We start from the raw sequence: 72,089 nt of genomic DNA on the forward strand, positions 1-72,089 counted from the left end.
AACGTGCCAACTCTTTCTAAGATCTCGAATGGCCCTATATACCTCGGATTAAGCTTGCCTCTCCGGCCAAATCGCACTACTCCCTTCATAGGTGACACCTTCAGGAATACGTGATTACCTACAGCGAACTCCAAATCTCGTCGTCTGGTATCTGCATAACTCTTCTGACGACTCTGAGCAGTCCTCATCCGATCTCGAATCTGAGTCACAATGTCAGCTGTCTGCTGCACAATCTCAGGACCAAGTAAAATCCTCTCACCAACCTCATCCCAATGCACAGGAGATCTGCATCTCCTCCCATACAATGCTGCATAAGGAGCCATACCTATAGACGACTGAAAACTGTTGTTATAGGTAAACTCCACTAATGGCAGTCTAGTCTCCCACGAGCCCTGAAAATCGATGACACAAGCTCTCAGAAGATCCTCGAGAACCTGAATCACCCTCTCAGACTGACCATCTGTCTGGGGATGGAATGCTGTGCTGAACAAAAGTCTAGTCCCTATAGCTGTGTGCAGACTCTTCCAAAACGCGGATGTGAATCTCGGATCTCTGTCTGACACAATTGACACTGGTATGCCATGCAACCTAACAATCTCCTTAATGTAAAGCTCTGCATACTGTGTCAATGAGTAAGTAGTCCTCACCGGCAAGAAATGAGCTGACTTGGTGAGTCTATCCACAATCACCCAAATCGCTGTGCAACCTCTGGCACTCCTCGGTAAGCCAACCACAAAGTCCATCGTAATATTTTCCCATTTCCATTTCGGAATAGGAAGAGGTCTAAGAAGTCCTGCTGGACGCTGATGCTCTGCCTTGACTTGCTGACAAGTCAAGCACTCTGACACCACTCTCCCGATGTCTCTCTTCATTCCGGGCCACCAATACAATAGCTGCAAATCTCTGTACATCTTCGTACTTCCGGGGTGAATGGAGTACGGAGATGTGTGAGCCTCTGCTAAAATCTCAGCTCTCAACTAATCGACGTTCGGTACCCACATCCTACCACGGTACTGAACAATACCATCCACCACTGTATACAAGAGGTTACCCCTAGCCTCATCTCTCTGTCTCCATCGCTGCAACTCCTCATCAGTAGACTGTCCATCCCTGATTCGATCTCGCAGAACTGGCTGCACTGTCAACACTGACAAGCTCGGTGCATGACCACTCGGATAACACTCCAAGTCAAATCTCTGAATCTCGCTCTGTAGTGGTAACTGTACGGTCAAACATGATACCACTGACGACTTCCAACTCAAAGCATCTGCTACTACATTAGCTTTACCCGGATGGTAGCTAATGTCACAGTCATAATCCTTCACCAACTCCAACCATCTCCGTTGCCTCATGTTCAACTCCTTCTGGGTGAAGAAGTACTTGAGGCTCTTGTGATCAGTGAAAATCTTGCACTTCTCGCCATACAGATAGTGCCTCCAGATTTTCAAAGCGAAAACCACTGCTGCTAACTCCAAGTCATGCGTCGGGTAATTCTGCTCATGAACCTTCAGCTGTCTCGACGCATACGCAATAACCTTGCCACACTGCATAAGTACTGCGCCTAAACCCAGCTTATACGCGTCGGTGTACACCACTAACTCCTCGTGAGGTACTGTCACTGCTAACACCGGTGCAGTAGTGAGTTCTTCCTTCAGCTGATTGAAGCTCCTCTGACAGTCTGAACTCCAGATAAACTTCGCATTATTCTTGGTTAAGGAAGTCAAGGGTACTGCAATAGAGGAAAAACCCTTGATGAACTTCCTATAATATCCTGCCAAACCCAAGAAACTGCGAATCTCCGAAGCATTCTTCGGAATACCCCAATTCTGCACTGCCTCAACCTTCGACTGATCAACTGCAATCCCATCTCTCGAAATAATGTGGCCAAGAAATGCCACCTGCTCAAGCCAAAACTCGCACTTGCTGAACTTGGCATATAACCGATGCTCCCTCAAGGTCTGCAAGGCTGTCTGTAGATGCTGTCTATGCTCCTCAATGCTCCTAGAGTAGATCAAGATATCATCAATGAAGACTATGATGAACTGATCTAGATACGGCTGAAAAACTCGGTTCATGAGATCATGAAAACCGCTGGAGCATTGGTCATCCCAAATGGCATCACTAGGAACTCGTAATGCCCATACCGTGTCCGGAAAGCAGTCTTGGACACATCTGCATCTCTAACACGCAGCTGATGATAACCAGATCGCAGGTCGATCTTGGAGAACACTGAAGCTCCCTGCAACTGATCAAATAAATCCTCTATCCTCGGCAGTGGATACTTGTTCTTCACTGTGACCCTGTTGAGCTCTCGGTAATCGATGCACAATCTCATACTGCCATCCTTCTTCTTCACAAATAACACCGGAGCTCCCCATGGAGAAAAGCTAGGACGAACAAAGCCTTTTTCTAATAGCTCCTGAATCTGCTCCTTCAACTCTTTCATCTCGGTAGGAGCAAGTCTGTACGGTGCCTTAGAGATAGGCACGGTGTCTGGCACCAAGTCGATGCTAAACTCCACATCTCTCACTGGTGAAATTCCTGCAACATCCTCCGGAAAGACATCCGGAAAGTCACGAACCACCTCTATCTCTGATAATGATCTGCTAGATGGTTCTGAGGTCGTGACAATACTCGCTAGAAACCCCTGGCAACCCCGTCTCAACAACTTCCTCGCCTGAATAAGAGATATCACCCGAGGAAAATCACTGCTCTGAGATGCATGGAAAGTAAACGGGTCGCCTCCTGACGGTTTCACTGACACTGACCTCCGACGAAAATCAATCGAAGCTCCATTGACTGTCAACCAGTCCATACCCAAAATCAAATCAAAACCACTCAATGGCAAAGCCACCACATCTGCTCGAATGGAGTGTCCCTGAAGCTCCAACTCCAGTTCTCGAATAACCTTCGAGGTAGAAATAATCTGCCCTGACGGCATAGTAACATCATACCCACTGTCAATAATCTCAGGTGTGATGCCTATCCGCCTGATAAACTCCAGGGAGATAAACGAATGCGTAGCCCCTGAATCTAGCAACGCAAACGTGGAGTTGCCTCCAACTAGAATTCTCCCGGTGATCAAGGAGGTGTCTGGGTCTGCCTCCTCTGCCTTCATGACGAACACTCTACCAGCAGTGTTCTTCTTCCTTGGGCAGTTAGCTATCTGATGCCCTGGCTCTCTGCAGTGGTAACAAACTCCTTCTCCCAACAGACAAGGTCCCGAATGCATCTTCTGACACTTCGGGCAAGTAGGAAAACCTATAGCATTAGGGGCCCCGCCCCTCTGCTGCTATGGCCTCTGCTGCGGATTCGGGCCCTTAGTCGGCCCAGTAAACTGCTTCTTCATAGTAGGCTGCGAAGATGGTCGCTGATACCCCGACTGAAACTGTCTCTTCCCCTGCTGCTCTCGCTGCATCTCTCTCCTACCCTCCTCTGACCTCAGTGCTCTACTAACTGCCGCCTCATATGTAGCGACATCCATCAGACGTACGTCGTGCTTAATATCCTCTCTCAGTCCCTCCACAAACTGCCTCATCTTCTCCGGTGGACTGTCTGCAATCAGAGGCACAAAATGACAGCCCCTCTCGAACTGGCTCACGTACTCCACCACTGACCTGTCCCCCTGCCGGAGACTCATAAACTCCCGGATCATGCGACTCCTCACATCCTTCGTGAAATACTTGGCGTAGAAGACACGCCTGAACTCCGCCCAAGACAGTGTAGGGAGGTGTACTCCCCTGGCAGCACCCTCCCACCAAAGAGCTGCGTCTCCCCTCAACATATACGTCGCACAGTTCACCTTGTCCGCATCTGTGATCCCCATATAAGCAAAGATGGACTCCAAAGAACGAATCCACCTCTCAGCCACCAATGGATCGGTGGTACCAAGGAACTCCTTCGGCCCCTTCTTCTGGAACCGCTCAGCTACGTCCTCCTCATGGGACATTCTGGGACGTGAAGCCTGCTGCTCTAACAGAGCAGTAACTCCTGCCATCAAGGTAGCATTGGCCTGCTCCAATGCTGCAAGTGGGTTCTGCGGAGGTGGAGGTGGAAGTGGAGGTGGAGGTGGAGATCCCCCACGTCTGTTCATCGGTCTGGGAGGCATTCTGCACCACCACATATTTCTTTACGTAAATCGTCATGCATAACTAAGTGGTTTAAAAGTAATGCTAACTTAAATCCTTAAAAAAAATAAATCATTCTATAAACACTTAAAACTTACAGACCGGTAGCGTGGATTTCTGAGCTCGCATAGCAGTAATGACCCCTCCAAGGACCGTGCTTTGATACCAACTGAAACGACCCTAACTCTATAATTAATAAATAAATATGCGGAAAATTTTTTTTTTATACTTACTAAATAAAATATGTACATATATGCACATAATAAAAATATTTAACAATAAATAAATAAATAAATAACTCAAATAAAAATGCATTCTTTAATAAAATAAATATCTGAGTCAAATATTGAATTAAAATACTGCATAAATAAAATGATTAAAGTTTGCATGCACTGAAAATATTTAAATGAAATATTCCAAACCACAACCACTGAAAATAATTAAAATGTATAACATGCTGAAGTATTCAAAACATGCAATGTGACTCAAACATCTATCACGGTCACGGGGATCACTGCCAGTTTGCTCATACGTCCTCGCCTCCGGTGGGTACTACATCCTCTACGTACTCACCTGCACCATACCAGTGTAGTGAGCCTAGAAGCCCAACATGCTAACATAACAAGGATTTAAAATAATTTAAATCACTTTAATACTAATACATAACATATACATGAATGAGCATGCTTAAAATAACATCATGACATAACATAACTTAAATTAACTTAAATATCATAATCATACATAATACATAAACATTGTTGAGCAAATTATTTTCTAACATCGCATGGTTGTATCCATAGTGTAACCTTAAATCATACATCAAATACTGATCAGCGTCGAAACCAACGTACGTGGCGGTGACGAATTACCTCTTAAATTGGCAGTAAACTGCCCTTCAATAGTTCACATATGGGGACGAATCCCCCTCAAATTGTCACACTACTTCAACTTCCAACATAAAATATTTTCTTTTGCTCAACCTTAAACATTAAATCATGCATAAAATTATTTCATGAATGCATGTACTTAAATAAAATGTGTGTCCTTCATATATATTTAATTTAATTTCATACTATCATATAAATATAAAAATAACTTCCATGCATAAAAATAATTAAATATATATTCAGGACACATGCAATTTCTCATGGGTTGTACTGGACTGCTGGCCTTAACACTCAAGCCCATTTACTTAAATCTGGCCCATTAACACTGAGACTGGCCCAATAACATACTTAAGCCCAATAAAATTATTCTAAGCCCAATTAAATAATTAAATCCCATTAAAATATTCAAGGCCCAATAACAACTTAATCTGACCCAATGGGCCCAAAAGCCCAAAGACTGGCCCGCTAATTTTCATGGGCCCTAAAGCCCATAAAAATTAGTGGACTAACTTAATTAAATTAATTAAGCCCAAATAATAACTTAAGTGAAGCCCATTAATTAAATTAATCTAATTAGCCCAATTAAACTCTTAAATTCATTAATTAACTTAAAAATAAAATACCCGAGCCCAACTAACTTAACCCGGACCCGGACCCAACTAACTTAACCCACTTACTACCAGACCCGACTCGGACCCAAGACCCGACCCGAAACCACCCTGAAACCCTAAACCCGAACCCCCTCTTCCCTGCAGCCCGCGGCCGTGAGCAGCAGCCCTTCTAGGGCTGCTGCCGCCCTGCTCCGGCCGCCCCTGGCCGGAGCCCCGCCGCCCAGACGTAGCCCACGTCTGGCGGTTCGAACCATCCCATGGCCCCAGCCCCATGCAGCCTAGACCTCATCACCGAGCCCCCCTTCTCAAAACCCTAATCTGCGCACCAAGGGAGCCCGATCGAACCAGCTCCAATTCTAGGCACTTTTGGCTTGAACCATCCGAGCCAATCGAGCCTAGACTCACCTTATACCTTCTAGGGACCTTGACCAGCAGCCTAGACGCAACCATGGCTAAGAAACATGAGCATGACAATCAAAATCACACTACAAGTCATAAACTTCATGAAAGCCGAAATTTTTTTCTGAAAATTCTTGAAAGTTTTTGATGCATACACAATACACACACTATAATATCTGATAGGCACGAAAATAGGGAAAGAATCATGCCTTGCACCGTAGTTTGAAGAGAAAGGAGTGCGTAGAACGATTCCGAGACGACGGGGCGATGACAACCGACTTGGAAGCTTCAAAATCGAGCTATGGAGGCTGAAGAACTCAAAGAACACAATGGAGATGGGGGTGAGAAACTGATGGAGGCGGCTGAGTGATCGGTTGAAGGGTTTGGGTAGGATAGGTTTAGGTTTAAGTTTTTAATTAAAATAGGTTTTAGGATAATTAAAATATATTAATAAGGGTTTTTTTTTTAAATTTAAAATATATAACTTAAAAACTCTAACTAACAATTAAAATCTGATAATAAATTTAAAAATCCCGAAATACATAATTAAGGGAATTTTAAAAATAATTAAAAGTCACTATTTTGGCTTATTTTGAATAAAAACGGACTCCTAAAATTATATAAAAATAAATACTAAAAATATTGAGGAAATAAAACTCAAAATAATATTTTTGGGCTCTAAAAAGACTCATAAAATAATTTGGATAGAAAGTTGTCATCTCGTCCGTCCACGGTCCCGTCAACGCGATAAAATAATTCAAATATCAATAATTCATGAAAAATCACTAATTATGGGTTAAATACTTAAAATAACTTAAATCATGCATAAATAATTTCACATAGTTATTTAACCCATAATCTAAAATTCTAAATAAATAAAATCCCCAATTATGCATGCGAATTTACGTATTAAAAGTACCGGGTGTTACAAACAGAGACGGCCCTGCCCCACATGGTGGGGCTCCAAATTTATTTAAAAAATGTATTATACATATATATTATAAATATTATGTATTAATGTAATTCATTTAATTATTATTATATTATAATAATTATTAAAAAATCGAAAAAAATTTATGCATCGTCAACAATAAAACTATCACCTAAACTGATACGTTCAATCTTCGTGTCGTTAATCATCTCTCAGTTTGGTGGTGCTTGTCGTCGACCATCAATTTCCATCGCCTATCTTTAATTTGATAATCGACGTTCTTAACCTTGAGTTTTATAGCTTGATGTTTGATCAATTTTTTCTCCGCTCCTTTGTGCTTTAAAATTTAAATTATGACTCGTTCAATTTAATTTTGATTTAATGTTAGATTTTAATATTTAAAGTTAATTTCATGTTGTTGTTGAAAATTTACGGATTGAAGGTACGAATTTCGAAACCTAATTTTGAAAATTGGTACTTTATTTAATTTATATTTGAATGACTAAATTAAATGCTTCTAAATTAAATTAGCACTTAAATTGTGAGTTTTGATGGTTCAATGTGATTTTTTTGAATAACTTCATAATTATATTTGCAAAATGTGAAGAATAATTTCGTATAGCTAGATTATATTTGATTTTTAAATTAATATAAAAAAATATTATTTTAATCTTCGTCTCGGACCTCATTTTATTTTGGATCACCCCGTTTGGTATTGATAATGATTTTTTTTTAAAAAAAAATATTTTTTTAGGCTCCAATCTAGAGCTTTTTAAAAAGCTCTAAATTTAGCTTTAAAAAAATGTTTTTTAAGCGCCAAAATGTACACTCAAACACATTATAAATTAGAAAATCATATTTTAAAAATAAAAAAATTTTGGTTTGACTTTTAATACCAAGCGGACCCATAATATTAAAGAATAAAAACCTTCGGTGAAGATGATTCAACCGTCATGAATTACAATATTGAACAACCGAAAAACATTTGTTTTTTCTGTCAAAAAAAAAAAATTTTGTTTTGCCATCTATCGCAGGTACCCCTCGTCCACATCCAATCTCACCTGAAGCTGTCCATTTCTGATCTGAACAATCAGTGATCAATTTTCCATGGTATCCCTGACAGTGACTGGCTTTCAATAAGCTATAATATAATATAAGCCCAACCAAACTTCAAAGTTGAAAGGAGGATACATTCAAATTTTCTCCTAAAGGAGCTTTATTATGTCAAGATTAGGATATATTCTTTTTTCTTCAAAAAAAAAATTCTATAGTGTATTTACTTAAAACTAAGAATAAGAAGAAAGAGAAAATAAGAAAAAAGAAAGAAAAAGAAGAAGAAGAAAACGAAATAAAACAAAAATATTAAGACACGTGTTAAATGATGTGGGAGTAAAGTATTGAAAGAGAATCGATATACATGAGTTTTACCATTTTTTTCAATGGATCTCAAGTTAAATATGCACTTTATATATATCTTTGATATATTTTTGTGAAGGTAGCATGTAATTTTACTTTTCTCGTAGACTAATTATTTTAAGAAGATGCCATTTGTAATTTATGACGTGGATAAAACAATTTTCCTCATCTCATATTGATCATTCAAATACTAATAATATATAATAATAATAATAATAATAATAATAATAATAATAATAGACAACAAATGCAAAAGAAGGAAACTTGAAGAAGACTGAAGAGAATAAATATGTGAGACAAACTTAAACAGCAATCAAAGTATAAAGTGGAAAATCAATCAAACTAATTCGAGTAACATTCCTACGATCTCATTTGTGAGACGAATCAATCCTACCCATATTTATAATAATAAGTAATATTTTTGACATAAAATGTAATATTTTTTAATAAATAACCCATACAAAAAATCCGTCTAAAAAAATGATCTTTGAGACCGTCTCATAAGAGTTTTTGTCAATTCATTAAAGCATTTTTTACTCTTTCTCCATTTTTTGATTGATCGTTACAAAATAAACCTAGAATAAAATCTTATTTAATTTTCTTTCTTTTTTTTAAAAAAATAAAATAAAACAATACATGGACTACATATATATTTTACTCCATAAATAAAGAAACAAATATCCCAATTATTTAATATGCTACTATTTGAATGGATTATTATGTCATCGTTCCTTTTTTTTTTTTTTGCCCGATAACTGTACTGTTTGTATGTCATATGGGGTAATTCTCAGTTTCTCTCATTCCAAATTTTGATCCCAGATTATAATTTAGCAATCATGATTTTCAACTACTATTGTACTTATCCTTATCATAAAGTTTCTAAATATAAATCGAGCATAGATGTATAATATGATAATAATAATAAATTAAAAGATATTAAATCAAATAATATAAAAGTGGTGGTAAAACATGAATTGTTTATCCATAACATCAAAGATTGACTTAATGCTTTTAGTTTTTTTTTGATAAAAAAGTATAAAAGTATTATGAAACTAAGATTTTATTGTAAATTAAACTGATTAAATTATATTATATTTTGGAAAGTTTAATAAGAATAAAAACATTGTAAAATAATTTGTAATAAAAATGAGGTATATTTCGCCGTATATGAACAGCTTCCAGTTTATGGGTTGCTGACATTCATTAATTGCAATACACAAAAAGAGTAAAGACGCAGGTGAAACCTACAAAGAATTCATAAACATCCCACGCCAATTTCTTTAACCAACAACTACCCGATTCATTTTGTACGTTTCTCCACCCTTGAAAATTTTTCCGGTTTAATCCCAGAAATACTCCAACTTTAATTTTCTTGGGTTCATCGTAAACTTTTTCCTCTCTGTTTTTTCTGTCGCGGGGTCTGGAATTTTGTGATATTTGTTCATGTTTTGAGGTCTCAGTGACGGGGGAAAAACGATGAAACCAACGAATAATCATATGTATAGGAGCTCATTTTCATCAGTGTTGGTGAAATTTGCGGTCTGTTTTCTGCTTCTTAGCCTTGCTTATCGCCTCTTTTCTTCGAGTTTTCCGCTGTCTTCACCGGTTGCGATTCATGGAGACGAGACCGTGTTGAATTTGGACAAGAAGTTGCCACCTCAAGTGGCGGAGCCTCCGGAAAATGTCGACGATGTTTCGGCGGATCTTGATGGTTTTACTTCTCGAAATGGTGGGTGAAATTTCATTCGTTTCCCGAATCCATGCATGAATTTTGTTGGGTTTTTTTTAAAAAAATTACTTTCTTGGTTTTTGTGTGTGTGCTTGTGTTTGGGTTCAGCAGTAAAAATTGAATCTTTAAATTAATTAAGCATTTTCTAGGTTGTGATTTCAAAAGTGACATGCAATCAGTAAAACAAGAAACTTGAATATTTTAATGCATTTTTGCTCTGCTCGGTCAAGAACAGAGAGTCTTTTCATGGGGTCGGATTTGTATGTTTTCTGTAGCAAAATTACGCATGAAATTTGTAAAAGAAGAATTTCAAATGTTTGTTCACTCTTCAGTTATATGCCACTGATTCAATTTAGACTGATATTTTTTTATTTTATTTTTCCGCTTTTCTAGTTACAGAGAAATGCAACTTATTCACAGGGAATTGGGTTCCTGATCCTAATGGTCCAATGTACACTAACACAACCTGCTACACCATTGAAGGTCCACAAAATTGTATGAGGAATGGAAGGCCAGATTCCGATTACATTTACTGGCAGTGGAAACCAAGGGATTGTGGTTTACCTAGATTTGATCCGAAGAAATTTCTGAAGATAATGAAACATAAGTCACTGGCTTTTATTGGTGATTCGATTATGCGTAATCACGTGCAGTCGTTGCTATGCCTTCTCTCGCAGGTATGCTGGCTAATGTTGAATTTGATAAGTAGTATCTTTGGGAAATCTCCATTGATCAAATGTTTGCGCTTTTTACCCTCCATTGTATTGTTGAGTAGCTAAAATTGCCTCTGCTTGGGTTTGTGTTACAATTTAGAAGGTTTGACTTGCATAATAACCATCAAATATAGGTGCACTGACATGCCTTTGGTCCTATAATTGTAATCTACGCGTCAAAATCTTTTATGCAACTCAAAATTTTCATGCACATCTAATTGCTTTGTGTAAATGTGTTGACCTATATTAGTCTGGGCTTTGTTGGAGTATTAGATAATAGTAATTATGAGATCGATCTTCAGTTGAGAAATGATGTGTTCCGATGTCCTGTATGTCCATGGTGGCCGTGTTAATTACTTGATAATCAAAGGAAATAAGCAATAACTCATGACTTCGATTTTGTTTATAATCAAGATTCCCTTCTTTGATATGCCAAGAACATTGTTTGGGTTATAGTCCTTTCACAGTTCAATTTTCAACAGTCCCTTCCATTCGCATCAGCACCCCAATTTACAGCAACTAGATTTGATACTTGTATAAGTCGAGTGGTTTCTTAGCCTCTGTTGATGTTAAGTTTCATAGCAAATCATCATGAATTCTCAGCATTAATTTTTAGCCTTTGGTTGATCCGCAGATGTAAAGGGCACAATCTCTCATGATTTCGTAAGCAAGATTCACTCTCACTCTGTTTTTTCAGGAACATTAGATCATGAACGAATAACATAATTGTTACCAATTGACCAGAATTGCTTATAATGAATGTTCTGGTTTGAACTTGTCATTTCCCTTCTTTTCAGGCGGCCAGAGAACGAGGAGAATACATATAACTTAATTTTGATCTTGATTCTCAAAATCTTGAACAACTTCAGTGCCTTGCTTTGAACTCCAACAAGAATCTGTAGTTGCATGTTTCTGTAACCACCTTCATTCATTTATTTTCGTCCCCGAATTCCGTAGGGACTGTAATGCAACCTGGTGCAATTAATTATAACCATTATGATCTTGCAGGCCGAGCTTGCTGTTGAAGTCTACCATGATGAGCCATACCGAAACCGAAAATGGTCTTTTCCTTCTCATAACTTCACTGTCTCGGTAATTTGGTCTCCGTTCCTTGCCAAAGCCTCCATATTCGAAGACGAAAATGGAGTTTCATCAAATATGATCCAGCTCCATCTCGACGAACTAGACAGTGTTTGGACACAGCAGTACGATGATTTCAATTACATCATGATAGCAGGAGGGAAATGGTTTCTAAAATCTGCGATTTACTACGAGAACAACACCGTGGTAGGGTGCCATAACTGTCACAATAACAACATCACGCAACTGGGATTCATATATGCTTATCGTAAGGCATTAAACTCGACTTTGAAGTTCATCACCAGTTCGAAGCACAAGCCGTATATTTTCATCAGAACAACCACCCCGGATCACTTTGAGAACGGGCAATGGAACACCGGTGGCTACTGTAACAGGACAAGGCCATTTCAAGAAGGCGAGGTCGAAATCAATGACACGGATGGGATAATGAGGAGCATCGAGCTTGAAGAGTTCGAGCGCGGGGAAGCCGTAGGGTTGGAAAACGGGCTGATTATGAAACTATTCGACACCACGGTTCTTTCGCTTCTGAGGCCAGACGGGCATCCGGGAGCTTATAGGCAGGTCAATCCATATGAAGGAAAGGATAAAAATGCAAAGATTCAGAATGACTGTTTACACTGGTGTTTGCCAGGGCCTATCGATTCTTGGAATGGGTTGATGATGGAAATGGTTCGTAGAGGCACAAATTGATGTTGGTTTCAACTTCAGGTTTTGTAAGCCTTGTTTTATATTACTAGTAAAAAACACGTGTATCGCACGTGGAGCATATATTACTTTGAAATCATGACATATCTCTATATTTGGTCGATACATTAACATGATAACAAATATTACAAGACATATTAGTGTTTGGGATAACTTCTAAGAATCGCTGAAAATTTTGTTAAGAAAAAACTGAGAAGTGCTTTCTATAAGCTCTACAAAACACTATTTAGATCCCGTTTGGATTTTGTAGAGATTTTTTAAAATAATTTTTTTTTAAGCTATAATTTTTTGCTTTTGAAAAAGCTCTTTTTTGACTTAAAAAAGTGTTTTTTTAAGCACTTATTTGGTCATCCAAATACCGTATTAACTGAAAAAACATTTTTTTTTTAAAAAAAGTGCTTTTCTGGTCCGGCTTTTGTAACCAAACGGGGCATTAATTCTTTTTTGCCCCATAAAGGATTCGTAAATTTCATATACGCATACGCTGCTAAATCCTTTAGTATTCTCAATCCCAAATACTACCTAAATTGTAAATGAAAATTTCACATCAACTGGACTTAGAGGGTGTTTCGCTAAACTTATTAAAAAGAGCTTATAAGCTCCTAGTGCTTAAAAGTTGTTTTACGAGCTTATAAGCTGTTAGAACTTATTTTAAAAATAAGTTGTTAAAGTTTCTGGGTAAACTTATTTTAAATAACTTAAAGATGTTGATATGTTTGGTATTATAAGATCTTTTTATGGTCAAAATTACCAAAAGAGGTATAATTCTATGAAAATAAAATTTTGAATTATACACATACGAAAATAGTTTTAGAATAAATATATGTTAAAAAATAAAATTGTTTTAATATTTTACTTTAGAAAAATTTATGTGATTTGTAATTTTTTTTAAAAAAATAATATTTAATATTTAATGGGTGAAGGTTATGATGGAGATTTATGAAAATATTCAAGGATATTTTAGAGAGATGAAATATAAAAATAAGATTTTTTTGAAAAAAGTACATCCCCTCTTACTTTTTTAAAAACAGCTTATAAGCTGTCAAACAGCTTATTTTGACAGCTTATAAGATGTTTTTAAAATTTTTTGCCAAACAAAATTTGAGAGCTTAAAAGCTCTAAAACAACTTATAAGCTGTTTGCAAGAGCTTTTAAGCTCTCCCAAACACCCTCTTAAATCAAACAAACAAATACATAACAAGACAAAGCCACAAAGAAAACCTCCAACCAAAACACGAAAATCTTTGATGGACCTGCATAACGAAGAGAATGGTTAGAAAAGTTTTCCAGTGCTTTGATGAACCTGCATCACCCGAACGGATAATTCCATCTTATCTTTTCATCACCTGGGTAATGAAAAGAACGTTAGAGGTGCTAGGATTATCCGACGAAAAGCTTTTAAGAGCTAAAATGAGAACTTAAGTTCAAAATGATCGCGTTCCATAACATTATGATTATGGTGCTTGAAAGAACATGTTGTGCACATGTCTTTTAAATTATTTTCTTATTACATTCAATTTCTATATTTATAGTTTTGCCTTTCTTAGAACAAGTTTTAAAATTGGTAATATCAGTTATATCTTGATTCGAAATATTTGATTCTGATGATATATTGTTTTCATGCTTTGTAGATTCTTATTTATGGAAATATATTGAAGATCTATTTATAGGAGTGCTTGGACCGAGAGAGAAAAAAACGACGAGATAGAGAGATCAAGAGAGTGAAACATAGAGAGCAAAATACATAGAGAAAGTACTGCAGAAATTCTAGAGTATTGAAGTTCGATCATTGAAGAATTTCTGAAGAGATACTACTGCTACGTTGTGTTGCCGAGTAGTGTTGGAAACACTGAAGAACACACGAATGAAGTGTTGTTAAGAAAGTGTTTCTTTGGTTTTCGTTTTTCGGCTTAGAACTTCCTATTGATGTTTTATTCTAGTTTTTAATAGTTTTTAGGAAGTCATTTATTTTCTCAATCTGTTGAGAAAAGTAGTTTTTCATTAAACAATCGCTAGTTGGTTTTTTGTAAACTGATTTGATTTTCTAGTGATTATTTCGCCATGAGGCATTGTACAAGTACTTAGTACTTGTGCATAATTATTTTTGTTTTATTTACTTTTACTGTTAGTTAATTATTCTGCTGCATAGTGTTATCGTGAAGTGTTGACAACACTGAAAGATAACACATAATCGAATATTTATTTCTGGTATTTCTGTGATTTCAGACTGTCCAAACCTTACAATTGGCGTCAGAGACATTCACTTGACGATACTAAGTGTGATTCTGTTTTTGTGTTTGACACATCACAATGGAGATACCTTATTCAGGAACTGCTCAACGCCCTCCAATCTTGGATGGATCCAACTATTCTATCTGAAAAGTTAGGATGCGTGTCTACATCAAATAGATTGATGAAAAGGCATGGCAGCGTGTGCTACAAGGATGGAATCCACCAAGAAGAACTAATGGAGAAGGAGATTTTCTCCTCAAACCAGAAACGGAATGGAATACCGATGAAACTGCTGCTTCGAATATGAACAACAAAGCTCTTAATGCTATATTTACTTCTCTTGATTCTAATATGTTTTCACTGATCACTAACTGTGTATATGCTAAACAGGCTTGGAAAAAACTTCAAATGCACTGTGAAGGATCCGATAGTGTGCGTCGAATCAAAAGAAGGATTCTCACTACTCAGTTTGAAAATCTGAGAATGGAAGAAAGTGAGACAATTGATGATTATGAACGCCGCTTGAGGAAGATCGAGAATGAGGCAATTGATCTTGGTGATGCTATTTCTAACGAACGTTTAGTGAGAAAAGTGTTGAGATCACTGCCGAAAAGATTTCAAATGAAGATTTGTGCCATTGATGAATCAAAAGACACATCAATTCTGGGATTGGATGAATTGATGAGTTCACTTCGAACATATGAGTTAGAGATGAATTTTGGAAAAAAGGACAAAGGTAATTCTATTGCACTTCAAGTTTCTAATGACTCATACAATGATTTTGTTGATCTGACACAGGGAGTCAACGAGTCTGACTTAGGAGATGATTCAATCGCCTTTCTTACCAAACAATTTGGTAACTACATGAAGAGAATGAGAGATTATAAGAAACCTGGTCAGAAACCCAAAGTTTTGAATGCTCCTGCTGTTGGAAAACCATTGAGGATATGCGGACCAGAACAGAATACTATCCCTTCAAAGAGTCAAAATCACTTTCAGAAAGAAGGAAAAACACTGAATATATCGAAGAAGTTTGAATCTGTGAAGTGTCATGAGTGCACAGGATTCGGTCACTATGCTAATGAGTGCCCAACCAGACTTCGCAAAGGAATGTGTGCTTCCCTAAGTGATGATGAAGATGAGGAAGGAACAAAACAAGGAGAAGAAGAGACTCACAATGCCCTTTCAGTTTTGGTGCTACAGAAGAAACACAGTGTTATCACAGGTGTCACAACACTTGGTCACAACACTGACCAAAAATTAATTTGTCTGAATGCATCTGTTTCTGGAGACTCAAATCAGGAAGCTGGTGAAGTAGAACTGTCTTGGGATAATGCTCAGAAGATGTATGAAGAATTGTATAATGACTGGATATTAAGAAACAAGACAAATTCTGCTTTAACAAAGGAGAACAGTAAACTGAAAGCTTCAGTGGCTAGACTTGAAGTTGTTCTGAGCAAGAAGGATTTAGAACTAGGCAAGGTCAAAGAAGAGCTTGGAAGAGCCAATGCAACTCTCGCAAAGTATAATTCAAGAAAGACCAAGTTGGATTCAATTCTGATGATGGGAAAAGATGATAGAGCTGGTCTAGGATTTCATAATAGCAAGTTTGAAGTTGGGGAGTCGTCACAAACTGTTTTTGTCAAAGAGAACAATAACTCTGCTAGTGTTCCAATTGCAATTCCAAAGGAAAAACCAATTTCATTGAAGACACAAGCTCCTATTCAAAGGAAAAAACAAAGGAAGCGTAGGTTTGTTTGTCATTACTATCACAAGCAAGGTCACATCAAGCCTTACTGTTTCAAACTCAGGTATAACTATATGTACTGGAATTCCAGGCAAGAACTGTCATCAGTGTTGCCAACACTGAACCAGAACACTGCCAGGAGGAAAAATACTGAGAAAAAGGTTTGGGTACCAAAAGCTAAATCCAGTTGTAATGTTGTTTATACTTCCTTAAAAACTAATGTTGCAGGTCATTGGTACTTCGACAGTGGCAGTTCACGCCACATGACAGGATTGAAGAAGTATCTTTCTGACTATGTTGAACAGGATAAAGGAAAAGTGACTTATGGAGGAGGAGCCAATGGAAAGATTGTTGGAAAAAGAACTTTGAATGTAGAAGGACTGTCTAAGCTACACAATGTTCTACATGTTGAAGGATTAAATGCAAATCTTATTAGCATTAGTCAACTTTGTGATGATGATCCTTATGTTAAATTTGATAAGAATTTATGTCAAGTTTTTGATAAAAGTAATTCGTGTGTTTTGACAGGGTCTAGATCATCGGACAACTGTTATCAATTTGGAGAGGAACTTGCTTGCAAATTTACCAAGGTTGATGATTTGAATTTATGGCATCAAAAGTTGGGACATGCCAACTTCAAAGTATTGAAAAAACTGAGCCAGTATGATGCTGTACATGGGATGCCAAATTTAACTTCTGGAGTTTCATATGTGTGTGGAGACTGTCAAAAAGGTAAGCAAACTCGTGTGTCACATCCAGTGTTACAACACTGTGGGACAACACGATGTCTTGAACTCCTATACATGGACTTAATGGGACCTATGGAGGTTGAAAGCTGTGGAGGTAAGAGGTATTCATTTGTGTGTGTTGATGACTTTTCAAGGTACTCATGGATAAGTTTTTTAAGAGAAAAGTCTGAAACTTTCGATGCTTTCAAAAAATTGATAAAGCAGATCACTAATCTGTTTGCTTTGAAGGTTATCAGGATTCGAACTGACCATGGTAAGGAATTTGAAAACTCGTTGTTTGATCAATTATGTGAAAAGGAAGGTATATCACATGAACATTCAGCACCTAAGACACCTCAGCAGAATGACATTGCCGAAAGGAAAAACAGAACCCTACAAGAGATGGCAAGGGTTATGTTAAGCTCCAAAAATATTGCAAAAAGATTTTGGGCTGAGGCTTTAAATACTGCATGTCACATTTCCAATAAGGTATATTTAAGGAAAGGTTCTACTATGACATCCTATGAAATTCTCATGGGAAAGAGGCCTAACCTTAAATATTTTCATATTTTTGGATGCATATGTTATGTTTTGAATGACAGGATGCAGTTGGATAAGTTTGATTCAAAAAGCGATAAGTGTTTATTTCTTGGATATGCTTTGAATAGTCGAGCTTATCGTGTGTTTAACTTGAGAACTAGAACTATCATTGAATCTATTAATGTGGTATTTGATGATTATGCTGATCTGAAGGGGAAAACAATTGAAGACAATATTGATGATCTGCTAGATACTGTCTCTTCACAGACTGATTCCAGTGTTGTCAATAGTGTTGTCCCTCCTGAAAAATCACCCAGCACAACACTGAGTCCAACACTGAATATGAATGAACAGAGTACAGAAGAACAAGATGATTTTGAAGATGAAATACGAGATGCTGGACATGATGTACCTAGAAAGATTCAGAAAAACCATCCTACTTCACAAATCATAGAAGATGCACAAGGAAGAATGCAGACCCGAAGAAAGGAAAAAGTTGATTATCGAAAGATGAGTGGGTTAGTGTGCATGACTTCCGCATACTCTCAGGTAAGACATTCTTGCTTTGTGTCTAGTATTGAACCAAAAAATGTTGGTGAGGCTTTAAAAGACGAGTTTTGGGTCAATGCTATGCATGATAAACTTGAACAATTTGTTAGGAATGATGTGTGGATCTTAGTTCCTCCACCTGATCATAGTAATATCATTGGAACAAAGTGGATTTTTAAGAACAAAACTGATGAATCAGGAAATATTGTGAGGAATAAGGCGAGGTTGGTAGCTCAAGGGTATACACAAGTTGAGGGGGTGGACTTTGATGAAACCTTCGCTCCTGTAGCCAGAATAGAATCTGTTAGATTATTGTTGGATATTGCATGTCACATGAAAATGAAACTTTTTCAAATGGATGTAAAAAGCGCATTTTTGAATGGAATTTTGAGTGAAGAAGTTTATGTAAGACAGCCTAAGGGATTCGAAGATCCACATCATCTTGATCATGTTTATAAATTGAAGAAGGCCTTATATGGATTGAAACAAGCCCCTCGTGCTTGGTATGGAAGGCTCACGGAGTATTTGCTTGACATTGGATTCAAAAGAGGTGAGGTAGATAAAACACTTTTTGTTCAAAAAGTACAAAGTAAACATTCTTATCTGTCAAATCTATGTTGATGACATAATTTTATGTGCTTTATCTAAAAAACTTGTAAATGATTTTGTTGAAAGCATGACTGCTACCTTTGAAATGAGCATGGTAGGTGAGTTGAATTACTTTCTAGGATTACAAGTGAAACAAATGAGTGATGGAATCTTTTTGTGTCAAAGCAAATATGTTAAGAATTTGGTGAAAAGGTTTTGTACTGATCATGTTAGACATATGAAAACACCAATGGGAACTAATGAAAAACTGTGCAAATACAGTGTTGCTGACAGTGTTGCTGACACTTTATACAGAAGCATAATTGGAAGTCTGTTGTATCTAAGTGCAAGTCGACCTGATATTATATTCAGTGTGTGTTTGTGTGCCCGATATCAATCTGATCCTAAAGTCACACATATGAAAGCTGTAAAAAGAATTTTGAAGTATGTTGCTGGCACTTTAGACTTAGGGTTATGGCATACTAAAGAAATCAATACTAATTTGGTAGGCTATAGTGATGCTGATTGGGCAGGAGATGTTGATGAGAGGAAAAGCACCACGGGTGATTGCTTTTATTTGGGTAACAACTTGGTTTCATGGTACAGTAGGAAGCAGAACTGTGTGTCACTTTCCACTGCTGAATCCAAATATGTGGCAGCGGGAAGTTGTTGTTCTCAATTAATTTGGATGAATCAAATGCTACAATACTATGGTCTTACAAGTGAAACACCAATTGTGTATTGTGACAACTCAAGTGCTATAGATATATCAAAAAACCCAGTACAACACTCTCGAACTAAATACATTGACATAAGACATCACTTCATTCTAGATTTAGTTGAGAAGAACATGATCCATATGGAGTTTGTTGGGACCAATAACCAACTGGCCGATATTTTTACAAAAGCATTAAACTTCGAGAGATTCTCCAATATTAGGAAATCTCTCAACATGTGTTATTTATAAGCACTCATGGTTGCTGTCCTTAAGTGTTGCCAACACTGACGGAAAACACCAAACATGCATGAGCATTTTTAGGACTTTAGGCATACTTCATATTCATAATGTTCTATGTTTTGCACTGTTTGATAATACTGACTGACACTTTGTAGTTCTTCTGTCAAAGTTATTTTCAGAACACACTTGCCATGAAAATATGCTTTAAACCACGAAGTAGTTGAGGGATGTTCGTGTATTCCATGATCTTGTCCCATGTGAAAAATGGTTTTAAAAATTAAAAAGCATGGTTTGATAAAATTTCAGTGGCCAATGTCTTGAAAATCAAACTAAAATCGAAAGAAAATTGGAAAAAGCTACCTAAGAGAGTCCAATGAAGACCGTTATTTTAGTGTGCAGGCTACCACTTCTGAATCAAAATAAAAAGAAAAAACACATGGCTCTAGAAGTGTGACAAATTCAAAAGTATTTTGAAGACTACAGTGTTGTTGGGAAGTGTTGCCAATACTGGTGCTAACACGTGCTGCACACACTTTGCATGCATCATTTTTGATCTAATCTCATTACATTCTGTTTTAGACATAAATTAGGTCATGCATTTTGCATTTATTGTGATCATATCGTGCTCAGGATTAACAGTTCAAAGACGAACAAAAATTGGAAAAATTGCCCAACTTGCTGAAAATTGAATTGATTGAGATTGAATATGTTTCAGTGGAGTTAAAACTCGATGTGGAGTTATTTATTTTTGGGGAATATTGATATATTCTTAAGTAAGAGTTTCAGGGTATCCTTAATTAATCAAATTTAATTTCCTTAATTAGAGAGATTTTTTTTCCCGTTGGAGAATTGTTACCGTTAGGGGGAGATTCTTAGTCTGATATGAGAGATAGAGGCTTTTGATTTTTTTTACCTTTTGAACCCCATATTCCTATATATTTCTAAGCACTGTAGAAATTGATCTTATCGTCTTCAATCTTTTCTAACTCTCTCTGCAAAAATTCTCTGAAACCCTTAATTTCTATATTGTTTATAATGGCAGGCAAAGCTTTCGATTCGCATGATATACGATCGGAGATGGGTTATCAAGAGGAAGCCAAGCCTTCGGAGCTATCTTTTGATCCTATTCTCTCGATTGTACCTGTTGCCATTCAACCTACACCGTTGGCAGAAATTGCTCCAGGAGAACCCGGGAACGAAATCGACCTTGAGAATCCTCCTGATTTCTCAGTGTTGAATCGTGTGTTCCCAACACAGCCAATAGCGAGAAGGTCAAAGCGCCAAGCGGGCTTCAACCCCGATTTTACTACCAATAAGAGATTTCGTGGTAAGGGGGAGACTTCACGTCCTATTTTGGATGATCCAGATTTCTCATCTGGAGATGATTCTACGGATCAGAATTTTGAGGTGGTTGCTAGGACAAAAGCCGTTGTTGCTGAAAATGCCAAATCAAAGAAAGGAGTTTCTACTGATGTGGCTTCTACTGAGAAAGAGTCATCTAGTGCTGCTATTGCTGATGATACCACAAAGCCAACCACAGAGGCTCCAGTGTCTACTGATGAGGAAATTTCACTGGCCACTTTCATGGCGAATATTCGGAATACCAAAGCTAAACCAGTTGCACCTTCACAAGTTCCATCTGATGGTGATGAACCAGATGCTGAAATGTTGCAAGAGTTTGAGAATAACCGGCCTCAGGAGTCTGATAGTTCATCTTCTTCGAGTTCTGAGGAAGAATACTATGAGGATGTTGCTTCTGATGGTTCTGAAAGTTCTGAGAAACAAGCTGCTGATGACAGTGTTGCCAACACTGATGACAACACTGCTGCTGAATCTGACTCTGATATTGATCCTGCTAAGGCATACAATCTTTAGTTTTATTCAAAGGAATCTGCTGATGAATGGGAAGCTCTGTCTGGAAAAGACTGTTGGAAAGAAAGAAATATTGATGAAGTGTCCTTCGAAAAGCAGAACTTGGTGACTTTCTTGAAACAGCAGAATTTATTTTCTACTTTCACCACTGCCGGACCATTTTCAAGAAGAGTTGTGTTAGAATTTTACTACAATCTGAACATGAAGACTGGAGATGAAGAATCATTTAAGTTTGGAAGAGTGTACATCCGAGGAAAGGTGTATGATTTTACTCCTGTTTTGATCAATGAGCACTACAATACTCCTGATATATGATGATGCAGTTACTGAGGATTTGATCAAGTCACTAAAGTGATCACTGGAGGAATGGTTCAAAAATTTCCACTGCACCCAGACAGGTTGTCAGCTGCAAAGCTTACTTCTTTCTTTTCTGTGCTTCACAAAATTGCGATCAGGAATTGGATGTCATCTACCAATACAACAGTGGTAACTAAGCCACAAGCTCTTGCGCTGTTTTCCATTGGTACTCAAGCTCCTTTGGACTTTGGTAATTTGGTGTTTGAAAATATTATGACCTTTCGAGAAGGTGGTTGGAAAGCAACTAAGTTTCCGTTTCCTTCATTGATCTATGGTATGCTGGAATTTCAAGGCTTCACGAAAGAGGATGATGAAGAATTGATTGGAGGAGATGAGCTTATCAAGATCGCACCTAGTTTGCTGAAAGGAAATAGGATGATTGATCTACCATGGACTGGTGCTGTACCCAGTGTAGCCAACACTGAGTCTGTTCCACCTATGACTATTCACAACACTACTGTAATTATGTTGAATTCTACTGCAATTCGTGCTCAAATGGCTCATGCTGAACTGAAAATTGCACAAGCCAAAGCTGATCTGAAGTACTATGAAGCCTTAGTGGCTGAGTACAGGACTAAACTTGGACTACTAGGGCCCTCTGGACAAAAAGGGGGAGTAGGATCAAGTGCTGAGCAAGCTGAAGAGACAGATGATTAGATGTGGTTGATCATAATTGGTTTTAGGATTTTTTTTCTTATCCTTATCTTTTATTTTTGTTATTTATTATTTTGCTCTAAGTTAGTAATATATTTTTGAGTTGATTAGGTTGTGCTCTTTATTACTCTCTGATATGATATTAAACTATTTGCTACTCTGATCTAGTAAGTGTTGAGAGTTGGTGTTGCCAACACGACCATACAACACTATGTTCTGAGATGATTAAATTCAGGGGGAACTTTAGTTGCATAAGATAGGGGGAGTTATTTGCACTTATGTGTGTTTTGTCCATAAAGAAAAAAAGGGGGAGTTTGAAAGAACATGTTGTGCACATGTTTTTTAAATTATTTCCTTATTACATTCAATTTCTATATTTATAGTTTTGCCTTTCTTAGAATAAATTTTAAAATTGGTAATATCAGTTATATCTTGATTCGAAATATTTGATTCTGATGATATATTGTTTTCATGCTTTGTAGGTTCTTATTTATGGAAATATATTGAAGATCTATTTATAGGAGTGCTTGGACCGAGAGAGAAAAAAACGACGAGATAGAGAGATCAAGAGAGTGAAACATAGAGAGCAAAATACATAGAGAAAGTACTGCAGAAATTCTAGAGTATTGAAGTTCGATCATTGATAAATTTCTGAAGAGATACTACTGCTACGTTGTGTTGCCGAGTAGTGTTGAAAACACTGAAGAACACACGAGTGAAGTGTTGTTCAGAAAGTGTTTCTTTGGTTTTCATTTTTCGGCTTAGAACTTCCTATTGATGTTTTATTCTAGTTTGTACTACTTTTTAGGAAGTCGTTTATTTTCTCAATCTGTTGAGAAAAGTAGTTTTTCATAAAACAATCGCTAGTTGGTTTTTTGTAAACTGATTTGATTTTCTAGTGATTATTTCGCCATGAGGCATTGTATAAGTACTTAGTACTTGTGCATAATTATTTTTGTGTTATTTACTTTTACTGTTAGTTAATTATTCTGCTGCATAGTGTTATCGTGAAGTGTTGACAACACTGAAAGATAACACAGACTCGAATATTTATTTCTGGTATTTCTGTGATTTCAGACTGTCCAAACCTTACAGCGCTTTAATATTTTTCAGTCATAACTTTAATAATGGTTCGTAATAACCCTTACATAACAAAGAATTTTGTTTCCGGGTGACGTTGTCTTCCATAAATATTTATTTCATCATATTGTTGTTTCAAATACTCGACTGATTTAGGTCTTGTACATTGACATTGTAACCGTACCTCACTTCAACTTTTCAATGATTTTAGTGACGTTGCAACTTCCGCCATACAAACTCGCGGTTTTGTTTTCCCATTTTAATCAACGGGGAAAAATATATACTAGAAACGGTGCGTGAGTAAAACGTATTTATTATTGAGAATTAAAATATTACAATTAAGCATCATAGTATGTTTAATTTACTGTAACCTACGTTAGAGGAGTGAGGATCCTATATGTAATAAATGACATGTAAATGATCGAATTTGTGCGGGGTGGGGGTTGGGGTGGTGGGAAGGGAATTCATATAAATTTGATCGAATTTTTCAATGCACATTTCTAATAATATTAATCAGTTTAAATATATGGAAACGAGAGAAATATTGGCGAGGCTATATTTAAATTGGATTAAAATTAATATTACGTTTTTATCAATTTATTATTATATGTTTTTTAATATCTTAGTTAAAATAATAATTTTTATATTTGGGTAAAAAATGTTTTCAGTTTTATCATATCTTAATATTTTATTAAAAGACCCTCTAATTAACTTAAATTTTAATTAATTGGTAAATCATGATTTGAAATTACCATTATATCATAACTTAATTTTCAATAAACCCACAATTATTAGACAAAATTGTGAGATTTGTTTGCTTGTGAGATTGTTTTCGAAGGACTAGAGTCTGCCTCTATACATAGGCATCGGGCACCAGTAGTCTGGCAGCTGAAGCACCAACGGACATCCAGCTGAAGGGTCTCATCCAGAAGCTTCTCAGGGTGTGGAAGGTCAAAATCGAAAAATAAAATAGCAAAAGGTGGCCAACACTTGGTAGGCAATTTTGCTTTGATCGGTTCGACATTCGACGCACCCAGGTCGCGCTCGTACGCTTGCACACAAGTCAAGCCTATTTCAGTGCAAATCGAGCCCTTGATTTGCACCCCCCCTGCGCAGGCGCGCGCGAGAGAGAGCCTTTTGACCAATCATTCTTACACCTTTACAAAGTATAACACAATATAAGCACACCCATACCAAGTTCTTTTTCAAATGTGAGACACTCAATTTTTTTCACACTTACACATCCACATAACAAGCCCAATTTCTTGTCCAAAATTTCATTCACATAATGAAAGCCCAATAGCTTAACCAATTTTCATTCACATAATGAAAGCCCAATTATCCTAAAAAGTCCAACAGATAATTTAAATTAGGAAGGTGACCCAATTAGTTGAAGATAATTTGTGATACCCCTATATTTGTGATACCCCTATCCCACATTAAAAAATTGAAAGATTTAAAATAAGTTTATAATAGTTTACAATAGACTTCTATAGCAACTTGAGTTAATCATTTTCGTAAAAGTGAGGAGGAATACAAAGTAGTTGCTATAGGAGTCCATTTTGCAGTCGCGCAGGCGCGGGTCTGGGCCCGAGATATGACAGAATGGTATCAGAGACATTCTCCAGCAGAAACCTCGAGAAATAAGTGATATGCGGGGCAAAGTGTTATGTGCGTGGGAGCCACATTTGAACCGGGGGGGGGGGGGGGGGGCGCAAAGTGCTACATAAAGGGAGCCACCTCTTGAACCCATCGCGACGAGAACGTCGAGTTCTAAAGAATGGGTGATTGTGATACCCATGTCCTACATGGAAAAAAATGAAAGATTTAGAATGAGTTTATAATAGGTTACAATGGACTTTTATAGTAATTTGAGTTAATCATTTTCGTAAAAGCGAGGACGAATACGAAATAGTTGCTATAGGAACCCATTGTGCAATCGCACATGCACGGGTCTGGGCCCGGGGCATGACATAATTAAAGACAAAGCTTGAATAATGCGGTTGGTTTTTGCATTTAGCTACGGTCCAAATAGCCCCTTGCCACAGTGCTATTTTTAGAAAGAAGACAAAAGTCTGTGACACGATCTGCATCAATGTCGATTATTTTTGGAATAGAATTACACCGGCTATTTTTATGGACGTTGAATTCTTGTTTACAAATACTTGAAAAGAATGACAAAGAATAATCAACAATGCACTGCAAATTTCTCGTACTAAGTTTAAAGTCTTTCAAAAGAACCCAACTCAAAACATTCAAACTCCCAGCACACTTTACTGCAATATCAGATCAATCATGCTACACTTAAAGTTAAAATTTTTTAAATGTTGAAGTGTTGTTATTGTAACTCTATCAGAAAGTGTTCTGATAAGAAATAGCCTTTTTAGATTAAGAACTAGGAGTTCTAGTCAAAAAGTCGGTTGGATTAGGTTTGTGGAAGTGGTTGTATAAATCAAACTCTTCGAGTGAAAATCTTTCTGTGAACTGAAGATGTAGAGAAGTGGAATCTTAGCCTTCAAACTTCTATAAAAAATCTTTGCGTTCTTTTATCTTACTACATTTTAATTTTTTTCACAGTAAGCAGTTTAATTTTTTTTTCAAGAATTTTTCGTACTGACCATCTCAATTTTTATGTAAACTTGTATGTTAAGCAAAATTAAATAATCTAAATGATAACTCAACTTTTTATCACAAGTTCTTAAGAAATTTTTTAAAAGTATTTATTTTCCTTCTAAACATATTTTCAATACTAACACTTTGTAGTTCAAGTTAATATCAATGAATCACTAAAAAAAAAAAACTTCAATACTAACACTTTGTTGTTCAAGTTAATATCAATGAATCACTCAAAAAAAAAACTTTAATATCAATTAATATTAACATCACAATTTTTAATATTTTAAAAGGACTTACTCATAGACATATCTGCAAATATTAGCATGCTGCGTAACAAATCTAGCTTGTCTTAAATAATTGACCTATATCTTCGCATATATTCGAATAGATAGATCCTCTAGAGGGTTAATAGCATTTATCCCCTTGCGAAATTCTTATATATCATAAAATTTTCTTATAAAATTTAATTAACTATTAAGTGCTCAACCTTTTTTAAAAAATAACTTAAAAATCTGTGTCAGAAATCGTTTGTAGACGCGCTTAAAATGCATTTGTTTATGCTTTTTTAAAGCTTTTTATAACTAAGAATTACTGAAATACCCTTCATCCTTGAATATGGTACTTGATAATTTATTTTTCATTGTACATGGTCTTTTTGAATTGGATTATTTTTTAAAAAATTAAATTTTATAAAGCGGAGAAATACCAATATCAAATAATGAAGAATAACACTCTTGTGTAACCGTTACAGAGGATCAACCCATAAAAAAAACAAATACCCACCGGTTTAATAAAAAACAAATTTCAGAAGTCATGGGTTTAATTTAAGAGTGAATTGTCCTAAAATCCCTAATACCCTTCCTAACTTTATTAGAACTCCCTAGGCAAAAGATTATTTACTATAACTCCCTAAGACCACCAAACTTGAATATTTTAATATTTAATTCTTGTGATGGATTTATGCTAATCTATGCTTGAAATCTATAGGTTCTATGCTTAATTTTTAAAGGTTTTATGCTTGAATCTGGAGATTTTGTGCTCATTTGCAGTATAAAGAATTATGCGAAAAAATGGTATCAGAGCTTTAGGTTAATTATTCAGACATAATATTATTCATTAATTCATGCTTTTCTTTGTTGAGGAGAAGATTTTACAAAAAGATGACTTCAAACGAAGGTTTGAATCAAGAGGATTTTATTCATACGAAATCCTATAAACAAGTTAATCTATTCACAATAGATTACTTACAACAGGTTGCGACTAATGCTCTCAAATTTGAAGAGATAAAGAAAAATGATTTCTAACTCTAAATTTTTAGAGATTACCCCAGATTCCTCTAAACTCTCCGGAGATCTTAGAGAAATTCAAAATAAGGTACAATATTACAGCAATCAGTTGTATGAAATACCTCGGCAAATTGAAGAAATCCTTAAGAAACAAGAAAAAATTCTTGGAACTCTAAAGGATCTTCAAAATAAAATCCTAAACCTAGAACATACTTCTGGTTCTAGAAAAGGAAATACAGGAGGAAGGTTACCACTCTCGTTTGGTACCGAACCTTTGTTGCATCAGAAAGGTAAAACCAAAATGGTTCAAAAACCTTTAACTAATGATGAAATGATGATTAATCTTATAAAAGCAATATCAGAGAAAAACACTATCTGATGACTACTTTAAAAATATTAAATCTCGAGGATCTACAAGATCTTGCGGATTCTTTTGCGAATCTCAAAGTTGTAGATCTAAAAATGAATTCCCCTGAGGGTTAACAACCCATGGGAAATCCCCCAAGATATGTGGTAAAAACAGAAGAACCACATAGTGAGTTCCATGTAGGAGAAAATTCACATCCAGTAGGAACCAGATCAAGAAGGAGTAAAATACCACTACATCAAACTCCTTATGAAAAAACTGTTTTAGACCCGATACATCCTTATGGGGTTATGTTAAACCTTGATGTTTTGGACTTCAAAAACAAAGAAGATCTTCTAGATGATTGGACGTCAGCTATGAGAATTGCAGCAGGGACATTAGATCTCAATAAAGAAGGATTCATTAAACTTCTAGAAATGAGTCTAATGGGATCTGTCAAGATCGCATGGGAAATGACTATGGCAGATACGAAGGAATCAATCTTAGCAGGAGAATCCCTCAGCGAGATTGAAGAAAGAATGGCCACCCTATTTAAAGCACAATTCATAGGGGTAGACTATTTCAATAATCAAGATACAGAGAAAAAGAGAAGATATACTCAAGCTCTGTATAGCCTCGAGTTACATGATATCTGTTTAGTTGATGAATACATTATGTTATTCACTAAATACAGATGGAATTCGGAAGTCGAGGAAAATGTAGCTATTCAGCTATTTTTTGCAAAAATGCCAAGTCCCTGGAGGGAAATGCTGATTAAAGAATACGTTCCAGGTAATCTTGATACATTGGAAAGACGCGCGTTCTTTTTGAAAGGAAAATTGGCAGAATGGTGCCATATGGCAGCATTACAAAAGAATTACAAGAAAATAAGGGGTATATATAAGCGTACACCTTTGTGTTGTAGAGAAAATGATCTTCCAACGATCATTGAAAACAGAACACAGGGATTTAAAAGGAAGAAATTCAGAAATAATCCCTATAATAAAAGAATGAAGAGTTCTTGGAAACCAAAAACATTTTGGTCCAAACAAAAAGCCAGATCCTATAGATCAGGTAGAAGAAGTGGACCTACAAGAACGTCCCCAGCAACAGGCTCATCACAAAGCAGGGAAAGAACATCATCAAGAAGAACTTTCAGAAGAACTCATACAAGGGCAAGTGAAAGTTTCAAGGATTGCAACTGCTGGACATGTGGAGCAAAAGGACATATATCTACAAATTGTCCAGAAAACGAGAAAAAATGAGTCAAACTCTTTGAAGCAACACCAGATATGGATGATGCGGTTTTCTTTCAAGATCTAGTTCAAGTATATCAATTTGAGGATATCCCCTCAGATGAAAGCATATACGAAGAAGAGATATTATTTAGTCAAAAAGTTTCTGAGGATGAATCAGAATCAGAGTAAAGAGGAGGTGTTTCGACATGAAACACATGAAAGTTTGGCTGGGTTCTTTAGTCAAACCACGATATCTCATAATATGGTTCAAAGGATTATGAGAGAAAATCCAACACTACAGAAGTACCAAGGATTTTTGACAGGACAAGTTGAAAGAGTTTTAGGAAACCTAGGGCTAAGACAAAGAAGACATAATTTGATTTATAAGGTATCCAGAAGGGAAATGGCGATTCCTATGGAATTAACCAGTAATCAAATTGAGATGCAGTTGATTCCCTTTGAAAAAATTCGATAGGAATTACAGAAATTAAAAGCAGAAGTAGCAAAGACAATGTCTTGGATTCATATTGGAGCAATCCAGATTATGATCAAAGCTACTTTTAAAGAAGGAATAGATTCACCCATAGATATCGTAGTATGCGATAAAAGAATGGGGAATATAGAAGATGCGGTTCTAGGAACTATCTCAGGAAATTTGTGCGCAGGAAAAATTGTGGGAGTTATTTATCCAAGAATAGCCTACAATTTAGCTGATAGAGATTTTAGTCGAGCCTTGACGTTGCATCAAAACTTCAAGGAAAAAAAACTAATGAAGGAAGGTAATAGGCCATATTCTATTACATATCAAATTTCATATGCTCTTTCTAATACTCACCATTCTGAATTATTTATTAGAAATGAGTTCATTGAAATTCCAGAGATATTTGGAAAAGTTGCTCATGCAATATACCCGGAAAGAATCGAGTTTCCTTTAATTCAGGAAACAGATATTCAAATTCAAGACAAACTTGTTCTATACAGAGACCTTAAAATAGAACCCCGAAGGTTATCTTTTCAAGGAGACCGAATGACAAGTAGGAGATGAGACAAATCTTCTATTCAAGAAATTCCACCAAAAGAAAAGGAGTTTTCTATAATAGGAAAAATTAGATCTCCAAAAGGATGAAAAGAAGTAAAAATAGTATTCGAAATTACAAGTCATCGGAATCAGTTCCCTTGTAACTCGATTTACTATTTGGAACAACAAGAAAAAGGAACTTACCAAGGAGTGATAAATATTGGATAATTGGAAGTTCAAATCTATGGAATTCCAGGAAAAGAGATGGATCAGCTCATTCTTGGCCTAGAATTTCTGGAGGACCATAAACCATGGAAACACCTTGAAAAAGGAATAGAGTTTATGGCAAAAGATAAGACTTGGAGGATTCAATAAAAATTCTACGAGATGGAAAACCAAGAGAAATGGATAAGGGACAATCCCTTAAACAGATTCGAAAACTTTGTTTACAAACAGAGGAAGAAGCAACTATTGAAATTAGTAAGTCATGAACATGATTTACTAGGACGCATCGAAGAAGTAGAAAGAAGTAACCATACTCTACCTTCTGAAGCCTTAGGAAAACTAAAGGTGAAAAGTCTTAATCGGATTATTGAGTTGCAACACAGTCTGTTAAAAATGGCAGGGCCATTTAGTAATCCCTTTAAAAAATGACAACAAGTCCTTTCTCCATATACATTCCAATAGGAATGTTGTATGAACAATATAAGGCTGAATACTTTGCAGCTTATATTGACTCGGGAGCAGGAATTTGTACATCAAAAAGAAGAATCTTCCCTGAAGAATGTGAAGAAGAATTGCCAAAAATTGCTGGACGGGATTTCTCTAGAAGAATTTTAATTCTTTGCAAAGGAATAAAACAAGCAGAAATCCTCATGGGAGGAGCAGGTCAAACACCTTGGTACAAGGTAAAGACACCATCAATCTATTTACATGATACAGGAGCTGACATCCTATTAAGAAATAACTTCTTACAAATGTTTAAGAAGTACACACAAGACAATGAGTCAAGAAGACTTATGTTCACTACAATTTGTGATCATAAAATTATCGTTCAAAGACTCAAAGTTGCTTTTTATCGACAATTGTCGATAATCTTTCGCAGCCAGCGTGGTGATAAAGGACAACTTTTTCACCCAAAAATGAAAGATCCAAGAAGGTTTGGAGAAACCATGTTGAAAATAACAACAGAACAAGAACTCCAAACAGAGGATATGGAGCTTCTCAAGGTGACTCTAAATCACAGAGATATAGAGTTAGAAAATAAGGTATCCCTTGAAGATGTCAAAAAGAGGCTCAAAGAAAGTTACAACGAGCATCCTTTGGCATGGTGGGATAGAAATCAACTCAAAGCTAGTCTTACTCTAAAGGAAGGCAAAGAGTATGAATTCGTCAGATATAAGCCTATCCCGATGAACATAACAGATCAAAGGGATATGAGAATAATTATCAAGGAACATTTGGACCTTGGTCTAATCAAAGAAGGAGTTTCACCATATAACAGCCCAGGATTTCTGGTCAGAAATCATGGTGAAATAAAAAGAGGGAACTCCAGGTTAGTTATTAACTACCAAGGTATTAATAAAATCCTGGAGTTTGATGGGTACTTCATACCAAGTAAAGAACACCTAATTAGCTGTGTACGAAATGCTAGAGTGTTATCAAAATTTGATTGTAAGTCTGGATTTCACCAGATTCGAATGGAAGAAGGCAGTAAGAAATTCACAGCCTTCTCTACTCCACAAGGACACTATATTTGGGAAGTTATGCCTATGGGATTGGCTAATGCACCCCAGATATTTCAAAGAAAGATGGATAACCTTTTTAAAGATTATTTTAACTTTATGTTTGTTTATATTGATGATATTCTTATAGCATCAAAAAATATAGACGAACACGTTAAACACTTAGAGATTTTCTCTAAAATTTGTAAACAAGAAGGACTGGTCTTATCTTTAAAGAAAGAAGTCATAGCAACAAGGAAAATTGAATTCCTTGGTATTGAGATTGATGAAACTGGAATAATTCTACAACCCCATATTGTGAAAAAGGTAAAGAATTTTCCAGATAAACTCAAAGACATAAAACAACTCCAGAGTTTTCTTGGAGTAGTTAATTTCGCAGGGATGTTCATTAACAACCTAGCAATGAACAAAAAGTTGTTCATTCCTTTGTTAAAAAAGGATGCTAGGTTTATATGGACCGAAGACCATACTCAAGGGGTAAACCAATTAAAGGAGATATGTAAGAATCTCCCAAAAATGTCTATACCCGAAGATGAAGATGATCTGGTGCTAGTGACGATTGGTGGGCAGCAGTCCTTACCAAGATCACTCCGGATGGAGAAATACCATGCAGATACTATAGCGGTCTTTTTTCAGAATCAGAGGCCATCAGATGACATATCAACGAAAAGGAATTTTATGCAGTTAAAAGGGCTTTCGAAAAATGACCATTATTTTTACTTGCTAAAAAATTCACGCTAAAGGTTGATAACACCCAGGTAAAAGCTTTCTTAAAAAATAAGATTGAATCTAAACCTGAGAAAGCTAGGTTATTAAGATGGCAAGAATTATGTCAAAATTATATTTTTGATATTGTTATTATTAAATCTCATGAAAATATTCTTGCAGATTTCTTAACAAGAGATGGAAGGCAGTGACGTGGATGCCATCATGAAAATGCAGAGGCATCTCAGGGAACACCTTGGGTTGCTTCAAACCGAGTTCAACCAGTTAGCCATTAATGCTGAAATGGCCGGTAGGTTACAACAAGCTGATCGGATCAAAGTATCTAATCGAATTACAGGGTGTATGCAAGCTCAAACACAACTATGGGCTGCTATTCAAGGGCCAATTGTGAAGGCCATAGAGAAACCATTGGTTTCTCATAAACAAGATATGCTAAAACCATTGGTTTTAAAAAAACAAGAAATACAACCACCGGTTGGAAAACAAGATGTTGAGGAATCTAAAACTCAAAAAACAAGTGCTAATCTATCACCAACTTTTGATGATCTAGATGAAACAACAATTGATGAGGATTCCTCATCAAGTCAACCCTCCGCCTCTGGGGTAAAAGAGAAAGAGATCAATTTTAGGCCCAACAGTGACAAGGGCAAATCTAAGATCGATATTAATCCAGCTATTATTTCTCCATTTCAGGTTTATCAACAGAGTTGGGAGAAATTAAGTACAAGAAGTGAAATTAACCCTAACACTTGCAGGGTTGATGTTGCAGGGATATATCCAAGGGTATGGCTAAAAAACAATGTCAATCCTAAGGATGTAAAGCTTTGGTATGAATTTGGAGCCTTGGCCTCAGTTTATACAACGTCACCAAGCTTCCCAGAGATATCACAGTTACCCAAATGGATTCAGGAAGCAGTCCAAGAAATATGGGCAAATAACGACCATTTGTCCAGAGGAGATGCGCTTGAATTATATTTCTTTAGTGCAGCTCCAGAACCAACAGGGAAAGGATCACACGAACCCTTTCATTTCATCAAGCTAAGGAGACCTGACATGAATAATCAAAGATTCATTAAGGACCCTATTCCTGAGGAAATACCATTAGTGTCCACTTTTGGAGAAAATGAAATCTCAACCAGAAGAGCATGGGGTATTTGGGTTTGTCTCACCAAGATGGACAAGGTCAAGTTTTCGTTCAAATTTTATCAGAATTCTGTGAACGGATCATTCCTGTTAAACACAATGACAGGAAAAACTACGGATTTTGTGGAAGAACTCTTCGAAAAGAAGAAAAACTTTTTATGGAACAACAAGCTGCCGGGGAGTAAAGAGACTCGCCGAAAATTTTGTAACATGGCTCATATCGGAAGATGGTCAGAGAACATCTGCCCAGAGTGTCCCAACCAGAAGGAGCCAGAATTCGGAAAAACTTTAGACCCCGAACGGATCGAAAAGATTTTTCCGAGACAAGCAAAGGTGGACAAGGACCACCAAAAATGCGTTTTCACAGGGGCCTACTTCAAAAGCAAAAGATGCCCCGACAATAATAAAGTAGACATGTGAGGAGAATAAAGCCAAAAGAAAGTGGCAGACATGTGATTCCGCCACTAGTAAAAGATGCCATCAATAATGACATAAAAAATACAAGACAACTTCCTCCTCCACTAGTAAAAGATGCCATCAATAATGGCATAAAGAAATAGAAGATAGCTGTAAGATTCCCTGAAGTTTCTCGGTGAAACGAGTGAAACCTCAGCTATAAATACAAGCTTTCAAGAAAGCTGAAGATATCGATCATTCCCTTCAATTTTCTTACAAATAAATTGTTGTAATATTTATCTCTCTATTGTATTAAGTTTTCTTTATGTATTACAAGAACAAGGCTAATATGAGTAGCTAAACAAGTTGTCTTCTCCTTTTCAAATGAGTTGATTTATGTAATAATATCATATCTGAATAATTTCTTTAAACCCTCTTGTTCTTTCATGCTCATATTTTATAATTAAATTTATATACCATACGTCTCAAGGTAGAAAATGAATTAAGGCTGTGCTGGGTGTCGTTGAAGGAGCTTGTGCAGAAACCATCTATTGCGACTGCGTGGTTGGAGTGTGAGGAGCACTTCTTAAAACTCGGCAGGTATGACCCAACGACATTTTGGTCAAAGAGGTATTTAAATTTATTTCATCTTACGGAAGCATGTTGGACCCTAATTCGGAGTATATCGGCTGAAAACCTTGCGTAACTGATAGTCTTGCATGGCCGGGACTAGTTCGATAGGTTAACAATGCCACATACAAAGGATTAGTTGCTAAATAATATTTAATTTAAAAATGGGAACCACTAGGGAGTTGAAATAAAGAAAATTGTGGTTAGGGAGTTAAGATAAAGTTTGAAGGGTTGGTAGAGATTTTTAAATCATTTACCCTTAATTTAATCATGATTTCAATTTTTTTCCCTTCATTTAGGGCACGCCATCGGCGAGAAGGACACTCATTGTCCCACCTCTTTCATTCGAAGCTCAAGGTAATTGAACGACTCTCTAATTCTGAATATTTTTTTGTCGATTTCTGGTTCTTTTTCCCTAATTTTCGTACAAAATTAGGGTTCTTGTTCCCGGATTCGTACCCCACCTTAAATAGAGTTGATACAGGTCCGATACTGCCATCGGGTCGTCCGTCAACAATGCCCATGTCCTGACTTCGAGAACTTTGCGATTCCTGAACAGTAAGGTTCCTGCTACTTCAATCACTAGTAATGGTAATTTCTGAGTTTATTTAATGTAATGTAATTTAGATGAGAAAGAGAAGATGATTAGTGCGTATGAAGTGAAGGAAATAGCAGTTGTGGATGTTGTGAATGGTGGTATTGAACGCGATGGTGCAGTTCGGGTTGGAAAGAAGGGATTTTTTGGTGACTTAAGTTAAGATTGAAAGATTGGTTGCTAGTGGCAGGCTCAGTGGATTTTTTTATATTTAATTTAAAAAAAATTAAAAAATAAGTTGAATTGAAAACGATTGCATATATACACCAAAACGCCACTGCTATTAGCGGACGCTGGAATTTAAAATTCCAGCGTCCGCTGGTCGTTCCAGCGTCCGCTTGAACGATAGGCAGCGTTTGCTACTCAATGCAGCGGACGCAGCTTAATGCATGGGACTCCCAAAATGGGAGTCCCCATGTGCATTTCTTAATATAACAATTTTGTTAGTAAGTATATCTAGTTGCATTGCATCAATTAGCAATAGTATTTATTATCTTTTTTTTTAAAAAAAAAAAAACCTTCTTAATGTTTTATTATAGATTAAAAACAAAGTTTATTTAATTAACCATGTTATCTTATAAAATAGATATACTTAATAACAAAATTGTTATATTATCGAATAAATTCCAATGTTCTAAAAAGCGCTAGACAGGCGGCGGCGATCCCTCGCCTAGCGCCTAGATGTCTAAGCGGGGCTTAGACAAAAAACAAACCTAAATAATAAATAACTTGAGATATTAACGATTTTTACTATAAATATAATTTTTATATCTTATGTTGTTCAGTTTTTGTACGAAACTCTTATAAAATTTTAACAATAATAATAATAATTAGATATTAATAAATATCAAGTATTCATATGTAATATAAAATTTAATTTTTTGCTTGAATTTCTTTTCTGCGCTTCTTCTTTCCTTCTATGTTTGTTTCTCGCATCGTGTATCTCTCTTTTAGTTTTTTTTATTTTTAAAATTTTTTAATAAAAAATACTAACATCTGCACGCCTAGACGGATTTTGGCCTAGGTGGTTTGGGCGCCGCTTAGGCGAACAATGCTTAGAAGCATAACCTAGCAAAAAAACGAGACGATGAGCAATCGCCTACTACCTACCGCCCGCCTAGGCACCGCCATAATGAATATATTAATATATAACAATCTTCAAAACAAAAAATATAGACATAAATTAATAGTAACATATTTTTTAATCAACACAATATAAATAGAGTTAAGATACTATTTTTAAATAAAAAATATGTTGTTAATTACTAGATGATATCTAAAATAAATAATAAAAGAACAAAAAAAAAATATGTTGTTAATTACCAGATGATATCATATCATAAAATAAAAATATATAAAATAACAAAAAAGGCGAATCTATTTTAAGATAAATTGAATTTTTTTTTTTAGGGAAGATATATTGTAATTTATCCCAAACTATAATAGAATTTCGGTATATAATATATATTTTCTTACATCCCAATATTTTATATATTTTTTGTCAAAAAAATGACGAATATTTTTAATATCTATACCAAAATCTGACATTAAAATATATATAACATTAAACATTAAGATGGATACAATTTTTTGTTATTTTATATATTGTTATATTATGAAAAAAAAAATTTACAATATTAAAAATTTTAGTTTATTTTAATAAAATCATAGTTTTTGACATAAAAAAACAAGAGAATTTATTTGAAGTTTTCATGGTAAATCAATATTTTGTTATAGAAGGAAAGATATTGTGGGGTATCTTATCTGGAAAGATGGACTTACGAGAATCTTCCTTTTAAAATAAAAATAATAAAAGAAATTTTATTATAAAAATAAAAAAAGAACCCATAAAATAAATAAAATAATATATTATAAAACTCTTGCCCCATCTCTCTATCTGCCTGCCATAAGACCAAACAAAAAGAACGTCAGCATTAAGAGAAAAATTGTGCAAGTTATTTTTAAAAAAATGAAAATACATTTAAATCAATGAATTTCAAATCATTTTATATTTAAAATCAAATTTAATTTTGTTGCATTTTAATTATTTATTTAAACACTCATGCGTACTAATTTTTAATACTAATAACATAAAACAAAGTCTCGTGCATCACGCGGAGTGCAATACTAATTGACAATAATACCTTTTAATTGATTTTTTTTGCTATAAATATAATTTATATGTCTTATGTTGTTCAGTTTTTGTACGAAACTCTTATAAAATTTTAATAATAATAATAATAACAACAACATAGATATTAATAAATATCAAGTATTCATATGTAATATGAAATTTAATTTTTTGCTTGAATTTCTTTTCTGCGCTTCTTCTTTCCTTTTGTGTTTGTTTCTAGCATCGTGTATCTCTTTTTAGTTTTTTTATTTTTAAATTTTTTTAATAAAAAATAGTAACATCTGCCCGCCTAGACGGATTTTGGCCTAGGTGGTTTGGGCGCCGCTTAGGCAAACAATGGTTAAAAGCATAACCTAGCAAAAAAACGAGACGATGAGCAATCGCCTACCACCTACCGCCCGCCTAGGCACCGCCATAATGAATATATTAATATATAACAATCTTCAAAACAAAAAAAATAGGCATAAATTAATATTAACATATTTTTAATCAACACAATATAAATAGAGTTAAGATACTATTTTTAAATAAAAAATATGTTGTTAATTACTAGATGATATCTAAAATAAATAATAAAAGAACAAAAAAAAAATCTGAATCAATTTTTAGATATATTGCACATTCTCCCAAACTATAATAGAATTTCGGTATATAATATATATTTTTTACATCCCAATATTTTATATTTTTTGTAAAAAAAAAAGACCAATATTTTTAATATCTATACCAAAATATGACATTAATATATATATATATATATAACATTAAATATTAAGATGGATATAATTTTTTGTTATATTATGAAAACAATTTAATATTAAAAATTATACTTCATTTTAATAAAAATCGTAGTTTTTTTACATTAAAAAAAAAACCAAAGAATCTATTTGAAGTTTATAAGGTAAATAAATATTTTGTTATAGAAGGAAAGATATTGTGGGGTAATCTTATCTTATCTGAATTATTTAGGAAATATGGACTTACTGGAATCTTCCCTTTAAAAAATAAAAATAATAAAAGGAAATTTTATTTTTAAAACTAAGAAGATCTCCAAAACACAACCCTTGAAACCCATAAAATAAAGTAATATAAAAACCCTTTGCCCCATCGCTCTATCTTCCATAAGACCAAACAAAAAGAACGTCAGCATTAAAAAAAAAACTTTTCGCCGACGGTAAATCTCGCGAGACACCTTTTTCGCTTTGAGGTATATTATATCTATTTAATTAAGTGATGTTGAAATTGTATAAATTTATTTTGGTCGCGTCAATTCTTCCTTAGAATGAAAAGAAATTTGATGGATGGAATAGGATCAAGTTGAGTAACAGGGGTAGGAGTTTGGTACCTGATCGACTCGTGTAATTATCGAAAATGTCGGGTGCGAGTACAAGACAAAATTTTTTGGGTTGGTGTTGGATAGAGTCCGATCAAAATATAGTCTTTTTTTCCCATTGATTAATTGTTTCATATTTATTAGTTATTAAATTAATAATGACAATAATTGGGGAAATTCTTTGGACGAACTATTTTTTTTGTTTTTTGTTTTTTGTTTTTTAACTAAGGAAGAACTAGTTGTCTAATGCTTATTGCTGTAACCAAGTCAATTCCAGATTGCTATTTTTAGTTTAATATTATATTATGTGATGGATGTGATAATTGATATGTGATGGTTTTGTGTAATATGTGATGAAAGTTTATAATTTTTTTTGGGCTGTTTTTATGGTGATTGGTGAACTCCAGTTTTTTGCAAGTGTGGAAGCTGTAATTTTCGAGTACCCGAAAGTAGGATAGTATGATTTTTCAGGTTACCCGAACCCAACAAACCTGACCTGATTCCCACCATTATGAGGAGTTCAAAACCATTTGAAATCGTGTGGAGTTGAGCACACATATTTCACAAGTATGTTGTAACTTAGAAGCATATGTTATAACCTCAAAGGGGTTTGAAATAGATCAGTTTCACGTTATTAAGGGTTGAACATATATTTGTTTCATCAAAAAGCCTTGTAAGGCATGTAGTTACTGTGTCGTGGAGGATAAAAGGCTTTCTTTTTCGTCTGTTTCCAGTGGGCTTTATCCCAACTAGTCGTGCTGATCAACAAAGTTGAATTCACTATTAAATACCTTTTGAGCTTCTATAAGAATGCAGGCTTCAGAATTGCTGCATCATTCACTGCCCTGTATATCTTCTGTCATTATGTCGTAAAAATTGTCACTAGATTATACTCACAGACTGCTGTTAATTTTTGGATCTTTGCTACCAGACTCGGTGTTGCAGCTAGCGTCACCTTTTGTCACGGTCAATCGTGAACTTTCCAACTTTCATCCCCTCTCCACGCAAAATTTTGCTCTTTGGTATTTACCGAGCAATCAATAGTTGCAAGAATGCCTATAAAGGGATTGATCGAGCAGGATGTAAGCAAGCTGGATGTGACAAAGCTCCATCCACTCTCGCCTGAGGTCATTGCTCGCCAGGCTACAATAAACTTAGGTTAGTTGTACTTTAAACTGCTTTATGTGTACAATATGATAATTTTTGCATCTTTTAATTTGCGTGTTTACTTACTAACCCCATGTAGGGACGATTGGTCATGTGGCTCACGGGAAGTCAACAGTTGTAAAAGCCATATCTGGTGTCCAGGTATATCAGCCATTTCTTGAACTTGTGAGTTTGGATTATGCATGCTTGTTGTAGCATTTATAGTACTGTGCGGATCTTGGTGATGTGTTACTTGTATAATTTCAAAATTATTGGCATGGAGAAATAACAATTGGGCCATATGCTGACTATTTGAAGTACCTTGGAATATGGCCAGTTTAAGTATCTTTGAAATATTGATGGTTGCATTGCCCTTGTTCGTGGAAGTCGCCTTCTACCAAAGTTTATGCTCGTAGAACTTGTATCGGTTTGTTACTGTATTCACCAAGGTTCCTACTTTTTTCTCAGTGTCATTGTGTTCATATCTATACATCTTGTTCCAAAAATTGTTTTTTTTTGTGAATCGAAGTTCTTGCAATTTGTAATGCCTTTTGTGTTCATATATATACATCTTGTGCTATAAATGATAAAAAAGTATTTTGTATGAATCAAAGTTCTTGCATTTTGGAATGCCTTTTACATGCAGACCGTGCGCTTTAAAAATGAATTGGAACGTAACATTACCATCAAGCTTGGGTATGCCAATGCAAAAATATACAAGTGTGAAGATGATCGATGCCCTCGACCCATGTGCTACAAGTAAGTTTTCCAAAGTCAGGTTTACTCATTGATGTGAATTTATTTCCTTGTTCTCTTTATTATCGTGTGTTACTTTTCAGGGCATATGGAAGTGGAAAAGAAGACAGTCCAATGTGTGATGCGCCTGGCTTTGAGAACAGCAAGATGAAATTGCTTAGGCATATCTCTTTTGTTGATTGCCCGGTAATGTTTCGCATTGCTATTTGTTTGAAAATGTTTATATAGGAGTGTCGGTGAGGTTTTTTTTTGTGGTATTTATATTTTAATAACCAAACATCTCAACTGGGCTTCAAGTATATTTATGCGAAAAAAAAATTCTGATGCCACAGGGTCATGATATTCTCATGGCCACAATGCTTAATGGCGCGGCAATTATGGATGGAGCTTTACTTCTTATAGCTGCCAATGAGAGTTGTCCTCAGCCTCAGACGTCGGAGCATTTAGCTGCTGTTGAAATTATGCGTCTTCAGCACATTATAATTCTTCAGAATAAAGTTGATCTGGTTCAGGAAAATGTTACCATCAACCAGCATGAAGCCATTCAGAATTTCATCCAGGTTAATTGATGTGTCTGATGCGATTTAAATTTCACTGTTGCGTACATTTAACATTCTTCTTCCATATATCTCAACAGGGAACTGTTGCAGCTGGTGCACCAGTGATACCAATTTCTGCACAGCTCAAGTATAATATTGACGCCGTATGCGAATACATTGTTAAGAAAATCCCCATTCCAGAGAGGAACTTCATTTCTCCACCAATTATGAATGTAATCCGGTCATTTGACATCAACAAGCCTGGTTTTGAAGGTATTGATGAAATCCATGGTGGTGTAGCCGGTGGGAGTATTCTGAAGGTAGATTTTCTTTTATTTACTTAAAACGTGGAATAATAAAAAAATTTGTGGCCTGCCACATTCATTTATCCTTGTAAAACTTGCTTATTCAGCTTTTTCTTTGCTGAGTGCCAAGTTTTCCGTCAGTGGCCATTGTTCATATGAAAGCTTGACATGCCTTGAAAGTGGTTTTAGATCATATCAGCTCCATCATTATTAGGTGTTCCTCCCAAAAGCTAGAGTATTTAGAATGTGGTCCACCAAAGTAATGATCTTTAACACAATTTTCTCGCATAAGCTAGACAATGAGGAATATATGTCCAGAATTATTGTCCGAGATGCATGTGATGGGATGGAAACAAAGGTTCAGAAATAAATTGCGAAACCGTTTTTCCCAAATATTCAGATTCATGGCAGTCAGCCCAATTATAATATTTTACTTTTACAAGTCATCAACCTCGTCTTGTTGGTATACGAAAAAGTAAATTTGTACAACTTAAATGGCGGTCTGATGCAATATGAGATAACTGCGTGGTTACACTTGCAGGGTGTTTTGAAGGTAAATCAATTTATCGAGGTCCGTCCAGGTATTGTATCGAAGGATGAAAATGGTGACATCAAGTGCACCCCTATACACTCCAGAATAGTCTCCTTATATGCTGAGCAAAATGAATTACAATTTGCTGTTCCCGGGGGCCTTATTGGAGTTGGAACAACCATGGATCCTACGCTTACACGTTCAGATAGGTTGGTTGGCCAGGTTCTTGGAGACGTTGGCTCACTCCCTGAAGTGTACGTTGAACTAGAGGCAAGTGTCACTTTTAACAGCTCCAACTTATTGGAAAATTATGTTGATGATGTATTTTAATGGCCGAACATGGTGTGTTGCATGGGAAAAAAATGGTCTCAGAGGGATTGTATTTATGTTGAATGATTTACTGTGCTACAGGTTAAGATCTTTTTGCTGCGTCGTCTTCTGGGTGTTCGGACAAAGGAGGCAGAGGGAGGGGATAAAGTCTCGAAACTGGCAAGGGGAGAGATCCTTCTGTTAAACATAGGATCTATGTCAACAGGGGCTCGTGTCGTCGCTGTCTTGAAAGACCTTGCCAAACTACAGCTTACTTCCCCTGTGTGCACCAGCGAAGGAGAGAAAATTGCCCTAAGCCGTAGAATCAAGAAGCACTGGCGTCTTATTGGCTGGGGTCGGATTCTAGCTGTAATTTGATGGCTTTCGGACAGAATAAGCTTCAAATCAATTAAACCATCGACCTTAGTAAATATATGTCAAACCATTACATCAAACTTTTAATCAATAAGAAAATGTCAAAAAATTTTGCTGAGCTCGAATAATTGCCGGAAGCAGACTGCCTTAATTCTCACTTACACCTCAGTCCTCATCATCAACTCTAATCAAACCTAAAGAGTTTAAAGACAATAATACCATCGACAATTAATTAAAAAATAGAAAATAACTTAGACAAACATTTATATATATATATATATATATATATATATATATATATGTATATATATAATCAATACCTTTTCTTATATTCCAGTTCACAATTAATGCATATGTATGTGATCTTTTTTGTATGTTAGTTAATAGATATATACTTTTAAATATTAAGCACCAAGGATTATATATATATTAAAAAAAAAACCTAGCTATTCTGAGATCGTTTCACGGAAAATTTTGTAAGACGGATTTTTAACTTAACTCGACTCATGATTTTTTTTTTTTTGCCAAAAACATTATTTTTCATAGTAGACAACCCATTTCACAAAGTTTAGTCCTATAAAAACGTATCACAAAATGCATATTCTTGAATTAATAGCTTATCCTAATCATCTGTGTATTTATTGCTACTACAGTCTTTATTTAAAAATAAAAATATTCCAGAAATTATTACATTTTACTGTTAAATAGGGATTTATTTATGATAAGTTAATAAATAGTTTATAAATTCAGATATTATTATTCTCGCGATTTTTTTTGCCCATTTAAATCTATTTCTCTCCCTAGTTTTCCCGTTGTATTCAAATCAATTAAACGAACATAAGAGAGTTATGAAACTATTCGACACCACGGTTCTTTCGCTTCTGAGGCCGGACGGGCATCCGGGAGCTTATAGGCAGGTCAATCCATATGAAGGAAAGGATAAAAATGCAAAGATTCAGAATGACTGTTTACACTGGTGCTTGCCAGGGCCTATCGATTCTTGGAATGGGTTGATGATGGAAATGGTTCGTAGAGGCACAAATTGATGTTGGTTTCAACTTCAAGTTTTGTAATCCTTGTTTTATATTACTAGTAAAAAATATTTGTATCGCACGTGGAGAATATATTACTTTGAAATCATCGCATATCTCTATATTTGGTCGACACATTAACTGGAACATGATAACAAATATTACAAGACATAAGAGACTAAGGTACTGTTTGAGAGATCTTAAAAGCTCTAAAACAACTTATAAGTTGTTTGAAAGAACTTTTAACCTCTGCCAAACACCCTCTAAAAGCTTTGATTGACTTGCATCACGAAGAAAATGGTTAGAAAAGTTTTCCAGAGCTTTGATGAATCTGCGTCACCCGAACGGATAATTTCATCCTATCTTTTCATTACCTGGGTCATGAAAAGAAAATAAGAAATGCTAGGATTACCTGACGAAAAGCTTTTAAGAGCTAAATGAGAATTTAAGTTCAAAATGATCGTGTTCCATAACATTATGATTATAGCGCTTTAATATTTTTCAGTCATAACTTTAATAATGGTTCGTAATAACCCTTACATAACAAAGAATTTTGTTTCCGGGTGACGTTGTCTTCTATAAATATTTATTTCATCATATTGTTGTTTCAAATACTCGACTGATTTAGGTCTTGTTGACATTGATCGAATTTTGCTATGCACATTTCTAATTTAATAATATTAGTTAGTTTAAATATATGGAAACGAGAGAAATATTGGCGAGGCTATATTTATATTGGATTAGAATTAATATTAATTTTTTTTTATCAATTTATTATTATATGTTTTTTAATATCTTAGTTAAAATAATAATTTTTATATATGGGTAAAAAATGTTTTCAGTTTTATTATATCTTAATATTTTATTAAAAGACCCTCTATTTTATTATTATATGACTTTCTCTTTTTTTATTCATTAGATATTTTATTATTTACTAAAATGACACATAATATATTTATGTCATTTGATATGTTTTTTATTTACGAAAATATCATCCACTTTGTAAAATTGATATATCTATTGCGTTTTTGTGAATATTTGTTCAGAAAAAACGTTATCTCTTTTTGTATTTTTAAAGCTTTAAATTTTACATTTTACTTTTATTTTTTGTTTCCGTTAAAAAAATAAAATTTACAAGAATGCAACGCGTACAATTGAATACTAGTTTTTAATTATTTTAAATGTAATATTAAACAAAATGATCGAATTATTATAAATACAAGTATTCGACTTTAAACGTATTAAAACTTAAGCGAGATTAAACGTCGTATAAGAGAAATTTTTAAACACTGCTAATAACACATATTATAATAAGGATGAATTGGTGTTCAGTCCCTAAACCAAAAGTCAAATTAAGAATCAGTCCCTTGTCATAAACAAAGTTGTTTGCACTCTCTAGGCCCACATTATTTTTCTCGGATAAAATTGAGTACAAAACATTAAAAATATGGTACAAGTACATGATATTTGAGCACTAATTGTTCAAGATCGAGTACAAAAAATAAGATTTTGAATATAAAATCTAAACATCTTAATTAATGTGAACTTGCAACATATGTTTGAGTACTCAAAAATCATATATTTGTATCAGATCTAACACATTAATGGGTACTCAAATATCTTATATGAGTACAATATTTTCAATGTTTTGTACCGATTTCTATCCAAATAAGATAAATGTGTTATTAATATCAATATTTTCTTAGTACTCGAAAATCATATATTTGTATCAGATCTAACACATTTGATACTCAAAATCTCATATATTAGTACCGTATTTCTAATATTTTGTACTGATTGTCATATAAAGAAAACAAATATGTTATTATATCAATATTTGCTTACATATTTGAGTACTCAAAAATCATAAATTAGTACCAGATTTGAAATAATTGATACTCAAATATCATGTATTTGTACCATATTTTTCATGTTTTGTACATAATTTCATCCGAAACAAAACATGTGGGCCCAGAGAGTTTAAACAAAATTTTTTCTGACAGGGACTGATCACTGATTTAGGTTTAAGTTTGAAGACTGAATTATAAATTATTGTTATAATAACACATATTATAAGTTTTTGTGATGACAAAAATGATCTAGACAAAATTATGACAAAAGTAATCAGGACGAAAACAAACAAATGATTTGTTAAGTTAAAAAACAAACGGTTAAAAACTTGTCTGGACTAAAATAGAAATTGATATGCTAAGTAAACTGATCCGGAAGAAGGAAATCGACCGACATAGGAGAACCGTTTGAAAATTTTGATAATTCAAACTAGGAAGGTGACCCGATTAGTTGAAGATAATTTGTGATACCCTTGTTCTACATTAGAAAAATAAAAAATAAAAAATTAGTTTATAATAATAGGCTACAATGGACTTTTATAGCAACTTGAGTTAATCATTTTCGTAAAAGGGAGGACGAATACGAATTAGTTGCTATAGGAGCCCATTGTACCGGGTCTGGGACCGAGGCATGACAGAATGGTATCAAAGACGGTCACCAGCAGGAACCTCGAGAAATAAGTGTTATGCGGGGCAAAGTGCTACGTGCATGGGAGCCACCTCTTGAACCTGGGTAGCAAAGTGCTACATGAAGGGAGCCACCTCTTGAACCCGTATGAGCTACCTCTAGATTCTCGGTGCTGATGGATCGAGGGGTCAGGTCGCGATAAGGACGTCGCGTTTTAAAGGAGAGGTGATTATGATACCCCTGTCCCACATGAGAAAAATGAAAGATTTAAAATGAGTTTATAATATACTACAATGGACTTCTATAGCAACTTGGGTTAATTATTTTCGTAAAAGCGAGGACGAATGTGAAGTAGTTGCTATAGGAGCCCATTGTGCAGTCGTGCAGGTGCGGATCTGGGCCCGAGGCATGACATAATTAAAAACAAAGCTTAAATACTGCGGTTGCTTTCCGCATTTAGATACAGTCCAAATTAGGGGTGGGTTTTCGATATACCGTATCCAAAATATTGATATGAAAAAATTCATATCGGTATCGATATCGAAATTTCAAAATTTTTGTATGAAAAAAATCTATATTGATACCGTACAAATACCGAAAAAAAATTCGATATACCAAAAAAAATTTAGATATCGAAAAAATTTCGGTACGGTATTCTGAAAAGTCGGTATTTTGCTTCGATATCACAGCCCTATTCCAAATAGCCCCTTGCCACAGTGCTATTTTTAAAAAGAAAACAAAAATGCGTGGCACAATCTGAATCAATGTCGACTATTTTTGGAATAGAATTACACCGGCTATTTTTATGAACGTTTGATTCTTGTTTATAAATACTTGAAAAGAATGAAAAAGAATAATCAACAATGCTCGGCAAATTTCTCGTACTAAGCTTAAAGTCTTTTGAAAGAACCCAACTTAAAACATTCAAGCTCCCAGCACACTTTACTGGGATATCAGATTAATTATGCTACACTTAAAGTTAAAAATATTTAAATGTTGAAGTGTTGTTGTTATTGTAACTCTATCAGAAAGTGTTCTGATAAGAAATAATTTGTTTAGACTAAGAACTAGGAGTTTTAGTCGAAGAGTCGGTTGGATTAGGTTTGTAAAAGTGGTTGAATAAATCAAACTCTTCGAGTGAAAATTTTTTTGTGAACAAAAGAAGGAAAGAAGTGGAATCCTAGCCTTCAAACTTCTATAAAAAATCTCCGCGTTTTTTTATCTTACTGCATTTTAATTTTTTCACAGTAACCAGCTCAATTTTTTTTTCCCAAAATTTTTTCGCACTGACCAACTCAATTTTTATGCAAACTTGTATGTTAAGCAAAATTAGATAATCTAAATGATAACTCAACTTTTTATCACAAGAACTTAAGAATTTTTTTAAAATATTTATTTACCTTCTGAACATATTTTCAATACTAGCACTTTGTTGAGCACTTATATGTTAAGCAAAATTAGATAATCTAAATGATAACTCAACTTTTTATCACAAGTTCTTAAGAAATTTTTTAAAAGTATTTATTTATCTTCTAAACATATTTTCAATACTAACATTTTGTTGTTCAAGTTAATATCAATGAATCACTAAAAAAAAAAAAACTTTAATGTCAATGAATATTAACATCACAATTTTTAATATTTAAGGACTCAAAGACATATCTGCAAATATTAGCATGCCGCGTAACAAATCTAGCTTGTCTTAAATAATTGACCTATATCTCCGCATATATTCGAATAGATAGATCCTCTGGAGGGTTAATAGCATTTATCCCCTTGCGAAATTCTTATATAGCATAAAATTTTCTTATAAAAATTAATTAACTATTAGGTCCTCAACCTTTTTTTAAAAAAATAACTTAAAAATCTTTGTGTCAGAATTTGTTTGTAGACGCGCTTAAAATGCATTTGTTTATGTTTTTAAAGCTTTTTATAACTAAGATTTACTGAAATACCCTTCATCCTTGAATATGGTACTTGATAATCTATTTTTCATTGTACAATGATATCGTTTTTGAATTGGATTATTTTAAAAAAAAAATTAAATTTTATAAATCGGGGAAAGACCACTTTGAAATAATGAATTAACTAACTTGTTAACAATATTATTATTGGTAATATTATATAATCTATTATAATTCATTAACAATATTATTATTGGTAATAGTAAATTAAATAAAAATAAAAATGTTCAAAATAATAATCAATAATATGAATTATAATATACAAAAGTTTAAATTTTTATCCATTTTCTCGATTACATATTTTTATTAGAAAATATATTTTACACTACTTTACTTGATTTAAAAATAATCTAATAAAAAATGTTGGTAAAAGAAAATATGAATTGCCTGAAAATTTATTTGAAAATTAAAATTCCAGTTTGATGTGATAAATATATTTTAATATAATATGATTGATTTTTTTTTATTGAGATATTCATTAATTTTAAATTATTATATTTTCATCATAATTTTTTATTTTAATGATTTTATTCGAAATTTATAATGATAAACATTTAAGCATAATTGATATATTTTTCTGAGATCTAACTTTTGACAATATAAAATCAAATTAAACTTGAATATCCCGTCGTTAATAAAGTAGGAACATGAAAAATTAATGAAAACTGTAATATTAGTTTATTTCAAAAAAGCATAAACAAAAATGGCATAATTATAATATTTTTTAATGTTGATGAATCGATTTAACTCGAATTAATTTGATATTTAAATATTTTTATTTTTTATTCAAATTTTTAACAAAATAAAAATAAAACTCTAAATTATTTTCTATACCTCTTAGTTAAGTCATTCAAAAATAATCACATATTTTTGTTGTTGTTATTATTATTATTATTATTATTATTATTATTTGAATAATTATTGATATTATATTAATGCAATTACACTGATTGGGCATAATATATATAAAAACACACTATATGACCAGTGCAAAAATTGTTCTATGATTTCACTAACACTATTATACTCATGTTTTTTTTATTTTTATTAATATTATAATTTATTTAATCTTTTTAGGGAGAACGTTATTATTACTATTATTATCATTACCATATTTTATAGGAAAAAGTGCAATTTTGGTCTTGTATGTTTGTCACTTTGCGATTTCGGTCTTCTATATTTTCATATTTCAGTTTTAGTCCAACGTGCTAGATTTTTGGTAATTTCAGTCATTTTTCTTCGAAAATGCTTACATGACACTATCTACGTCAGCTCCACATCAGCATTGTATTGGTGTCACATCGAAAAAAAGATTAAAATTGTCAAAAAACAAATATAGTGGATTAAAACTGAAACTTGAAAATATAGAAGACCGAAATCACAAAGTGACAAACATAAAAAAATCAAATTTTTTTCTACCTATTTCATGATTTTAATTATTTATTTAAAATTTCAAAATAATAAAAATGGTATGTCTGATTAGTAAGTCGGTGAATTAATTATTTCAAACAGTGGCCTTACTCTTTCTTCACTTTATCAAATTTAGATATTTAAACTAATCCAAAAATCATATGTTAAATAAGTGAACAAGAAAAACCTATTTAAAAAAATAGTATAGCAAAAAAACTGAGGGTATTTTTTGTCATTTGAGATAAACAAGTTTTCAAAATATGATAAATTGCATTTCAAGTGCGTGTATCTATAATTTCCAAAACAAGGGGTTTTTAACTTATTTTTAAAAAAAAATTAAAGACTTAACAGCTAATTAATTTTTGATTTAGAGTTTTATGCTATATAGAAATTCTACTGGGGGTTGAGTGCTATTTGCTCTCTTTGAGAAGATGACCATTATTTTGGAAAATCACGTTTACAATATATCTATCATCATCATTAAATCATGACTACTCCTTATTAGATATTAGCCCTATCAACACGAAAACACCAAAATAATAATATATAATAAACAATCAGATTTTTTGTAGATCAAAATCTAAAAGTTAAAGGTTTCATCGTTAATAAAAAAAAATAGAATAATTTTCAAGTGAAACTTATTTACCTGATTCAAATAGAATGAAAAATAATATTTTGACATCAAAATTAATACTAACTAATCAAGTTACGATCTATATCACAAAATTAATCAGTGAGACGATTTTATGTAAAACATATATTATGTGCAAATTAAAGTAGCGTTTAAAAGAGTTTTTAGTAAATATTTCTCAACTATTTTTTCACATAAAATTTTATGAAAAAAAATTGAGAAATACTTTCAAAAAGTTCTCTAAAACTACCTAAATATGATGGCTTGATTAGAAAGTGCGTTGGGTAAGTGAGATGAAAATATTAATGCATACGGGCTTTGTTTGATAAAAGTAGGATAAGTAAAAGTTGTGATAATTTTATTATTTGTTTGGTAAAATTTTTGTGCTGATGATAAAAGTATGTTTTTTTTTTTTGTGAAATGGTCTTTCTAACCCTGCAAGCAAATTAACTTCCAATTTTTATACTTGCCCACCAAATGAAATCTCAATGTGTAAGGCCCGGGATTAATTAATATTAATCCGAATTTATTTAATTTTAATCCGAGTATATTTAATTTGGGAATATTTATAGTTTCGATTTAAATTCTAATATTCTTAAATTATTTAGGATTGAAATTGAATTAAAATAAGGGCCGATGACCGAATTGCAATTATTGAAGAATTGAGAGACTAAAGTGCAAATAGAATTAAAGTTATCAGATTTTGAATTGATTATCAGCATGTATACGTGTATTTTCTTATCAAATTCAAAATTCAAGAACAGAGAGCCGAGCTTCTTCTTTTCCTTTGCGATTGTGATTTTCAAAACCTTATATCTTTTGATTCGATCGTCCGTTTTTTATTCCGAAAAGTGTTCTGGAATCCTTACGAAGAGGGCTTCGATCTAGTATAAGTATTTATATCTTTCAGTATGGTTTGAAGCTCTAAAGTTGACAAATATCAGATGTTGAGTTTTCGATTATGTTTATCGACGTTTATGCGATTCTATATCGAAATCGGATTGATGAGTTTGTATTATATGTATCCAATCTTGATTCCAGCATGTTAATCGATTTTTATAGCTATTGATATGAAGATTTGAATGATATATCAGATGGTTATTGAATTGAATATATGTATGAGTTGGTTAGAAGTTAGAAATGGTTTCGGGATTACGTCGGTTATCGATTTTGAATTGCTACGTCGTCGATTCGAGTTTTTGGATCGTTTTGATAGCCTATATCTGAGCTGAAGTTGTTGTTGAGATGTTTTGAATGTTATAGTATTTTTCTTATTTAGTTTCAGTTGAGTTTGAAGGCTAAACGATACAAGACGCCGACTTGAACTAACGAAGAAAGAGTTGAGGTTTGAAATACAATTGATTGATAAATTCTTGATGGTTTTGACTCGTTTATGAAATGATAGATTGATTTGAAGTTTGATATATGTATTTTGATTATATATTACAGATTTGAAGAGTTCAGAACCTCAATAAAAGAAGGTATAATGACGACATCGCGAAGTAGGGACTTTGAAACTCAAGAACGACTAATCTTGAGTTGGCCCGCAAAAACCACATACTTGTTATTGTTTTTGATTTGATTGTGATGTTGTCGATCCATTTCAGGTAGTGGATCTTTATATTCGAGTTGATATGATGCTATATTGAATCGATTCTATGCCAAGGTTGCGGTTAACCTTATTTGCGAGTCGTTTACGAACTCGTTAGATGGATATCCATGTCAAGATCATTTACGAATCTTGATGGCACGAAGTTATATGAATCAATTCTTATTCGAAGCATTAATTTACTCTATTTGTTGAGTCGAGTTTAAATAGAGTCGATACGATTTATTTAACGCTTTCTATATGTTGGTTATACTGAGAATTGTTTCTCACCGGAGTTTATCCGGCTGTTGTCTTGTTTTGTATGTGTGCATGACAACAGATGGGGCAGGAGCTAGTCATCGACGTCATTGACAGCTGGGAGAGAGTCTAGCACGTGAGGACTCGGGTTGTAGATGATGTCTTGAACTTTAGAAGCATGAAACTTTAGTCTAGTTGGTTTTGAATTACATGTATGAAGTTTGAGATAATTGTTGTCGTTTATCGATCATTAGCGACTTGTGGATGTAATAAAATGCATGTATAAATGCTTGAGACCTTGTTTGTATGTAGATGCAAGTTCCAGATCTTTTAAACCATGTTTTGCATTGATTATGGTGATGAGATTTGATAGTGTATGGTTTTGACAGCAAAAATAATCATGCAGAGTTTTCTGGAATTTGGGGCCGCTCGATCCGCAAGACTTCACCGATCGAGCGAGCCTTGTAATTTTGCAAACAGAGATTTTAGTTTTTGGCTCGCTCGATCCGCAGAAGTTGACGGATCGAGCAAGGCCAAATTGTGTTCCATCCGAGAGTTGAGCAATTGTGCTCGCTCGATCGGGTGTTTTTCACCGATCGAGCGAGACACTGAGTTTTAAAAAAAAAAAATTTACTTTGATTTTGGTTTCTTAATTGATGTTTAATGAACGTTAATTGTTCATTAATTGCCCTAAGATGAGATTAGCAACCCGAGGTCCCCAAAACAGGTGGTATCAGATCATAAGTTTCTTTGACTGAGATTAGATGATCAGGATAGATCGAGTCTTCTATTCTGATTTATTTATTACTTTCATAATTGTATGGTATATGATTGATTGATTACAGATATTAAATTGTCACATGATGCTGTGATAATTTGCGAAGAATATGCTATACAATGGTTTGAATTACATGCTATCTGGTTATTTGATTGAAGTACTAGCATGTATTATGAGGATGAATCGAAACTCGATCTTTTATGAAGGCAATGTGGACTGCAATAGACTTGTTGTAATTGAGATTGAACTGTACACTAATCTGTTTGATTATCAGATATGCCTCCCCGACCAGCACCGAGAGTTAGACAGACATTGGCAGTGAATGAACCAGAACAGACCAATGTTGCACAAGTCCCAGTGACAGCAACTGAACATGGACAGGGTAGTACGTCTACTGATGAGTTCAGTGATGCTAATCCGATGGAGAAACTTCTGAAACGATTCCAGTCATTCAAACCACCGAAGTTGCAAGGAACAGAGAATGTTGTGGAATGTGAGAATTGGCTGGAAGATATTGAGCAGTTATACGAGTCTATTGACTATTCAGATGATCATCGTGTGAGACTGATTATTCATCAACTGCATGGCCTTGCCAAGAGTTGGTGGATAGCGACGAAGAAAGCATTGGAAAACCAAGGTACTGTTATTACCTGGTCTGTATTTCGAACTGCTTTCTATCAGCGTTTCTTTCCTGTGTCTTATCGCAAGGACAAAGGAGCAGAGTTTGCGAGTTTGCAACAGGGACAGTTAAACATCGAGGAATATGTTGCCAAATTCACCAGCTTGTTGAAGTTTGCTCCACATATTGCTGTTAGTGATGAAGCTCAAGCCGATCAATTTATCAATGGCTTGAATCCTGATGTGTTTACACTTGTGAATTCGGGAAGACCGAATACCTTTACTGATGCTCTGAATCGAGCAAAGGGTGCAGAAGCAAGGATACTGAAACAACGAGGAGCACAGTTTGTGCCACAGCCAGTGAGACAGTCCCAAGAACAGTCACAGATTCCACCGCCACCTCGATTTGAAGCTGGAGGTAGTAGTAGTGGAAAGAAGAACTTCTTCAAAGGCAAGAGTAAATAGTTCAAGAGATCTGGTGGTAGTAGCTCTTTGAGTTCAGGTAGTTCCCGACAGTCTAGGGCTGGACAGAAGTCTGATGTGTATTGCACCAAGTGTGGTGGACTCCATACCAATGAACAATGTCGAGGTGTATTTGGAAGCTGCCACATTTGCAACAAGATGGGACATTTTGCACGAGTGTGTCCACAATGAGGTTCTGAAGGTGCACATGGTGCGGGATCATCGAGACCGATAGGTCAATCTACATCTTCTGTTCACTCTTTTCAACCACAGCCTGCAGCACCGAGTAGAGGAGGAGGTCAGTCAGTGAATCAACCTCCGAGGCAACAAGCGAGAGTGTTTGCATTGACCAAAGAGCAAGCACAAGCGGCACCGGACGATGTGATTGCAGGTAACTGTTTTCTTTCTGGTTATCCTGCCTATGTCTTATTCGATAGTGGTGCGTCGCATACCTTCATATCTGAACAATTTGTTACGTTGTATTCATTGCTTGTTGAGTCATTAACTACTGTAGTGTCTATATCTTCACCGTTGGGAAAAGGTATAGTATCAGTGAAGTCTGTTAGAAACTGTGTACTACAGTACGAAGGTAATGAAATTGAGCTTGACTGTATCGTTCTTGGTTTATCTGACTTTGATTGCATAATCGGTATCGATATGCTAACCAAGTACAGAGCCACAGTAGACTGTTTTCAGAAGATTGTGAAGTTCAGACCTGATATGACTGATGAACGGAATTCTATGATAAGGGGTCACGAGCCAAAATTCATTTGATATCTGTTCTTTCTATGACTGACTTGTTACAGAAAGGGGCAGAAGGATTCCTTATTTATGCAATTGATATACTGAAGACTAGTCCGAAATTGACTGATATACAGGTGGTGAGTGAGTTTGCAGATGTATTCCCTGATGAGATTTCAGGATTGCCACCGTACAGAGAAGTAGATTTCGGTATTGAATTGATGCCAGGTACACAACCGATATCAAAAGCACCGTATCGAATGGCACCAACTGAATTGAAAGAACTGAAAGACCAACTTGAAGATTTGTTGGCCAAAGGATATATCAGACCGAGTGTATCCCCATGGGGTGCTCCGGTATTATTTGTTAGAAAGAAGGACGGATCGATGAGATTGTGTATTGACTACCGGCAATTGAACAAAGCAACAGTAAAGAATCGTTATCCTTTACCTCGTATCGATGATTTATTTGATCAATTGCAGGGTTCGTCGGTATATTCGAAGATTGATCTCCGATTCGGATATCATCAGTTGAGAGTTAGAGACGAGGACATTCCTAAGACTGCGTTTAGAACCAGGTATGACCATTATGAATTCATAGTCATGCCTTTTGGTCTAACGAATGCACCAGCAGTTTTTATGGGATTGATGAATAGAGTATTTCAAAGATATTTAGATGACTTCGTGATTATCTTTATCGATGATATTTTGATATACTCTAAGAGTCTGTGTGAACATGCTGATCATCTCCGAACTGTATTGAGAATATTAAGAGAAGAGAAATTGTATGCCAAGTTATCCAAATGTGAGTTTTGGTTGCAGCGAGTTGTTTTTCTTGGTCATGTAATTTTAGGAGATGGCATTTCAGTGGATCCGAGTAAGGTTGAAGCTGTGATCAGTTGGCAGAGACCGACATCTGTGCCAGAAATTCGAAGTTTTATGGGCTTGGCCGGTTATTACCGTCGATTCATTCGAGATTTTTCCTCGATAGCGAAGCCTATTACACAGCTTACACAAAAGAATGCACCATTTCTTTGGTCTGAGGCGTGTGAAAGAAGTTTTATCGAACTCAAGAAGAGATTAACTACAACGCCTGTTCTAATAATCCCTACAGGTACTGGTGATTTTGTTGTTTATTGTGATGCTTCTCACCAGGGTTTGGGATGTATTTTAATGCAGAAAGGACATGTTGTCGCTTATGCTTCTCGACAACTTAAACCACATGAATTCAGGTATCCGATTCATGATCTTGAATTGGCTGCAATTGTCTTTGCATTGAAGATCTGGAAACATTACTTATATGGCGAGAAGTTTGAAATCTTTTCTGATCACAAAAGTCTGAAGTATCTGTTCTCACAATCTGAATTGAATATGAGACAATGATGATGGCTTGATTTGTTGAAGGATTTTGATTGTGAAATCAAATACTATCCGGGAAAATCTAATGCAGCAGCGGATGCCCTAAGTAGAAAGGTATGTGCTTTATCCTTGTCTACGGTAGGTGTATCTAATTTGATTGAAGATTGTTGTAGTTCTGGGTATGTATTTGAGACAAATAGAAGACCGATGAGAGTGTATGCAATCAGTGCTGAGCCAGAGTTATTGATTCGTATCAAAGAAGCACAAAAAGCCGATCAGAATGTGCAGAAATCGATTAAAATGATTCGATCAGGACATCAGTCTGAGTACAAGGTTAGTGACGATGATATCTTGTATGTGAATGACCGAATAGTTGTTCCCGATATTGCAGACTTGAGACAGAATATTCTGAAAGAAGCCCATTGCAGTCGCTATAGTGTTCATCCTGGAGGCAGAAAGATGTACAACGACTTGAAGAGTCAGTACTGGTGGAAACAAATGAAGTCTGATGTGACTGAATTTGTATTTAAATGTTTGAATTGCCAACAGGTGAAGGCTGAAAAAAAAGAAACCAGGTGGCTTATTACAGAGTTTATCGATTCCTGAATGGAAATGGGACCACATTTCCATGGACTTTGTAACAAAGTTGCCACGATCATCTCGAGGATGCGATGCTGTTTGGGTAATCATCGACAGATTGACGAAATCTGCGTGCTTTATTCCTTATCGAATGACTTATCGTCATGATCAAATGGCAGATCTCTATATTCGAGAAGTGGTAAGACTACACGGTGTGCCAAAGTCGATTGTATCAGATCGAGATCCGAGGTTTACTTCGCACTTTTGGCATAGCCTACAGGAAGCTCTAGGTACGCGTTTACATTTGAGTACCGTTTATCATCCTCAAACTGACGGTCAATCTGAACGAACTATTCAGACGCTTGAGAATATGCTTAGAGCTGTAGTACTTGATTTTGGAGTTACATGGCAAAATTCTATACCACTCGTGGAGTTTTCTTATAACAACAGTTATCAGACGAGTATAGAGATGGCACCATTCGAAGCCTTATATGGGAAGAAATGTCGATCGCCTTTGTATTGGGATGATGTTTCTGAGGTACCTGAGTTAGGGCCAGACATGATCAGACATATGACTGAGAAGGTGAAACTGATACAGTAGAGGATGAAAACAGCACAGCACAGACAGACCAGATATGCAAATGTACGACGACGGCCGTTATCATTTGATCAGGGGTGATAAAGTGTTTCTGAAGATTTCACCGTTCAGGGGCACAGTTCGATTTGGCAAACGAGGAAAATTATCTCCGAGGTATATTGGGCCGTACGAGATTCTCGAGAAGATAGGCAATCTAGCTTATCGACTCGCTCTTCCTATGTCTTTATCTGAAATATATGATGTCTTTCATGTATCGATGTTGAGGAAGTACATATCTGATGCATCTCATGTGATTCGCTCCGATGAAGCTGAGTTGGATGACACTCTTAGCTACTTCGAACGACCTATTCAGATTCTTGATAGGAAGACGAAGCAACTCCGAACGAAGACCATTCCATTGGTGAAGATTCAATGGAGTAGACACGGAGTTGAAGAAGCAACGTGGGAAGTCGAAGATGATATGAAGCAACGATTTCCTTATCTATTCCACTGATGTGAGTTCTTATTCAGTTTCAGTTATTCTTTATTCTTATGAGCATGCAGTCTGCATATCTATACTGTCTATGAATTCGAGGACGAACTCATGTCTTAGTGGGGGAGAAATGTAAGGCCCGGAATTAATTAATATTAATCCGAATTTATTTAATTTTAATCCGAGTATATTTAATTTGGGAATATTTAGAGTTTCGATTTAAATTCTAATATTCTTAAATTATTTAGGATTGAAATTGAATTAAAATAAGGGCCGAGGACCGAATTGCAATTATTGAAGAACTAAGGGACTAAAGTGCAAATAGAATTAAAGTTATCAGATTTTGAATTGATTATCAGCATGTATACGTGTATCTTTCTTATCAAATTCAGAATTCAAGAACAGAGAGCCAAGCTTCTTCTTTTCCTTTGCGATTGTGATTTTCAAAACCTTATATCTTTTGATTCGATCGTCCGTTTTTGATTCCGAAAAGTGTTCTGGAATCCTTACGAAGAGGGCTTCGATCTAGTGTAAGTGTTTATATCTTTCAGTATGGTTTGAAGCTCTAAAGTTGACAGATATCAGATGTTGAGTTTTCGATTATGTTTATCGACGTTTATGCGATTCTATATCGAAACCGGATTGATGAGTTTGTATTATATGTATCCAATCTTGATTCCAGCATGTTAATCGATTTTTATAGCTATTGAGATGAAGATTTGAATGATATATCAGCTGGTTATTGACTTGAATATATGTATGAGTTGGTTAGAAGTTAGAAATGGTTTCGGGATTACGTCGGTTACCGATTTTGAATCGCTACGCCGTCGATTCGAGTTTTTGGATCGTTTTGATAGCCTATATCTGAGCTGAAGTTGTTGTTGAGATGTTTTGAATGTTATAGTATTTTTCTTATTCAGTTTCAGTTGAGTTTGAAGGCTAAACGACACAAGACGCCGACTTGAACTAACGAAGAAAGAGTTGAGGTTTGAAATACAATTGATTGATAAATTCTTGATGGTTTTGACTCGTTTCTGAAATGATAGATTGATTTGAAGTTTGATATATGTATTTTGATTATATCTTACAGATTTGAATAGTTCAGAACCTCAATAAAAGAAGGTATAATGACGACATCGCGAAGTAGGGACTTTGAAACTCAAGAACGACTAATCTTGAGTTGGCCCGCAAAAACCACATACTTGTTATTGTTTTTGATTTGATTGTGATGTTGTCGATCCATTTCAGGTAGTGGATCTTTATATTCGAGTTGATATGATGCTATATTGAATCGATTCTATGTCAAGGTTGCGGTTAACCTTATTTGCGAGTCGTTTACGAACTCGTTAGATGGATATCCATGTCAAGATTGTTTACGAATCTTGATGGCACGAAGTTATATGAATCAATTCTTATTCGAGGCGTTAATTTACTCTATTTGTTGAGTCGAGTTTAAATAGAGTCGATACGATTTATTTAACGCTTTCTATATGTTGGTTATACTGAGAATTGTTTCTCACCGGAGTTTATCCGGCTGTTGTCTTGTTTTGTATGTGTGCATGACAACAGATGGGGCAGGAGCTAGTCATAGACGTCATTGACAGCTGGGAGAGAGTCTAGCACGTGAGGACTCGGGTTGTAGATGATGTCTTGAACTTTAGAAGCATGAAACTTTAGTCTAGTTGGTTTTGAATTACATGTATGTAGTTTGAGATAATTGTTGTCGTTTACCGATCTTTAGCGACTTGTGGATGTAATAAAATGCATGTATAAATGCTTGAGACCTTGTTTGTATGTAGATGCAAGTTCCAGATCTTTTAAACCATGTTTTGCATTGATTATGGTGATGAGATTTGATAGTGTATGGTTTTGACAGCAAAAATAATCATGCAGAGTTTTTTGGAATTTGGGGCCGCTCGATCCGCAAGACTTCACCGATCGAGCGAGCCTTGTAATTTTGCAAACAGAGATTTTAGTTTTTGGCTCGCTCGATCCGCAGAAGTTGACGGATCGAGCGAGGCCAAATTGTGTTCCATCCGAGAGTTGAGCAATTGTGCTCGCTCGATCGGGTGTTTTTCACCGATCGAGCGAGACACTGAGTTTTAAAATTTTTTTTTTTTTTTTACTTTGCTCTTGGTTTCTTAATTGATGTTTAATGAATGTTAATTGTTCATTAATTGTCCTAAGATAAAATTAGCAACCCGAAATCCCCACACAATGCATGTACAACATTTCCTTGATAAATAGAACGAAATCGTAATATATCATCCAAATTACGAAAGCCATATTCTACCAAGTTCCAGAAGTGATCAACTTTACACTGCAATTTCTTGATAAATACACCGAAATCGTAATTATATGGCCATCCAACTTTCGAAAGAATTCTACCAAGTTCCATATGTGATCATTAGCAAAAGATTGAAGACAGAAAATGAAGAAGTATTATATATGTCGGTGATGGAACTGATATGGCAAACCAACAGAAGAAAATAAATGCAATAAACTTGAGAAAAGGTCCGAAGCTCGTCTCCGACGAACCCTACTCCATCTGCAGAGAGATCTAGAAATCTCCAATGAAACGGTAAAATTTCAAAGATGGCGCACAGTAAGAATAAACTTGTGATGTCTTAGATATCGAAGGAGAAGAGAACAAAAGGGAAATAGAAAATGGAGATAAGCGCCGGATTTCATACCTACGCTACCACCTACCTTGGAGTAGGAATGCGGTGGGGAAGAAAGGGAACAACGTTTCCTAAGATTCAAGGTTAATAAAAAAGGGGGAGAATAGATTCGAGCGAAGGGTATAAATGTCATGAAAAGATTTTCCAAGCTATTGTATCTCCGTTGGATTATAATACCTTGGTTCTCAGGTGGATTGTAATCAACCTTTTTTCCCAACTAGTTGGCTTAATCACGGGCCGTCTTGATATCTGGGAAAGCGTAAAAAACCAACCAAACGCTGGATTTTTGACAAATCCAACCCTTATATATGCAACCAAACATAGCCTGGATTTTTTGACAAATCCAACCCTTATATTTTTTAGTCAATAATTTTATTATATATATATATATATATATATATATATTATATTTTTACAGAAAGATCCACCACTTGAAAAATCAATCCAATCACTCCATTACCATCATCTTCTTCTTCTGCTTCTGTTGTCTCCAATAATTTCCATCCATGGAGAAGGTAACCAGTAATCCCCACATAGCCATTGTTCCAACTCCAGGCATCGGCCACCTCATTCCCTTACTCGAATTCGCCAAGAAACTCCTCCATCTCCACAATATCTCCGCAACATTCATCATCCCAAACGAAGGCCCTCTCACCATATCCCAGAAAGCATTCCTTCTAACTCTCCCTCCCGGAATAAGTTACATCTCCCTCCCGCCTGTGAACTTGGACGATTTGTCTCCCGGAACCAGGATCGAAACTCGTATATCACACACCGTCGCACGTTCTCTGCCCTCTCTTCGCGACGCGGTTGAGTCTTTGAATGGCGCCCAGAAGCTTGCTGCGTTGGTTGCTGATCTTTTTGCCACTGATGTATTCGACTTTGCTATAGAACTTCAAATCCCACTATATCTTTTCTTCCCCCCTTCCGCCAGCAGTTTGTCTCTTTCTTTGTACCTGCCGGAGCTCGACAGAAGGGTGTCGTGCGAATACAGGGATGCGGCGGAGAAGATTCAGATTCCCGGCTGCATACCCATTGAAGGGAGGGATCTTTTCGATCCGATCCAGGACAGGAAAGATGAATCTTATAAATGGATGCTTCATCATTCTAAAAGGTACAGAATGGCTGATGGGTTACTGGTGAATAGCTTCAAGGAATTGGAGCCTGGTCCCATTGAGGCTTTACAGCAAGAACAAAGTGGGAAGCCCCCTGTTTACCCAATAGGACCCTTGATTCTCACTGATTCTAAATCCGATGATCCCTGCTTAAAATGGTTAGATGAGCAACCAAAGGAATCCGTTTTGTACGTTTCTTTTGGAAGCGGTGGCACTCTCTCTCTGGCTCAGATAACCGAACTTGCGTTGGGTTTAGAAACGAGCGAGCAGAGATTTTTATGGGTCATCAGATGCCCAAATGACAGTGCCTCCAATGCCGCATACTTCAATAGTCACAACTCCGACGACCCATTAGCGTTTTTGCCTGAACAATTCGTCGAGAGGACCAGAAACCGTGGCCTATTAGTCCCTATGTGGGCACCGCAGGCACAAATCTTGGCCCACGATTCGGTTTCCGGTTTCCTAACACACTGTGGATGGAATTCGGTCCTCGAAAGTGTCGTTAATGGGGTACCGGTGATCGCTTGGCCGCTCTACGCAGAGCAGAAGATGAACGCGTTCTTCTTGGCCGAGAGCGTGAAAGTGGCGCTGAGGCCGAAGATTGGGGAAAATGGATTGGTGGAAAGGGATGAAATCTGCAGCATCGTGATGGGTTTGGCGGAAGGGGATGAAGGGAAGAGGATCCGGAGTCGAATGCGTGAGCTTAAGGAGAGTGCAGCGAAGGTGCTTGGTGAAAATGGTTCTTGTATGCAAATTCTGGGAATGCTAGGCCAAAAATGGAAGAATGAGGTTTAGGGAGATTGATGATGATTTCATGATTACGTATGTCTTTCGTTTTAATTAATGTGCATATTTGTGAACTACTAGAATTATTAATTATTACGAGTATTATTATGTTTCTGTTGCCTCACGTGTTATGTTTTCCCGATCATGTACGTAACATAGATAGTTTTGAATTACCCGATATTATGAGTTACTTTGAGACGACTTATTGATGTTGGCACATGGATATAGCTCGTCTGTCGGTATAGAATGAACTGAACCGTCAAAAATATGACGAAAACTCACCGTGGTTCGTTTCGGATTATGAAAGATTGTACTGTTTTTTGTTGGATATTTTCAAAAGATTAACGAGACATATTAGCTATCATTTGTTTTCTGGAACGAGACTAAGCATGTTTTCACAAAATTATAATGAGATTTTGATTAATGATATTTTTATAACGAATTTTTGTTGTTGCAAGAATTATTGTACTTGTACAAATATCATTTATCTATAATATGACTCATAAATATATACTATGTAAATAAAGTAAACTTCATTGTAAATTGTAATAACCGACTTCTAATTTATTTGATGAAATTTTATTTAAACTAATAAGTAAATCTTCATTGTATTATTTTATCGGCGATTTACTTATTTATTTATTTTTTTGCTAAGGTAACCTTTTACAAAAAAATAAAAATAAAAATAAAAATTCTATTCAATTTTTAAGGATATAAAATAGATATTTATTTTTGAAACATATTTTAACTCACTTTCTAAATCTTACTATATTATTATAGTACAGAACCTTTAATTAACTAAAATTCAATTAATTGGTGAAACTTGATATGAAGTTACAATTATATGCTAATTTAATTCTCAATAAAATCATAATTATTAGACAAATTAGTCATTTTATATGGTCTCCTTTTTTTTTTTAGCAATTAGATTTTACCTTATTTATCAAAATTACATTTCGCTATCTTTGTTTGTATTTTTAAATTTTTAGATTAGATACTTATCACTATTAAAATTTTGAATATATAATTTATCATGTGACTTCTAAAAATTACATGAAAATCAATTAACATAAACAAATTATGTATATGCACGCATTGCATGCAATGGAGGCTAGTATCTTACTATAGATCATCTATTAACTAACTTACAATTAATTGGTGAAATTTAATTTGAAATTACCATTGTATCCTAACTTAATTTGCAATAAAACCAAAATTATTAGGTAAATTTGTCATTTTATATGGCTTCTTCTTTTCATTAGATGTTTTGTTATTTACCCAAATGACACTCACTTATGTCCTTTGTTGTTATTTTATTTACTAAAATGCCACCAAATTAATAAAATTGATATACCTATTGATTTTTTGGGAATATTTCTTTAGAAAAATATTTTTTTTTTGCATTTTTAAAATTTTATGATATATATTTATTTATTGTTTTCATTAAGAAAACGGAATATACGAACACGCAACGCGTGTATCGAAATACTAGTATATAAGATATATATATATATATATATATATATATATATATATATATATATATATATATATATATATAATTTTGATCCCCTACACCCTAAGGTGCAGAAAAACTGTGTGCGACCACTAAAACCCGATGGTGGGTTTTAGTGGTGCAAAAAAAAAAAAAAAACCCCACTAAACACTACCGCGATTTTAGTGGTCGCACTAAAATTTCCTGCATCCTAGATGCAAGGGATCGAATCTATATATATATATATAATCCTATACTAGTTATCAGGGTATATATATATATATACTAGTTACCAGGGCATACGATTAGCATGTATCTATGTAATACATGAATATTGTCTTTTCTAGAAGTATATATGAACGAATAAAGATTAAAAATGCTTTTGGATTAAAAAACTAATTGATGAAAACTGTTTTTTTAGAATTCTAAAATATATATTTTATTATAACAATACCTTCATCCATTATTTTTCCAATAGAATCATTTCAGCCACATGATCATTTCCAACACGAGATATTTATCTTTGAGATTAAACTTAAATTTATAAAATATATGATTTTAAACTTGAGTCTTAATTCTTCCATATTTTATTTCATTTTTCAAAATATAAAAAAATAGATCGTACAAATACATAACACATGAAAAAAAAATATTACTCCATCCGTCTTCATTATATAGGTCAAATTCTTTTTTTTTGTCTCAAATATATAAGCATATATCATATTTGATAATAGTTTTTTACACTCTTTTATTAATATACCCCTATTAAGTATTATACATCTTGAAAATTGTGCAATCATTCTTTGAATATATTAAATAGAAATAAAATAATAAATTTGTCTAAAAAATGTTTTCTCAATAATGTTTTTTAATCTGTGTGAAAAAAAGTAGACATGTACATAATCGAAACGGAGTAAGTAGTAAATAGAAGATATACATGACTGCAAGTAGTTCATATTCTAAGGTGTTGGAATTTCTTTTTTGATCGTAAAAACTTATAACTTTATTAAGCAAAGTTGAATTTCAATCCTATGTACGCTACTTTCTCATCCACCCACTCCAAATTAAAGCAAAATGCTATTGAGTAGGTGTTCAAGTTGGTGGAGTAGGTAAATTTTTGGCCAAAGGTCAGGAGTTCGATTCCCCCTACCAACACCTTCTTGGACTAGCCTGTCACACAGGGCTTGTCTAGTGTGATTTACTTGACTAACGTAGTTTGCAGGCTATTGCGTTAGTTCGGGAGTTTATCCAGTGCACACCGAAAATAGAGGCTGCGGGTTATCACGTCAAAAAAAAAATAAAAAAAAAATGCTAGCGATAATCGGTCCCTCTATTATCCAACTTTCTACCTAACAATTATATATTTGGGTATCATATTGACCCCACACACCCCCACCTGATTGATCCATTTATTTACCCATTATTTGGTTATCGAGTAGTACCCCCATCTAATCTAAAGTTTTAATTATGTCTTCTACATGATGTTATCATGGATTCATGGATGTTATATCAAATATTTGATTTTAAATTATTTTAATATCGAATTATGATAGCACAAAACTCTTAAACAACCGTCAAACATATCAATTTGGGGAGACTGATATTCAACTGATGCGATTCATGAAAAAGAGATAGTAATTTTGCAGGTTATTGCGTTACTCCGGAGTTTTACTCAATGCACACCGAAAGGTAACAGCTGCGGGTTATCACGCCATAAAAAAAAAGATACATACTATAATAAAAAAATATTTAAAAATTTAAACTATAATCTGAAAAAATTGGAGCTAGAATTGAGACCCGCAAAAACATTCTAGATTGAACTCCACTCGAAATGACTTTTCATTTTATGATATTGAATTCGATGCTCTTTGTGTGCCTAAAATATTAGGAGTCCTCCGCTCGCACGGAAAAGTTCGAGTTAGTTGAGTAAGTGATCATTTGATAAATGATAATTGATTTTTTTCCCCCATTTATCAGCATGCTTCTCGAACTTACTCGTTACATAGAACTTTCTCAATGAAATTTACCTGACTGATATGATTTATATATAGGTTATCGAGTTAATTCGATAGTTTACTCAATAGACATTAGTCAAGAGCGGACAAACTACCGAGTTAATCTCATATCCTTTAATATCTCACTCTCTCTCTCACACACACATATATATATATATATATATATATATGTATGTGTGTGATATTATATTTTCGTCTAAAAAATTAACCCTTGAGCTCATTGTGGGGCTGGAAAATGAAATAGAAAGATTATCTGTACAAGAGGAGATCCATTGGAAACAAAGATAAAAAACCAATTGGCTTAACCATGGTGATCGCAACACTTCTTTCTTTCATGCGTGTGCTTCGGAGCGCAGACGACAAAATCATATCAAAGGCCTCAAAACAGAGGGAGGTGAATGGCGATCTGATGAATCTGGTATGGTTAATATTTTTCTTGATTATTCTAACTGACTTTTCTCCTCCAATTTCCCTCCATCTCAAGTTTTGGAGGAGGCTCTTTCATTTTTGGAAGTGACAGTGACAGATTCCATGAATGTTGTTTTGGTAGCCCCTTTTACTCCTGCTGAAATTAACTAAGAAGCGTTTGAATTACACCCATCAAAGGCGCCTGGGCCTGATGGATACACAACACTCTTCTTTCAAAAAACTTGGTCCTTTATTGGCAATGATATTACAGCAACGACTCTGGAAATTTTAAATGGACATGGAGATCTTCAAGACTGGAATTCTACTCTTATCACTCTCATTCCGAAGGTGACGACCCTCAATCACCCAGGGATTTCCCACCTATTATTCTTTGCAACACATGTTACAAGATCATTTCGAGAGGGATCATGAACATGTCAGGTTAATGACGAGTCAGGTAATAGATCATTCTCAAATTTCTTTTGTTCTTGGTCGACTTATTACAGATAATGTGATCATTGTCTTTGAATTTATGCATTGGATTCGACATCACAACAAATGTAAAACTGGTTTTGCGGCTTTTAAGCTTGATATGAGTAAACCTTATGATAGAGTTGAGTAGTATTTTCTTGAATTGGTAATGATTAAGATGGGATTTGCATCTTCTTGGTTTCTCTTATTATGCGGTGTGTTACCTCAGTTTCATATTCAGTCTGTATTAATCAGTCGATCTTCAAAACTATTAAACCACAATGTGGGCTAAGATAAGACGATCCTCTTTCACCTTACTTATATTCCATTGGTGGTCAAGGCTTCTCGGCAATGCTTAATTAATCAAGCAATGGTGAATAAATTATTTCACGGTGTCAAAGTTGCAAACTCTAGTCCGATGATATCCCATTTGTTTTTTTGCGGATGATAGTCGCATTTTTTTTCGAGCCACCTTACAAGACTTCATCCTAGTGAAACGCTGCATTCAGTTGTAGGAGAAGGCTTAGTTACTAATTATGATAAGTCTGCGATTACTTTCTGTCCCAGCGCTCCTCAATACATTATTAATGATATCAAGAGAATCTTGGGCAATTCAGTGGTGATGGGACATGATTTTACCTTGAATTACCAACTTTCTCTCTTAGAAGAAGACATGTTCAATTTTCCTATCTTCGAAACTGTAGTAGCCTGGTTGTATTTTACAAGATTAAGTAATTTTAAACATGTTAGAAAATGATATATAATTTTAAAAATGTCAAAACATGTTTAAGGAGTCCTTATTTGCTGAAAATAAGTGGAAAATATACCCGGAACGTCCGAAAATGGCAGGGTAGGTCTCGGGGGGTCCAAAATGAGTTCGGAAGGACCAAAACAGTTCGGAGCATGCAGACCAGTTTGGGCCATCCAAACGAGTTCGGGCCGTCCGAATCCAGTTCGGACCATTCGAACTCAGCAAAGTCCAGGTGTCTATTTGGATCGGACAAGTGGCAGTTCGGACCATCCAAACCCAGTTCGGACCGTCCGAACTCCGCCTATAAATAGGACATCAAAGGGCCTCATTTCTCACACAATTTCAGCTCTACTCTCTCGGTTCTTAGGCTTTTCTAGGTGTTTTGGGGTGATTCCAGCCTTCATAGGCTGGGTCCAGAGGTTGTCCAAGCGCTCCGGGGTTGCGGCGGAGCGATGCCCAAGTTCTGGGGCAATCGTCATCAGCGGGCTGACGACGGACGCAGGTATAGCTCTGGCTCCTTATTGTAAATAGGGAGTATGCTATAGATTAGTTAAGGCTTTTAGAATAAGTTATAATGCATGAGTACTTTGCATTGTAGTGCGGATTATAGACTTGGACATAGTACTGGTCTAGCTTGCCTAGTTTTTGAGGTACGGAAGTATTATTCGAGATATACAGATTGAGTATGCATGTATTATGTGTTTGCATGAATTATTTGATTGCATGTTTTATATGCCTTTATATACAACATGTCATGACTGTATGTTGCATACATGAGCATATTGAGCCTTTACCTTAAAGGTATCATGTAGTAGGGCGCTCACCCTACGAGTTTGTGGATGGTTGGATACATAAGTCTTGTGTTAGGTCAACGTGATGGTTGGACACTTGTACTAGTATCAGGTCACCATTATCCACTAGGTATATGAGCCACCTCCTGACGCGACGGTGCATCGTGCTATATACCCTGGGCCCAGTCTATGAGCTAGTTTCTTGACCTGAGTGTCTTGGTACCCAGTGCACTTGCATACATGCACACATAACACCATATATTCATACTCTCGTACTGAGCTTATCATGATCACGTCCCGTATTTTGTTGTATCTGGACACCCTATTCCATGGGGCAGGTCTGCGGCTGGACGATGCGGGTGGTTCCAGGAGGGCTTAGGCATTGGATGACCAGCAGGGATTTGTCTAGGCTTTTGTTTCTGTTGTATTTGAGTTAATACACTGGATTTATTCGATATGGTTGTAAAGAATATTTTATTGTTGTTTTAAGTTTTTCGATGTTTAATTTTTGATTTATTTAATTAAGTTAAATTCATGCTTAAGCTTCTGATTAGTAGGTGATCACGGTGTGGGTCACTACATTTATGGTATCAGAGTATGCATAGTAATCTTAGTATCTTGATTGTTGAAATTGGGATTAACCTTTAATCATCGTGTAGATGGCGGGTCATGGTGACGAGTGTAGCCACGGTAGCATAGGTGGACGCTGGGGTGATCAGGACGATCAAGAGCATCGTCGGGGCCGTCATCACCATCGCCATGATGATCACAAGCGTTTTAGCATGCATAGATTTATGCAGATGGGTCCGAAACCTTTAGTCGGAAGAGTCACCGGAGGATGTGGGGAGCTGGCTACGACGTATGAAATTTTGTATTCGGGAGTTCTGATGCACTGAGGAGCAGCGGATGGAGACTCTTGATTTCCTGGTAGAAGGACGAGCTCGGAAGTGGTGGGATTTTACTTTTGCGCCTTTTATTGCAGCCCGAGGAATTGCTACCTGGGATGAGTTCCGCACGGATTTTCATAAGCTGTTATTTTCTCCTGCTCTCCGACAAGCGGAGACAAATGAGTTGCTTGGTTTGCGGTAGGGATCGATGTCGATCGAGGAGTACCAGTTGAAGTTCTTTGAGTTACTGCCATATTGCCCCCAGATTTTTGATAGCACGGAGGCGAAGTATAATCTGTTCCTCCAAGGCCTTAATCCGGAGATTCATGATCGAGTTGCTGTGGGAGATGACATGACTTATGAGGGATTAGTGACCCTGTGTCACCAGGCAGAGGACAGCATTCGTCGTAACAGATCCTTCTACTCATCTAGACCCACAAGTTCTTTGGGTCCCCGTGCTCAGTCATTCAAGAAGTCTAGTTCTACTTCTTCTTCCTCAGGATCCGGGGAGGTGATGCGTTTCGGCAGAAAAAATCAGGGTCCTTGCAGGCATTGTGGTGGGAATCATCCTGCCAACAGATGCCGGAAGGTTTCAGGGGCGTGTTTTCGATGCGGATAGATTGGCCACCTGAAGAAGGATTTTCCACAGGCCGGGGGAGCTGGTTCTGGTTCTCAGACTTCAGTGCAGTAGAGGCCACATAGACAGTTGACAGAGGGTTCTAATTTGAAACCTCGTGCTTTCAGCCAAGTGTTTTCATTGAGGCATGATCAGGCAGTGGATGAGAATGAGAAAGTCATAGCGGGTACGTTTTTGTTATTTAATATACTTGCTTTTGCACTGGTGCATCTCATTCTTTCATATCTGCACGTTTTTTTAAGAGATATAAGTTTCCATACATTTCACTAGACACAGTGGTTGTTGTTTCTACTCCGACGGGTCAGTCTGCGGCAGCTAAGCTTCTAGTGATGGTTTTTCCTTTAGAGTTCGAAGGGAATGTCTTGATGGTGAATATCATGATATTAGAAATGGAGGATTTCAATTGCATTTTGGGAATTGATGTGTTAAGTACATACCGAGCTTCAGTGGATTGTTACCAGAGATTGATAAAATTTCATCCGGTTGGCGATGATAGCTGGTTCTTTTACGGTGAGGGAGCACGACCTCAGATACCATTGGTATCAGCTTTGAAAGATTGTCGAGCTTTGGAATCTAGCGCATAAGGCTACCTCATCTATGCAGTCGATACATTCGCTGGAAGTGTTGGTATAGAAGATATTCCTATCGTGAATGAATTTTCAGATGTATTTCCAGATGAGATTCCAGGATTTCCTCAAGTGCGCGAAGTTGAGTTTGACATAGAGCTGATTCCAGGGACTTCACCTATTTCTCGATCACCGTATCGTCTGACTCCGTCAGTGATGCATGAGTTGAAGCAGCAGCTTCAGGATCTATTGTACAAGGGTTACATTATTCCTAGTGTTTCTCCTTGGGGAGCGCCTGTTCTGTTCGTGAAGAAAAAAGACGGGTCTATGTGTCTGTGCATTGACTATCACCAGTTGAATAGGGTAAAAATCAAGAATAAGTATCCTTTGCCTCGTATAGATGATTTGTTTGATCAGTTGCAGGGTACTTCGGTTTCTCGAAGATTGATTTGAGATCTGGATATCATCAGTTGAGAGTCTAAGATCAGGATATAGCCAAGACAACATTTAGGACCAGGTATGGGCATTACGAGTTCCTAGTAATGCCATTTGGGTTGACTAATGCACTGGCTATATTTATGGATTTGATGAATCGTGCATTCTGAGAATTTCTAGACAAGTTTGTTGTCGTTTTTATTGATGATATCTTGGTGTATTCACATGATGTGAATGAACATGTTTACCATTTGAGGCTGGTGTTACAAACTCTGAGGGATAGACAGTTGTATGCCAAATTGAGTAAGTGCGAATTCTGGCAGGATCAGGTGGTATTTCTTGGCCACATTATATCCAAGGATGGAGTGTCTGTAGATCCGAGTAAGATTGAGGCAGTAATGAACTGGTTCTTACTTTTCTAGGTTTAGGAGGATATTATCGTCGCTCTTTCACGAATTTCTCACAGCTAGCTCGACCTTTGACACAACTTACTCGAAAAGGCGTGCATTTCGAGTGGTCCTCAGAATGTGAAGAGAATTTCTGTGAAATTCGTAGACCGTTGACTTCTGCGCCTGTGTTGGCTTTGCCGTCTGGATCTGGAGAGTATGTAGTGTACACGGATGCTTCTCTTTAGCGACTGGGATGTGTCCTGACTCAAAATGGGCATGTGATTGCATACGTCTCTAGACAGTTGAAAGTTCACGAAAATAACTACCCAGTGCATGATCTTGAGTTAGCAGCTATTGTATTTGCATTGAAGATCTGACGTCACTATCTTTATGGAGAGAGATTTGAGATCTTCACAAACCACAAAAGTCTCAAGTATTTGTTTACTCAGGAATAATTGAACATGAGACAGAGACGTTGGATGGATTTTCTTAAGGATTATGACTGAAATTAAGTACCATCCAGGAGCTGCTAATCTCACTGCAGATGCTTTAAGTCGCAAGGTGCGAATGTCTGCACTCCAGACTGGTTCTGTAACCAGTA

The 72,089-nt window shown here is 35.4% G+C and overlaps 3 protein-coding genes across 8 annotated transcripts; all 3 read left to right on the forward strand.

The window, feature by feature from the left end:
• Positions 1 to 9,605: 9,605 nt before the first annotated feature.
• On the forward strand, positions 9,606 to 12,740 carry LOC140866169 (protein trichome birefringence-like 25). 2 transcript variants are annotated; one of them, XM_073271076.1, is made up of 3 exons: positions 9,606 to 10,103; positions 10,497 to 10,780; positions 11,825 to 12,740. In XM_073271076.1, the coding sequence occupies exons 1-3, from the start codon at positions 9,851 to 9,853 to the stop codon at positions 12,605 to 12,607; spliced, it is 1,320 nt and encodes a 439-aa protein (XP_073127177.1). In that variant the 5' UTR covers positions 9,606 to 9,850; the 3' UTR covers positions 12,608 to 12,740. The 2 variants fall into 2 exon arrangements, with proteins under 2 accessions (XP_073127177.1, XP_073127178.1); XM_073271077.1 differs by having other exon boundaries at positions 10,587 to 10,780.
• Positions 12,741 to 38,872: 26,132 nt separating this feature from the next.
• On the forward strand, positions 38,873 to 43,113 carry LOC140864095 (uncharacterized). Of its 5 annotated transcripts, none has more exons than XM_073268014.1 (9): positions 38,873 to 39,007; positions 40,065 to 40,291; positions 40,380 to 40,441; positions 40,926 to 41,038; positions 41,119 to 41,221; positions 41,368 to 41,595; positions 41,673 to 41,894; positions 42,421 to 42,681; positions 42,823 to 43,113. In XM_073268014.1, exons 2-9 carry the CDS (start codon positions 40,186 to 40,188, stop codon positions 43,096 to 43,098), a joined length of 1,371 nt encoding a protein of 456 aa, XP_073124115.1. In that variant the 5' UTR covers positions 38,873 to 39,007; positions 40,065 to 40,185; the 3' UTR covers positions 43,099 to 43,113. The 5 variants fall into 5 exon arrangements, with proteins under 5 accessions (XP_073124115.1, XP_073124118.1, XP_073124120.1 ...); XM_073268017.1 differs by having other exon boundaries at positions 38,888 to 38,974; XM_073268019.1 differs by lacking the exon at positions 38,873 to 39,007 and adding an exon at positions 39,131 to 39,205.
• Positions 43,114 to 61,185: 18,072 nt separating this feature from the next.
• Positions 61,186 to 62,840, forward strand: LOC140865590 (hydroquinone glucosyltransferase-like). Its single transcript, XM_073270271.1, has one exon. It carries the CDS (start codon positions 61,249 to 61,251, stop codon positions 62,650 to 62,652), a length of 1,404 nt encoding a protein of 467 aa, XP_073126372.1. The 5' UTR covers positions 61,186 to 61,248; the 3' UTR covers positions 62,653 to 62,840.
• Positions 62,841 to 72,089: the final 9,249 nt, after the last annotated feature.

This window comes from Henckelia pumila, chromosome 4 (assembly GCF_033568475.1).
Source record: "Henckelia pumila isolate YLH828 chromosome 4, ASM3356847v2, whole genome shotgun sequence".
Classification (NCBI taxonomy): Eukaryota; Viridiplantae; Streptophyta; class Magnoliopsida; order Lamiales; family Gesneriaceae; genus Henckelia; species Henckelia pumila.

What these genes read in the sequence shown, in the direction of transcription:
- LOC140864095 (XM_073268014.1), top strand. Translation starts at nt 40,186, where the DNA reads ATGCCTATAAAGGGATTGATCGAGCAGGATGTAAGCAAGCTGGATGTG. An exon ending in CCAGGCTACAATAAACTTAG is followed by an intron (nt 40,292 to 40,379) that starts GTTAGTTGTACT and finishes AACCCCATGTAG; the next exon opens with GGACGATTGGTCATGTGGCT. An exon ending in CCTCGACCCATGTGCTACAA is followed by an intron (nt 41,039 to 41,118) that starts GTAAGTTTTCCA and finishes GTTACTTTTCAG; the next exon opens with GGCATATGGAAGTGGAAAAG.
- LOC140866169 (XM_073271076.1), top strand. Translation starts at nt 9,851, where the DNA reads ATGAAACCAACGAATAATCATATGTATAGGAGCTCATTTTCATCAGTG. An exon ending in TGGTTTTACTTCTCGAAATG is followed by an intron (nt 10,104 to 10,496) that starts GTGGGTGAAATT and finishes CCGCTTTTCTAG; the next exon opens with TTACAGAGAAATGCAACTTA. An exon ending in TGCTATGCCTTCTCTCGCAG is followed by an intron (nt 10,781 to 11,824) that starts GTATGCTGGCTA and finishes ATGATCTTGCAG; the next exon opens with GCCGAGCTTGCTGTTGAAGT.
- LOC140865590 (XM_073270271.1), top strand. Translation starts at nt 61,249, where the DNA reads ATGGAGAAGGTAACCAGTAATCCCCACATAGCCATTGTTCCAACTCCA.